At 42.0% G+C, this 68,806-nt stretch overlaps 7 protein-coding genes and 15 non-coding genes across 23 annotated transcripts in view; 14 read left to right on the top strand and 8 right to left on the bottom strand.

The window, feature by feature from the left end:
- Positions 1-12,574: 12,574 nt before the first annotated feature.
- Positions 12,575-12,646, top strand: TRNAW-CCA (transfer RNA tryptophan (anticodon CCA)). Its single transcript has one exon. It is a non-coding gene; the product is annotated as a tRNA-Trp (tRNA).
- A 1,071-nt stretch (positions 12,647-13,717) lies between these two features.
- TRNAM-CAU (transfer RNA methionine (anticodon CAU)) lies at positions 13,718-13,789 on the top strand. Its single transcript has one exon. It is a non-coding gene; the product is annotated as a tRNA-Met (tRNA).
- A 1,965-nt stretch (positions 13,790-15,754) lies between these two features.
- TRNAR-ACG (transfer RNA arginine (anticodon ACG)) lies at positions 15,755-15,827 on the bottom strand. The gene has a single exon. It is a non-coding gene; the product is annotated as a tRNA-Arg (tRNA).
- Positions 15,828-16,148: 321 nt separating this feature from the next.
- TRNAS-AGA (transfer RNA serine (anticodon AGA)) lies at positions 16,149-16,230 on the bottom strand. Its single transcript has one exon. It is a non-coding gene; the product is annotated as a tRNA-Ser (tRNA).
- A 2,629-nt stretch (positions 16,231-18,859) lies between these two features.
- On the bottom strand, positions 18,860-18,932 carry TRNAR-UCG (transfer RNA arginine (anticodon UCG)). Its single transcript has one exon. It is a non-coding gene; the product is annotated as a tRNA-Arg (tRNA).
- A 2,410-nt stretch (positions 18,933-21,342) lies between these two features.
- On the top strand, positions 21,343-21,414 carry TRNAW-CCA (transfer RNA tryptophan (anticodon CCA)). The gene has a single exon. It is a non-coding gene; the product is annotated as a tRNA-Trp (tRNA).
- Positions 21,415-24,986: 3,572 nt separating this feature from the next.
- TRNAG-GCC (transfer RNA glycine (anticodon GCC)) lies at positions 24,987-25,057 on the top strand. Its single transcript has one exon. It is a non-coding gene; the product is annotated as a tRNA-Gly (tRNA).
- Positions 25,058-25,420: 363 nt separating this feature from the next.
- Positions 25,421-25,492, top strand: TRNAM-CAU (transfer RNA methionine (anticodon CAU)). Its single transcript has one exon. It is a non-coding gene; the product is annotated as a tRNA-Met (tRNA).
- A 445-nt stretch (positions 25,493-25,937) lies between these two features.
- TRNAS-UGA (transfer RNA serine (anticodon UGA)) lies at positions 25,938-26,019 on the top strand. Its single transcript has one exon. It is a non-coding gene; the product is annotated as a tRNA-Ser (tRNA).
- A 1,115-nt stretch (positions 26,020-27,134) lies between these two features.
- On the top strand, positions 27,135-27,206 carry TRNAQ-UUG (transfer RNA glutamine (anticodon UUG)). The gene has a single exon. It is a non-coding gene; the product is annotated as a tRNA-Gln (tRNA).
- A 491-nt stretch (positions 27,207-27,697) lies between these two features.
- Positions 27,698-27,769, top strand: TRNAQ-UUG (transfer RNA glutamine (anticodon UUG)). Its single transcript has one exon. It is a non-coding gene; the product is annotated as a tRNA-Gln (tRNA).
- A 401-nt stretch (positions 27,770-28,170) lies between these two features.
- Positions 28,171-39,543, bottom strand: LOC133237012 (histone H2B type 1-C/E/F/G/I). Of its 2 annotated transcripts, XR_009733092.1 has the most exons (3): positions 35,833-39,086; positions 32,423-34,744; positions 28,171-29,554 (listed from the first exon to the last, which is right to left on the bottom strand). XR_009733092.1 is itself a non-coding variant. In XM_061399353.1 (2 exons), exon 1 carries the CDS (start codon positions 39,491-39,493, stop codon positions 39,113-39,115), a length of 381 nt encoding a protein of 126 aa, XP_061255337.1. In that variant the 5' UTR covers positions 39,494-39,543; the 3' UTR covers positions 34,378-34,744; positions 35,833-39,112. The 2 variants fall into 2 exon arrangements, 1 of the variants encoding a protein (XP_061255337.1); XM_061399353.1 differs by lacking the exon at positions 28,171-29,554 and having other exon boundaries at positions 34,378-34,744; positions 35,833-39,543.
- Positions 29,429-29,510, top strand: TRNAS-GCU (transfer RNA serine (anticodon GCU)). The gene has a single exon. It is a non-coding gene; the product is annotated as a tRNA-Ser (tRNA).
- On the bottom strand, positions 32,704-32,776 carry TRNAR-UCG (transfer RNA arginine (anticodon UCG)). Its single transcript has one exon. It is a non-coding gene; the product is annotated as a tRNA-Arg (tRNA).
- On the bottom strand, positions 34,078-34,149 carry TRNAM-CAU (transfer RNA methionine (anticodon CAU)). The gene has a single exon. It is a non-coding gene; the product is annotated as a tRNA-Met (tRNA).
- On the top strand, positions 35,005-58,082 carry LOC133237032 (uncharacterized). Its single transcript, XM_061399375.1, has 3 exons — positions 35,005-35,365; positions 52,322-52,701; positions 57,705-58,082. Exons 1-3 carry the CDS (start codon positions 35,083-35,085, stop codon positions 58,026-58,028), a joined length of 987 nt encoding a protein of 328 aa, XP_061255359.1. The 5' UTR covers positions 35,005-35,082; the 3' UTR covers positions 58,029-58,082.
- On the top strand, positions 39,832-40,344 carry LOC133236998 (histone H2A type 1). The gene has a single exon (XM_061399337.1). It carries the CDS (start codon positions 39,886-39,888, stop codon positions 40,276-40,278), a length of 393 nt encoding a protein of 130 aa, XP_061255321.1. The 5' UTR covers positions 39,832-39,885; the 3' UTR covers positions 40,279-40,344.
- LOC133236994 (histone H3.1) lies at positions 42,047-42,610 on the top strand. The gene has a single exon (XM_061399333.1). It carries the CDS (start codon positions 42,149-42,151, stop codon positions 42,557-42,559), a length of 411 nt encoding a protein of 136 aa, XP_061255317.1. The 5' UTR covers positions 42,047-42,148; the 3' UTR covers positions 42,560-42,610.
- Positions 50,625-51,113, bottom strand: LOC133237019 (histone H2B type 1-C/E/F/G/I). The gene has a single exon (XM_061399361.1). It carries the CDS (start codon positions 51,051-51,053, stop codon positions 50,673-50,675), a length of 381 nt encoding a protein of 126 aa, XP_061255345.1. The 5' UTR covers positions 51,054-51,113; the 3' UTR covers positions 50,625-50,672.
- A 3,198-nt stretch (positions 58,083-61,280) lies between the features above and the next one.
- Positions 61,281-68,806, bottom strand: part of LOC133237031 (uncharacterized) — a 20,180-nt gene continuing 12,654 nt past the window's right edge. Inside the window, exon 3 of the mRNA XM_061399374.1 lies at positions 61,281-64,076. Coding sequence (XP_061255358.1) covers positions 63,753-64,076 — 324 coding nt within the window. The 3' untranslated portion in view covers positions 61,281-63,752. The remainder of the gene's footprint in view (positions 64,077-68,806) is intronic.
- On the top strand, positions 62,238-62,311 carry TRNAI-AAU (transfer RNA isoleucine (anticodon AAU)). The gene has a single exon. It is a non-coding gene; the product is annotated as a tRNA-Ile (tRNA).
- LOC133236976 (histone H1.3) overlaps positions 68,774-68,806 on the top strand; it is an 899-nt gene continuing 866 nt past the window's right edge. The window contains exon 1 of the mRNA XM_061399317.1: positions 68,774-68,806. This exon is cut by the window's right edge and continues 866 nt beyond it. The gene's annotated coding sequence lies outside the window, so the exon portion shown is untranslated.

Consider the following 68,806-nt stretch of genomic DNA (forward strand, 5'->3'; position numbering starts at 1 on the left):
TAGCAACTTCTGTGATGTATATGATTTAGTTTTGCAACATGCAGGTGCAGGGAGAATTAACAACCAAGGTTAAAAGGGGAACAATGATTATAGTCAAGAGGGATCTCTTTGTTGATAATCCAACTGGAAAAGCCTGACCTTAACTCCAATCTCTTTTTCGGAGATGTTTGCCTTCTGTGGGGAGGGAGGTTTCCAAGGAGACCTGGTCTTTCTTTTGCTTTCTTGGGCAAAGTTCAGGCCCAGTTCACATCCTGCCTTAAGATGGCTAAGGCAGGCCTCAAGATGCAGTTCCTCCTGCCCTCCCATAGCGGCCCCAACATTTCCTCCTCTTGATGCTCATCTTATCCTTTATGATGGGTGTCAGTCATAGGTAAGTACTGTATATGGGGACTATGCAATTGTAGCAGGACTGTTAGCCTAGAGGTTACACATTGAGTTATACATTAGAGAATACAAGGTCCAAAAATTAATGATATAATGATTAACAAAATAATTATAATTTTTTTTTACCATTCACCTTTGATCCAAGGAAATACTGATGACCAGAAAGGAAGATTATCAGTAGACATAGCTTTCACCTGGTTTTTTATATAGTTAAGGGTGGCTGATACATTGCCGGACAAATCAGGAATATATATACATTATTTAACTTTAATTATGGCACAGGTCCCACCCTGGGCAGCTGTAAGTATCCGATTTTGAATCACTGCCTTTCTTGTTTGTATTTATTCCTCATTTAGAGCTTGAATTGCCTTTTCATTATCCAGGAGGGCCTGTTTTGTGAAGCTAGTTAGAGCTTCTGCTCTAATCGTAATGTCTGTTGTCCCTATAGATGGTATGATTCTTAAAGAGATGGGAATACCAGACCACCTGACCTGCCTCCTGAGAAATCTGTTTGCAAGTCAAGAAGCAACAGTTAGAAGTGGACATGGAACAACAGACTGGTTCCAAATTGGGAAAGGACTACATCAAGGTTGTATATTGTCACCCTGCTTATTTAATTTATACGCAGAGTACATCATGTGAAATGCCAGGCTAGATGAAGCACAAGCTGGAATTAAGATTGCCGGGAGAAATATCAATAACCTCAGATATGCAGATGACACCACCCTTATGGCAGAAAGTGAACTAAAGAGCCTCTTGATGAAAGTGCAAGAGGAGACTGAAAAAGTTGGCTTAAAGCTAAACATTCAAAAAACTAAGATCATGGTCCCAACACTTCATGGCAAATAGATGGGGAAATAATGGAAACGGTGAGAGACTTTATTTTTTTGTGCTACAAAATCACTGCAGATGATGACTGCAGCCATGAAATTAAAAGACTCTTGCTCCTTGGAAGAAAAGCTATGACCAACCTAGACAGCATATTAAAAAGCAGAGTCATTACTTTGCCAACAAAAGTCTGTTTAGTCAAAGCTATGGTTTTTCCAGTAGTCATGTATGGATGTGAGAATTGGACTATAAAAGCTGAGCACCAAAGAATTGATGCTTTTGAACTGTGGTGTTGGAGAAGACTCTTGAGAGTCCCTTGGACAGCAAGGAGATCCAACCAATCCATCCTAAAGGAAATCAGTCCTGAATATTCATTGGAAGGACTGATGCTGAAGCTGAAACTCCAATACTTTGGCCACCTGATGCAAAGAATGGACTCATTTGAAAAGATCCTGTTGCTGGGAAAGATTGAAGGTGGGAGCAGGGGATGACAGAGGATGAGATCGTTGGATGGCATCACCTACTTGATGGACACAAGTTTGAGTAAGCTCCAAGAGTTGGTGATGGACAGGGAGGCCTGGCGTGCTGCAGTCCATGGGGTCGCAAAGAGATGGACATGACTGAGCGGCTGAACTGAACTGATAGATGGTATGAACAAGGCAGTTGTATAATCATAGCATTGAAACACAGACCTTACCCAACGCGCATGTAAGTAAGGCAAATTTACTGGGGCTTGTTGCAAGGGTGGCTTAACACTTCCATGAGCAAAGGCAAACTGTAATGTAAGGTGGCCTACCCAACTGACTGGAAGCCATGGCCATAGGTTTGATCCACATAGCCATTGGGTGCCGTTAGGGGTGCCATCTAATCCCAGGGTTGTACTTCCAGTCTGAGCCAGGCCAGTGGGCTGATAAATCCGGGTGATAAGTGACCTCTAATGTTTGTTCACATTGCTCAGAGGACAAATATCCCACATATTTCAATTTTTTTTGATCCATGGAATGGTCAGCAAATCCAGCTTTTTGTTCCCTTTGTTCCCAACAGATAGGGGCAGGGATAATCGGTTGACTTTTTTCTGGGGTCATCCAAAAATATTCATCCCATATCTGGTAAAATTGTTCAAATTACCTGATGGATTGGCCCTTCTTACTTGCCATTGAGTTCTCATTCTTTTTATTTTTTAAGTAAAAGGTATAGGCTTTGGCCACTTTTGTAAGGCTTGCATTTACCTCAAATGTTACCCCATGGCCTTGATCAATTTGGTTAAAGCCCAGGTTATGCCAGGTAAGAAGTGGCAGGTTGTGAGTTACCAAGGAAGCAAATGCCTCTCATTGCTGTCTCAAAAACGAGCAGAGGGAGCTAAAGTCCCCTCTGCATAGGGGAGACACCCACCAAGGAAGTCCACCCATCACTGACAAAGGCATGGCCCCACAAACCTAACAGTTAGAAGTATTATGGAAGTTTGCATTGGAGAAGGCAATGGCACCCCACTCCAGTACTCTTGCCTGGAAAATCCCATGGACGGAGGAGCCTGGTAGGCTGCAGTCCATGGGGTCGCTAGGAGTTGGACACGACTGAGTGACTTCACTTTCACTGTCATGCATTGGAGAAGGAAATGGCAATCCACTCCAGTGTTCTTGCCTGGAGAATCCCAGGGACAGGGAAGCCTGGTGGGCTGCTGTCTCTGGGGTCGCACAGAGTCGGACACAACTGAAGCGACTTAGCAGCAGCAGCATATGAGTGGGCCCAGGACAGGAACACAGTATTCTGTTTGCAGTCCTGGTAGGGTCATCATGCCAATCAGGAACAGCAGAATTATTCTCAGCGGCTCCATCCTGAATCTGTGGTTGCCAATGGAAGACAAGTCGGGTCTTCAATGGCTCCTCTGGGTTAGAATGGGTGGTCCAGTGTCCTTTTTCCTCTGCTGCTGTCTTGAGCCGGGTGTGGTGAATCTAGGGAGTAATACCTGCAACTTTAACTGCAGAGGAAGTGGTTACTGCAATTGTGTATGGCCCTTTCCAGGTAGGGGACAGTGTCTGTTGCTTCCAATCCTTTACTCATACTAAATCTCCAGGTGAGTATGGGTGTACAGCAGTGTCTAGAGAAAATGGAATTCTTTTTTGAACATAAGGGGTGAGGTCATGGATCACCTTTCCCAATTGTTCCATTGCCGAGACACCTCCATCCCTCCTTTCTATAATAGATTGCCTTTTACTTCCTGAATAAGAGGGCGAGGCCTCTTGAACATTATCTCATAGGGGAAATACCCCAGGTTGGGGGTGGGGGTGATTGTCATTCTGATCTTCATTAACCCTAGTGGCAGCATATCCATCCAGGGGGCCCCAGTCTCTTGCACCCATTTTGCCAAAGTTACTTTGATGGTCCGGTTTATTTTCTCAACCACCCCTGAACTTTGCGGTCTGTATGCTGCATGTAGTTTCCATTTGATAGTCATTGCTTTGCAAACCAATTGGAGTAACAGTCACAAATGGGGGCCCATTATCTGATCCTATACTCTGAGGAACCCAAACCTAGCAATAATGTCTCTCAGCATGCCTCGGGCCACTTCCTTTGCTTTCTCAGTCCTTGTCGGATATAAAGGTACATACCATCACCAGTAAATATTTGTATCCTCGGCATGGCTTTACCTCAGTGAAGTCCAGGTGTTCAAATGGTGTGGTCCCCTTTAATTGTATTCCGGGAGGGGCTATCTCCTCGGAGCCAGGTTATTCCTGGCACAGGTTACCCATCGTCAGCTTGCATCGGCACACAAGTCTGTTAGACATGGTATGACAACATAGCGGGCTAAAATTTCATAAGTCTTTGTCTTTTCTAAATGGGTGGACTGATGGAATTCCGTAACTAGTTGAAATGCCAGCCTAGAGGGAATGAAGAATCTCCCATCCGGGAGCTCCCACCATCCGTCCTTCTGCAGTGTTCCTTGTTCAGTTTGCACCCGGGTCATAGACTGGGGCCGCTTGGGCGGTTAGTAGGGTAGACACCACAGGCGGCACCCTAAGTTTGGTTGCTATATTGTCCTAGACAGCTGCTTGTTTTACTGCTCCATCAGCCAAGCAGTTCCCTTTCGCCTGTGGTGTGTCTGCCCTCTGGTGGCCGTTACAGGGCATTACTGCCACCGCAGCAGGTTTTCACACTGCTTCCACCAGTAACAAAATTTCCTCTTTATTTTTTATCTCTTTGCTAGTTGCAGTCAATAGCCCCCTTTCTTTATATATGGCCCCGTGTACATGTAAGGCAGCAAAGGCATACCGTGAGTCAGTGTATATATTTACCTTCTTACCTTTAGCCAATTTCAGGACCCCGTATGAGGGTAGTCGTCCTGCTTCGACTACTGCGTCTGTTGTTATCGCGTATCCAGTTTTCTCGTGTCCTTGTTCCAAGTAGGTGGTCCTGTCTGTGTAGTAAGTCTCGTCTGGTTGACTTAAGGGGATGTCTCTGAGGTCTGGTCGGCTAGAAAAGACTTCCTCTAGCATCTCCTCACAACTATGGCTGGGAGTGCCTTGGCTCACCAGTAAATAAGTTGCTGGGTTTAAAGCCTGACAGGGTTCCACCCTTAAGTTGGGGATTTTCGTATAAAAGTCCTTGGTAATGTAGCATCTGAGAGGTGGAAAGCCACCTTGCCCCAGGCCCCATTAGGAGAGTGACGATGGCATGTGGCACTTTTATTATAATAGTCTGTCCCATAGTTTGTCAGCTTCTCTCATTAAAATGGTGGTGACTGCCACTGCTCTCAGACATGGGGGCCACCCAGAGGCTACAGGATCCAACCTTTCAGATAAATAAGCCACAGGTCGCTACCGTGAGCCTATTGCTTGTGTCAGCACTCCCGTGCTACTTGTTCTTTCTCATGGACATACAAAGTGAAAGGTTTGGTTAAATCAGGGAGGCCTAGTGTGGGGGCCTTTATGGCTCTCTTTAATAGTTCAAAAGTGTGATTCTGTTCTGGACCCCAAATTAGAGAGTCATTCCCGGGGTCTTTAGTGGCAGCATACCAGGGTTTAGCTATCTGTGAAAAGCCGGGTATCCAAATCCAGCAGAACCCCATGGCTCCTCAAAATTCTCTCACTTGCCTTTTGATAGTAGGCTGGCATATCTGATTGAAAACTTGTTTCCGTTCTAAGCCCAAGGCATGCCTCCCCTCCTTTATAACGAATCCCAGGTACTTTACCTCAGTCTGGCGGATTTAGGCCTTTTTCCATGACACCGTATATCCGGCCTGTTCTAGCAGGCCCAGGAGAGTCTTAGTTCCTTCCCAGCATTGAGTACAAGTCTCTGCCATCAGAAGTAGGTCGTCCACATATTGCAGGATCTGGCACTTAGCATCTGATGGGAAGGAGAGGAGCTCTGTTGTCAGGGCTTCCCCAAATATTGTAGGAGAATGTTTGAATCCTTGTGGCAGCTAAGTCCAAGTCATCTGGATCTTTCAACCCATCCCAGGGTCCTCCCACTTGAAAGCAGAAATCTTTTGGCTAATTGGAGCCACTCTTATACAAAAGAAACCATCTTTCAAGTCCAAGCAGGTAAATACTGAAGGGGGTGAGGAGAAGCTGGGCTATGTCATCCCACACCGGATGGTGGGTCCTAAAGTAGTCTCTATTAGGTGAATTGTGCCTTGCACCTTCTCAGAATAGGGAGGGGTGTGCCTTTGCCAGTTCAAGAGCTCTGTGGTGGAGAACGTCTGTAGTAAACAGGAGTGGGGCCAGGTTGGATGTGCTTGGCCGGCCCCACCTATGGTGCCGCTTGGACCTCCCTGAAAGGCACCTGTGAAACCTCTCTCTCTTGTGGCTCCTTTGTAGACCTCAGCTGTCTCTAAACACTTGGCTTTTCCTTTTTCTCCTCTTCTACACCGGGGAGGAGTGGGTATAATGCTGGCACAATTGCTCCCACCATACTCAGTGGCGCAGTAGGAGGGAAGGGAGCCTCTTCCACTGGTGGAGATGGGGGAGGAAGATCTCAAGGGGGATATCTTCATTGTTAATCTAACTGGGGCAGCCTGACCTTAACTCCAACCTTGTTGTTTGACACGTTTGCCATCTGTGGGGAAGGAGGTCTCCACGGAGACCTGGCTTTTCTTTAACAATGGTTTCCTCATTCTTGGGCAAAGTTCAGGCCCAGTTCACATCCTGCCTTAAGATGGTTGACAGCCTCAAGATGGAGATCCTCTTGCCCTCCCCATAGTGGGCCCAACAGGATGACTTCAGAGGTGTGTCACCTGTGCAGGGTCACGGGATCCATACTCGGTAGGGCGCCACTCTTGGTTTAAGACTCTGCTGTTGCCATCTTGAAATTCTTAATAATTTTATCTTTATATATTTTAAGTGAAGTCCAATGGGCCACCTGAGCAAGGTCATGAGGAGGGGGTATGTGAACAGTAAGTGTGTCCACTGTTTTGGCAGCTCCATTCGAGTTATTTATGATGCCCTATGAACACAAAATTCCAGGGGAGCCACAATGTGGGGGAGTTCAGCGAGACTGAGACTGAGTATGAGGTCACAAGTTGCACATATGACTGAGAAAATGAGATGCTGACAGGCCCTAGGGGCCATGCCTCCCTTTTGAACCAAACTTTGCTTCCCGTGCGGAAAGAAGCCAATGAAGTCCTAAGAAACACAGTCCTATTGTACCCTTTCATGTGCTACTTCCTTGTATTTGCCAACCACTTATGCTGAAAATGGAGAAAGAAATGGCAACCCACTCCATTATTCTTGCCTGGAGAATTCCATGGACAGAGGAGCCTGGTGGCTGAAGACCATGGGGTCACAAAGAGTCGGACATGACTGAGTGACACTTATGCTGAAAATGATGACATAGAAAGTCAGGAAAAGATAGGGCAACACATCCTTCCTTTTCCTCTCATTCTTCCTTATTTATCAATAAGTCAAAGAATGTGTCATAGAAGGTATATAAGTGAAGAAGAGAAATAATGGCAGTGGAGTTAGTTTTGTGCATAGTTTCCACTGTTCTGGTAAGAGTGAAATGTATGTACATGCTATGAGATATAAATGGCGTAACTTTTACTGGGTCTAAGTGGTGTAATTGTTACTGACTCCAAGCTTTCTCTGCTCACCACTCAACACCAGTAAACCAATAAACACTCAAAACCAATCAAACAATCAATACCAATAAAGATGAGATGTTGGTACAAGGAATGGCAACTGTATTGGGAAAGCTGGCTATTTTCTCAGATAGCAGGCTAGTGTCTCAAAATAACTACCTTATTGGGATCTGGATGCCTGTTTCTATAATAGAACAGAGAGGGTGAGGAGGTGAGGAAGTAAAGTAAAAAGGCCATTAATCTCACAAATATATCCTGGAATGAATGAGGGGATGTTTTCATTTTTTCTTTCTGGCAACCATCTACAGGTGGACAGGATCAGGATATTTTCCTGAACAAAGGCGCTTTGGTTTAACTTCCAGGCATAGAGGCAGGGTTCCCTGAGACAGGCAGATGATGTATAGACATCATCCTTTTAGTGAACAAAAGCAATGGGAAGCAAAGTTTAAAGTAAAAGAAACCAATCCAACATGTAGTCAGATTTTGTTCTTCCTTGTAACATAATTTTAGTGATTTTACTCAGGAGTTAAGTGCTCTGATATTTGTATTTAAAACTGAAATTGCACATTGTAGAGTCCAGTAAAATCCATGTTAAGAATTAAAAGTCTGATCTTTCTTTACTTACAGTAGTATTAACCAGCAAATAAAAGTCACTATGATGAGTTGAGGGAAAGACAGGCTATGGAGGATTCAAGAGAAAACCTTTCTATTTTAGTATTTTTAAAAGCACTTTCCCCACTTTAATAAATAATAAATAAAGGGACCACACATTTTTATCGTATCCTGCAAAGTCTGTAGGCTCAGCTCTGTAGAGAAATGGCATCTGCTGGAGGTAGGGTAGAGAGAGTGAGTTTTCTGGCTTATCCCAAGGTCATGGTTTGGTGACTGGGGTGGGCAATAGTACTGCTGGGACAGAACAGCCAGAAGGAAGAGCTGAGCAGGTGACGATGGCAGCCCAGTATCTGTTGTGTCGGAGGTACCTGTGCATCACTTAGACAGAAACATCCTCAGATGGAGAGGCAGGCCTGGGGCTTATGAGAAAGATGGGTTATATACATGGAAGGGGGGCCTGGTGTAAATGTCAAGGTCATTCAAGACAGAGAGAGTGAGGGCAGGAAAGCTGTTTACATTTGCTCAGCACTTGCTAAGGCCTATAATAACACATTTGTTCCTTGAACATTGGGAGGTGGGGGCTCCTGGCCCCATTTTACAGATGAAGAGGCTGCTCAAAACCTTCCCCGACCACTCCCTCCTCCCTGTCTCTCTTTCTGTCTCTTCTGTGCTTAATTTTTCTCCATAATATTTAGATCACTATCTGACAAATTGCATGTTACTTACCTGTTTTCTCTCTCCCTCTCTCTAGCATGCCAAGTCCCTGAGGGCAGACTTTTGTTGAGTTTTGAGTACTGCTATCTTACCCTTTTGTCTGTGTCTGAGGTCTGACAGGAGGACTCTTCTGAGACAGGTTTTGTAGAATTACCTGTACAGAAATAGAAGAATAAAACTGTAATATATAGTAAAAATTCAATACTCTTTGATTCCCCACTCCTGCATGTTTCTCTTCATTTTGTCATGTATCAGTTCAGTTCACTTCAGTCGCTCAGTCGTGTCCGACTTTTGCGACCCCATGAATCACAGCACGCCAGGCCCCCTGTCCATCACCAACTCCCGGAGTTCACTCAGACTCACGTCCATCGAGTCAGTGATGCCATCCAGCCATCTCATCCTCTGTTATTCCCTACCCCTAATCCCTCCCAGCATCAGGGTCATTTCCAATGAGTCAACTCTTCACATGAGGTGGCCAAAATTGTCATGTATAAAGCATTCTATTTTCTTGATTCTCAATATTTCAGGTTGAAATAAAATAAAACATGGGTATTAACATATACACACTACTCCATACAAAACAGATAAACAACAAAAACTTACTGTGTAGCTCAGGGAACTATATTCAGTATCTTGTAATAACATATAATAGAAACGAATCTGAAAAAGTATATATATTTATGAATTCTTTTTCTGTACACTTGATACTAATACAACATCATAAATTAACAGTACTTGAAAAGAATCTTTAAAAACGTAATTAGGGATCATTATCTATCTGCGTTGTTGTGTGAGGAGAAAATGAAACAGTATCTATAACACTTTATAAAATATAAAGGTCCCTGACAAATGTCAAAAGCTGCTGTTAAGAAAATTATTTCTTCCCTTCAATAACTTGTCTCTCCTGCTTTTTCTACCTCTTTTTCCTCCTTTCAGCCTTCCTCTGCCACCTCTTTATCCTCCCTTCCCTTCCTCCCCGCTCGACGGACCCTTTCTTTCTCCCTCTCCTCCCTCCTTCCTGTCCTGGGCTCTAGTCCCTTTTTAGTCCTTTTCTGTTGATAATCTTTAGGCTTTTCCGTCCCCCGGTGGCCAATATGCATCACTGCATGTGCTCTCTACTTGACGTTTCTTTATATGGCACCCCACTCCAGTACCCTTGCCTGGAAAATCCCATGGACGGAGGAGCCTGGTGGGCTCCAGCCCATAGGGTCGATAAGAGTCGGACACGACTGTACGACTTCACTTTCACTTTTCACTTTCATGCATTGGAGAAGGAAATGGCAACCCACTCCAGTGTTCTTGCCTGGAGAATCCCAGGGACGGCGGAGCCTGATGGGCTGCCGTCATGGGGTCGCACAGAGTTGGACACGACTGAAGCGACTTAGCAGCAGCAGCAGCAGCAGCAGCAGCCCAGCTTGGATACAGGATACAGGCTGAGGAAGTGAAGTGCAGCAAGATTCATAAATTAGTTTACAAAATAATTATACATTGTTAGTGAGGTAACAATTTTTAGAATTTTGGAAACATTTGTGAATTTTATGTCATATGTGTAGCATTTGTGTGCTAATGACTCCCCTGTTACATTATCACTTTGTGTATTATATAATGTAGATATAATTATGCTATCTAGAGTTAAGCACTAAAATGTGGGACATTGATAAGCAAGTGACAGTGAAACTCTATTGTATTAGTGATACTAATTGATTTATAACACCTATAAAAAAACCATAAACAAAACCCATAAATCTCAGGTTTTCATCTCAACAAATGTTTGCTTTTCTCTCAGGCAACGTCTAATGCAGATTTTCTGGTTGGTCTTCACATGGTCGAGGAGAGACTATTGAGTGACTCTGGAGTCGAGGACTATGGAGTCCTCTGCATTTGACAGATATAAAGGCAAAGGGAGAAAAGAGGAACCCCCATGAAAGGTTTTCCTGGGTTAAGTTTCAAAGTTGCAAACTGGCTGGTTACAATTTTCTTTACATTGATTGTCCAGATCTCAGCCACAGGGCCAAAAGTAATCACAAAGGAGGCTAGGAAGTGTAGTTTAGATTGAATGTTTCTGTCCCCTTAAAATTCATATGTTGAAACCTAATCCCTGATGTGATGGTATTTGGAGGCGGGGTCTTAGGAGGTGATTAGTTGGAGCCCTTATGAATGGAATTTGTGTCTTTATGAAAAAGAACTCCAAAGACTCCCTGGCCCCTTCCACCATGTGAGGACACAGTCGTACTGAACAGCTGATGCCTTGATCTTGGACTTTCCAGCCCTCCAGAACGTTAAAAATACTTTTTTTGTTTGCTTAAGCCACCTACTCTATAATATTTTTGTGATAGCATCCCAAAGGGAAAAAGAAAATTGTATGTCCAATAAGAAAAAGAAACAGACTGGTAACTACTCTAGCAGCCTATGCTACAATAATTTATCGTATGTTCAGCGTCACAGAGGATCTACAACCAAAAGGAGGGACATATATCAACTCTGAGAGCCTGAGTTTTTAGGCCACTACCACCCCCCAGGTAAACTTCCTGGTGTTTATTCTTAGCGGGTAGCAGTAGCCAGGGGGTGGTGGTGAGGTGGATGTGGTAGCCAAAGGGGGTATATTAAGTGGAGTGCAAGCTGACCACTCAGATGGATCCCGGAAGAGGCTGTGCCTTAGCTTTTAGTCTGCTGCTGCTGCTAAGTCGCTTCAGTCATGTCCGACTCTGTGCGACCCCATAGACAGCAGCCCACCAGGCTCCCCAGTCCCTGGGATTCTCCAGACAAGAACACTGGAGTGGGTTGCCATTTCCTTCTCCAATGCATGAAAGTGAAAAGTGAAAGTGAAGTCGCTCAGTGGTCTCCGACTCTTTGCGACCCCATGGACTGCAACCCACCAGGCTCCTCCATCTATGGGATTTTCCAGGCAAGAGTACTGGAGTGGGGTGCCAACTTTAATAGGTAATAAATAAATATATAAGTAAAATATATGGTATACTAGATACTGATATATAGTATGCAGCATCTAGCCTAGGAAAAATAAGGAAAAGAGATAAAGACAATCAGAGGTATTCAGTTTAGGGACTCCTAGACAGGATATTCTGAAAAATGACCCACTACTATAAAAAGGACACTGAAAATTAAAGTTTCCTTTTCTTAATCTTGAAAAATGAGTCCAGAGCTCTTTTTCAGAATATCTTTTTCTAGGAGTTCAAAGAGACCTCTCTAGTATTTAGATCTTGGAAAATAATCTCATTGAGATTCGACACCCAACTGCAGTTTCTCAGACAGGTGCTTTAACCAGCCTAACCACGGGCCAGAATCACTTGTTTCCTCGGGCCAAAAAAAAAAAAAAAAAAAGGTTTCTTGCCCTTCTTAGGGGCAGTTTCAGATACAGTGTTCAGATTCGGAAGAACTCTTGCAATGTGAAATTGATCATTTCAACGAAGCACAAGAGTGGGTGTAAGAAGACGATGTTATTTCGCAGACAGGAGCTGCACAGTTAAACAGGCCGGCCCCGGCTAAATTCGTTTCCTCGCAACACTAGTATGTGGTTAGCAACTACCATCAACTTTGGTAACAAATTCAAAACCCTGATCAGCGTCCCTGATTAGGGGGAGGGCTAAGGAATGAGGGGAGGGCACTCTTTGTTACTCTTACTCCAACTCAGAACTCCCGACTTTAAACCGAATGTCTATTATTTCTAAAAAGACAGAAACGAAAACAAAACAAACCCCGAATGTCTATTTTTGACATATATGGAGAAAATTAGGTAAGAAAAGGAAAGAAATAGAATAGGAAGCAATGGAAATAGAAGCATTTTCGGAGGCAGAGAATCAGTAAGTGATTGAATGGACTAGCTGTTTTAATCCAGGAGACCACCAGGCATTATTTTGTATCCAGCTGCATGGTCTTCTCTGAGTACCGATAATTAATTTCATAGATCAGGTTGACAAGTAAAGGAGGAAGGGGCCCCCGCAGGACCTCGTGGCGCAACGGTAGCGCGTCTGACTCCAGATCAGAAGGTTGCGTGTTCAAATCACGTCGGGGTCAATCGTTTTACTGTCTATGGGATGCACTGGTCTGAAACTTGGAGGGAAAAAAGATGTTTTCTCCAACGCTAGCTGCCCTTAACGCTGCCCTTTACAAAGTAGGTAAACAGGCAGGTGTACACTATAACTGTGCTTGGGGGGTTTATTTCTGGGTCCATAAAGACATTTTTATTCGTTTCTGCGAAAGACATTTTTCTTTTATTGCAAACGTTCTGAATTTCAGTCTTTGCCAACTCCCAGCCATCTCTCCACGCTCACTTCTGTGCTCCCTGACCCATTTCCTTATCCACATCTCTCTCTCCAACGGTCAGAAGCTTCCCACATCTTCTGACATTTCCTGCTTCACACCTGTATCAGCTTTTCCTTGCCAGAAAGGTTACACAGCAAGCAGAATCTTGGCTCTCTGCAATTCCCCTACTCCAACAATCCAAGAAGGAAGTCAGTACATTTCCAGATGCAGAAAACCTGAACATAATTTTTTTGTTTGGTTTGCCAAATTGAGACTAGAGGAAATGAACCATTACATCAGAAGAAGTAGTCCTCTGGGCTAGAAGTTCTAAGAACTCCTTAAAACTCTGTTTTTAAAAAAATGTACAGGACTGTGTATTTTTTTTCTTACCTGGGACTTGAGCACCCTCCAAGAGATTGTGAACCATTACATTAACAGCGCAGAAGAAAAGGAAAGCAGGCTTATTTAATCAGAACCTGTTACTTTGTATAACTTAGAATGGCTTTAAAACATGACATATGGAACATCAGCAGATATTTTGTTATAGATGTAATGTACATGTTCACATAGCACACGGGAACAGACATTGCATCTAAGCATGCCTTTGTGCATAGAGGAAGAGTATCCAAAATAGTCCTTCTCTATTTCTTATTAACACTTTTCTTAGCAGTTAGTTTAGGTCCTTGGCCATCACATTATAAAACAGAGATTACTGCTCTGGAGGAAAGAGAAAGAGAGACAGAAACAGAGAAAAACAGTTCAAGAAAACGCTCAGCTCTATAGAGTTGAAAAAAACAAGTCTGTGGAAAGCTGAATACTAAGTGTGAGAGTACAGTTCATTGCAGCAGAGTGGCGCAGCGGGAGCGTGCTGGGCCCATAACCCAGAGGTCGATGGATCGAAACCATCCTCTGCTAAGACAATCTTTTTTTCGTCCTGAAGAGAACTTTGAGAGTAGAGAAGAGAGTTTAATTAAGAAAATTTGGCATTGTATATCTCCTTTAGTGAGGTGTTTGGCCCGCTATTTAAGCACATAAAAAGCATATGTATTGAGAACAAAGTAACTGTGAGATACCACTACACACCTATTGTTGTTGTTTTTCAGTCGATCAGTCGTATCCGACTCTTTGCGACCCCATGGATCGCAGTACTCCAGGGTTCCCTGTCCTTCGCTATCTCCTGGAGTTTGCTCAAACTCATGTCCATTGAGTGGGTGATGCTATCCAACCATCTCATTCTCTGTCGTCCCCTTCTCCTCCTGCCCTCAAACTTTCCCTGCTTCAGGGTCTTTCCCAATGAGTCAGCTCTTCATATCAAGTGGCCAAAATAATCCAGGACACTGAACATCAAATGCTGGAGAGGAGATGGAGTAACAAGGACTGTCATTCAGTGCTAGTTGGAATGCAAAATGGTACAGCCACTGCGGAAGACAGTTTGCCAGTTCATATGATCCAGCAATTGCCCTCCTTGTTAAATTGCCCAAAGGAGTTGAAACTTTTGTCGACACAAAAGCCTGTACACGATTGTTTATAACAGGTTTATTCTTAATTGCCAAATCTTGGAAGCAACCAAAATGCCTTTCAGTAGGTGAATGCATAAACTGTGGTACATGCAGACAATGGAATAGTATTCAGCCTTAAGAAGAAATAAGCTATTAAGCCATGAGAAGACATGGAGAAACCTTAAATGCATATTACTAACTGAAATAAGCCAATCTGAAAGGCTGTACATACCATATCATTCCAATATATGACATCCTAGAAAAGGCAAAACTACAGAAACAGTAAAATCATCATTGGTTTCCAGGGGTTGGTAAGAGGAAGGATGAATAGGCCAAGCAGAGAGGATTTTTCAGGCAGTGAAAATCCTCTGCGAGATGCTGTAACAATGGATAGATACATGCCTTTCTGTTGTTCAGTCATTCAGTCATGTCGGACTTTTTGCAACCACATGGTCAGAATTGGAGAAGGAAACGCCAACCCACTCCTGTATTCTTGCCTGGAGAATCCCTTGGAGAGAGGAGCCCGGCGGACAGTCAAATACGACTGATGCGACTAAGCACGCACGCACGCACCGACTGTAGTATGCCTGCTTCCTTGTCCTTCGCTATCTCCCAGGGTTTGCTCAAACTCATGTCCATTGAGTCGGTGATGCCATCCAACCATCTCATTCTCTGTCGTCCCTTTCTCCTCCTGCCCTCAATCTTTCCCAGAATTAGGGTCTTTTCCAATGAGTCAGCCCTTTGCATCAGGTGGCCAAAGTGTTGGAGCTCAGCTTCAGCATCAGTCCTTCCAATAAATATTCAGGGTAGATTTCCTTTATGATTCTACATTTGTTTAAACCTTTAGAATGCACAACATCAAGGGCCAATTGTAATGAAACCTATGGACTTCAGTCCATAGTAGACTCATCATTTCGAACAAGTGTACTCTGTTGACGATGGGGGAGACTATACATGTGTGAGAAGGTGTGTGCACCTTCCTCTCAATTTTGCTGTGAACTACTAATTGCTCTAAAAAAACTAAATCTTAAAAAAAAGAGAGAAGAAAAAATTGCTATCAAGAAATCTTCTCTTTGTGAGACTTTCAATCTTAACTCTTTGAGAATGATGCATTTGAAAGGTGTTCCCTCTTTTATGTTTCCCTCATACACCTAAGTGAGTTTCCGTCAGTCTGAAAAATAATTTAATGATGTGATTTAAAGAAAATTTATGTATGTAAAAGAAGAATAGCGAGCCATAGCTAAAGCCTGTGTATTAACATTTTTGTCATTTTGTATGGAGTGATATTGTAAAATAAATAGAAAATTAGAAAAGCTTAACACGGAGGCCTGGAGAAGACAGGAATTTGTGGAATTTACAGAAAGGGCGTTATAAAAAATGCCGAGCCAGCCAGGAGTCGAACCTGGAATCTTCTGATCCGTAGTCAGACGCGTTATCCATTGCGCCACTGGCCCACCCACGAGTTAAAAGGGACTTACAGTTTTAGAAAAAGGGAAATTGTGGTATCACTGCTGCTTTAAATATGAATGTGTGAAATCTTTCCTTTCGGTTTGAGAAGCTGAGAAAGCTCAGAACTGAAATAGAAGAAAGTCTTACTGGTTCTTTTTTCTAACTCATAAAATATGACTCCTTCATGGTCTATGAGAACTCTGTTTTGATGTGATTTGTAAAAGGTCTGAGAGAGTGTTTAATATTTTTAAAAAAATACCTTGCAATTGAAGGTAAATCCGACCAGGCAGAAATTTTATTATGCTAAAAAAGAGTAAAAACCAACTCGTAGTCGGCAGGATTCGAACCTGCGCGGGGAGACCCCAATGGATTTCTAGTCCATCGCCTTAACCACTCGGCCACGACTACGTATATACATAGTCTCTTTCAATGTTCTCCATGTTACTATATATCATTTATTTTAAGCAACTTCAGTATTTAGTCATTAAAAAGGGCAAAACAAAAGATGATAAGTTCCATTAATAGTTGATAAAATCGAAGAGGAGTCAACCAACTTTATTTCCAGCATGTAGTAAACTGAGAATGGTCTTTTTCTAGAAAGCAAATCGCCATATATTGCAACAGTTTAAAAAAAATTCCTCTTATTTCTGCTGGAGTAGGAAATTAATGCTCAATAAATAATCTGGCACAGCTTTTCCTTACAGACACTCTATGTCTTTAGACATTTAATCTAGTGCCTTAAATATAGTAAGGGCTCAACAAATGTCAGCAGCTTTTGTAACTGTTATTTTTAAGTTCAAGAATGAGGATCTATCAAAATATTTCCCATGAAGCCCCATCTCCCATCTCTTTGTAAAGCTCAAAATATTTTAAAGCAGTAGGTAGAATATTTTTGAATAAAATAGTAATATGAAAATATTTCTGAGAATCAAATCCACTGTATGGCATGGGACTATTTTCTCACAGAGTATCTAATACTCTGGATAAAGTTTAAAAATATTTGCAGAGACCACCTCCAAAACAAGACCAGAACCCCAGGATCTTCACTTTTCTGAAACTACCCAACCATTACCACAATCTTAACTGTATGTGCATGCATGTGGGTGTGTTAGTGTACAAGTAGAAGATTTCTGTATTTCATCAACAACTCCATTTCATGAACAGAAGGAGGACAGGGCATGATTGATAAACCACTGCTTATGTGCTGATAGGTTGAAAATTACCTCCTGCAGCTCAGACCTCATGTCTGGGCTCCAGAAAATACAGTTGTCCTAGTTACTTCTTGTTGCATGTCCATGTGCATCTCAAAAGCAATACATCCCCAAATGAAAGCTCCAGTTTTTCCTTCTAAAGTTGGGTCTTCTCCGACAACCTAGATTTTTGTTTGACAGGAGCACCCAGGTACCAAAACCAAAGACTTAGAACTCCCGTTATATCTATCTGTTCTCTAACTCCCTCTCCAGAGGCCACAGGTTTCCAGGTCTTTGGTTCAACCTTGGAACTGTTTCTCAATCTGACTTTTCCTCCCAAGTGTCAAATCCATTTTCTAAGATCAGGTTCCAACAGTTTCTCATAGGCTTAACTGCAACAATTTCTTGGAATTTTTCTGGTCCATTGTCCCTAAAGAGATTCATTCATTTCTTCATTGTTTCAAAAATTGTATTCTGGGCACAATCACAGGACAAACACTTTGCTAGGTGCTGCTCGTTCAGTGGAGAGACATAAAAATATGGCTACTGTTTTGAGAAATTTTCAGAGTGAACAATTACAAAAATGAATATTCACCACTGAGTTTGATAAGTGAGAGATCCAGGGTGCCTTAGTAGCCCACGGGAAGAATGTAGATCCCAATCATGAATATCTTAGGTGGTTGCCTGGAGAGTCACTCATTAAACACCAAGTTTCATGAAGAACTGTTCCAATTATACCTTACCGCTGGCCAAATGGATACTCAAATATATGTGGAGTGAATCATGTTTAAACTTAGATCTGAAGGATGTGTGAAAGTGAGCCAAATTGGAGATGGGAGCAGTGTTCTAGACTTAAATCTTGTGGAATATGAGATAAATAAAAGAAAGTGTTGTCTGGCTGGAATGTTGCTTTTTTGGAGGGGGAGAAGGAGGGAGAGCAGTTGAGAGATAACACCTTGGAGACGTAGTTTAGAGCAGATTATGTAGGCAGGGCTATGTAAGCACTAACTGATGTGTTAATCTGAGAATGCAAATTAGATTGGGTCTCTCCTCTACTTTAAAGTCTTTTTTTTTTTTTTTTTTACTTTAAAGTCTTTAAAGTTACTTTGTGGCCTTCAGGGAATATCACAAGTGTGTAGGAGTCCCTCATCACGGGCATCTGTCTAATTTTCTCAGCTTTTTTTCTGACCACTCTGTCTAGGGAGCCTGGATTTCCCAGGCAAGAAAGGATCTGCTCTACCTCGCACAATGCTGGTTTCTTGATGCTGACCCTCTGTCTTGTATCCTAGGAGCCCTGTGCTCTTCTCCCAGGGCTTTTGTTTAAACAGAACAGCTTCTGTCAATCCCCCCTACCCCTCTTTTTTTTTCTTTAATTAAACTTTTACTGTAAAAAATTTCAAACATTTAAAAAAGTTGAAAGAATCGGGAATTATCTATATACCCACCACCCAGATTCAATAATTGTTATCAGATTCCTGAGCCCCACTCCCAAAATTCTAATTTTATAGCTCAAGTATAGTGCTGAGAGGGAACCAGGACAAGCTGGGAAAGTTTGCATTTCTAGAAAGCTCCTCGATGTTGGCATTGGTTCGAGGACCAAATTTTGAGAAGAGCAGACCGGGAGAACTAACTGATGATAGATATTGTGGATAGAGGAACAGACATTGTATGGGTAAAAAGAAACATAAAGCAAAGGAAAAGGTGTTGAGCAGAAATGCATGGAGGATAAAACTATTAAGGAGAAAAGGAGATTTCTGATTACGGACTTTAACCAAGAAAATTGGATTTTTAAGAATGATCGTTATAAAAGTTCACAGTTCCTGAGTAGTAATAATTTAAACACCTAGCAACCACGAAGGGATTCGAACCCTCAATCTTCTGATCCGAAGTCAGACGCCTTATCCATTAGGCCACGTGGTCCGGCCGTGTCCATCCTACCGTGTTTGGATAATTCATTGAAAGAAAACAATCTCAACTATCTTCGTAGCATGTGTTATTACTGTTCTCTTGCATCGGCAGGCGGATTCTTTACAGCTGAGCCACCAACTGCTGCTGCTGCTAAGTCGCTACAGTTGTGTCCGACTCTGTGTGACCCCATAGACGGCAGCCCACCAGGGTCCTCCGTCCCTGGGATTCTCCAGGCAAGAACACTGGAGTGGGTTGCCATTTCCTTCTCCAAAGCATGAAAGTGAAAAGTGAAAGTGAAGTCGCTCAGTCGTGTCCGACTCTTAGCGACCCCATGGGAAGCCCATAATTGTAACATAGTGAGAGTATTATTGCAAACAAGGACATTTCCAGCTCCTCAAAAATCCTACCATCTAGTTGGGGAAATAGGTTGAACCCGAGGGTTAAAAATACTGTAAAGTTAAAACAAGATGATCCTACAATAGCTAATAATAGAGTGCTTTTTATCTTTTGATGAGAATCTGGGAGAAAGGCCACAGTAGGGAAGGAATGCTTGAGCTGAGAGCTGAAGGAGAGGTATAGAGCTGGATTACTTTATTTACTCAGGGGACCACCGCTGCCTTGCGGGGGGCTTTCAGGTAAAGACTGTGGGTGAAAGACAAGAATTCGCTTTTGTGCACTCCAGAAATCCCACTCAAAACAGCCCCCAAACCTAAATTCAAATAGAATCAAAATTTCGGGAGAGGAGGCAACAGTAACAAACTTGGCATCTGGAAAGCAGATTGAAGTGTGATACTTTGTTGACTTGTCAGACCCTAGAAAGCTGAATTCTAAACTCTTCGTGTAGGAAAAGTGAAGAGGCGATCGGATACACACCACAGAACTTCCGTCGTCACGCCCCTTGCCAGGCTCAGGAATTGTCAGCAGCAGCTTCACCTGGAAACTGGCTATTAGGAGCTGAATTGTGTCCTCCTGTCTGCTTCCCCTACTCCCACCCGCGCCTCATATGTCGAAGCTCTAACACCTCAATACCTCAGATATGACTTTGTTTGGAGACAGGGCTTTTAAAAAAGTAACTAAAGTAAAAAAGGTCATATGGGTAAGCCCTGATACAATGACTGGTGTCCTTAATGTAAAAAGACCAGGACACAAACACACAGAGGAAAGACCATGTGAAGACCCAAGGAGAAGAACTGCCGTCTATAAACCCATTGACAGGGTTGTTCTTGAATTTCTAGCTTTCAGAACTGTGAGAAGATAAATCGTTGCTTAAGCCATCCAATCTGTGGTACTTTGCTATAGCAACAAACTAATATCACCTTGCCTGTCCACCATCCTGGAAGAAAACGGAAAATTATTATTATTTTGAGTGAGCAAAGTATAGAGTTTCTAGGCTAGGGCAGTGTTTCTCAAGCTATTCCCTTCATCACGATCAGGGGGGTTTTGTTAAAACAAAGGCTGCTGGGGTCCGCCTCCAGACCTGATTTTGTAGGCCTGGGGCGTGGCCAAGGACTTGCTTCGCTAACAGGTTCACAGCTGATGCAAATGCTCCTAGTCCGTGAGCACTTTTTAAGAATCACTGGCTAGAAGAGGCTCTAATAACACAGAACTGGTAGAAAATGCTAAGAACTCAGTAGATACTAGCGATTTGCTCTGAGTTGTTGTGAACTGAATGGCAAGTGTACAGTATAGAGAGCAGAAGGCTCTCGGAATTCCAGTGAGAAGTGAGGGTGTCAGGAAGACAAGCCATCTATGCTACACTTTTGAGGATAAAGCAGCTTTTTAGCGCTGATGTAGGAGGGGTGTGTGGGACAGGGTGGCGGGTGCAGGGTCAAGGATTGGACACTGCAGGGCAGGGAAGGCTGGGAATCTTTTTGAGAAGAAAGACCCTGATGCTGGGAAAGATTGAAGGCAGGAGGAGAAGGGGACAACAGAGGATGAAATGGTTGGAGGGCATCACCGACTCAATGGACATGAGTTTGAGTAAACTCTGGGAGTTGGTGATGGACAGGGAGGCCTGGCGTGCTGTCCATGGGGTCGCAAAGAGTTGAACAGGACTGAGCGAGTGAACTGAACTGAGGTCTAGTGAATTTATAGGAAAACTGGTTGTTCGAAAATAGTGGCAATTCTTAATCCTGTTTCATTGTGGATCTAAGCTGAGTACGTACACAGTTATTCTCAAGACAGCGAAGTTTCGACAGGCGGGAAGTGAGAAACCAATGAGTTTCCCCTATGCGGAGCACTGGGGCTTTTGAGTTAATATTTAATCTTTCTTATCTTTCTCTACCAAGTATTAGTGAAGCTGTGAATAGCGGGGAGAAATATAATCAAGTTTACCAATAGAAAGATAAATCTGTAGGACCTGGGGACGAGGAGAAGGCATTATTTAAATCCTAATTTAGAATAGAGTCTACCTTTCACTCGTGACCTCGTGGCGCAACGGTAGCGCGTCTGACTCCAGATCAGAAGGTTGCGTGTTCAAATCACGTCGGGGTCAAATTTTGGAGAAAGGGAGCTTTCATAAAGTTGCTGGCCAGTTTGTGTTTGACTCACGTCATCTGTTGAAGAGGAACCTCTTCCCAGAAATTATTGAAGATCATCTGGCAAATAGAAGTAAAGAGAATGTAGATCAACTTAAAGCATTAAGCTTATGATTTTTATTTTGCTTTTCAGGAATACCGAAGAGTAAGTAAATGGATGGAAATGATGAAGGAGGTGGAGGAGAAGGAGAAGGGGGTTAGGGGAGAGAAGATGGCAGAGGAAGAGGAGGGGGAGGAAGAGGGGAAGAGGTATATACTCCAGCCCCAAGTAAGTAGATGTCTGTAACTCTTGTCGACATCCTGTTGGCTACCTTGTAAGAGACTAAAAGTTATGACCAACCTAGATAGCATATTGACATTAAGCAGAGACATTACTTTGCCAACAAAGGTCCGTCTAGTCAAAGCTATGGTTTTTCCTGTGGTCATGTATGGATGTGAGAGTTGGACTGTGAAGAAGGCTGAGCGCCGAATAATTGATTCTTTTGAACTGTGGTGTTGGAGAAGACTCTTGAGAGTCCCTTGGACTGCAAGGACATCCAACCAGTCCATTCTAAAGGAGATCAGCCCTGGGATTTCTTTGGAAGGAATGATGCTAAAGCTGAAACTCCAGTACTTTGGCCACCTCATGCGAAGAGTTGACTCATTGGAAAAGACTCTGATGCTGGGAGGGATTGGGGTCAGGAGGAGAAGGGGACGACAGAGGATGAGATGGCTGGATGGCATCACTGACTCGATGGACATGAGTCTGAGTGAACTCCGGGAGTTTGTGATGGACAGGGAGGCCTGGCGTGCTGCGATTCATGGGGTCGCAAAGAGTCGGACACGACTAAGTGACTGAACTGAACTGAACTGAAGAGACTAAAAAGCTTCTTGATGAAAGTGAAAGAGGAGAGTGAAAAAGTTGGCTTAAAGCTCAACATTCAGAAAACGAAGATCATGGCATCTGGCCCCATCACTTCATGGGAAATAGATGGGGAAACAGTGGAAACAGTGTCAGACTTTATTTTTTAGGGCTCCAAAATCACTGCAGATGGTGATTGCAGCCATGAAATTAAAAGACGCTTACTCCTTGGAAGGAAAGTTATGACCAACCTAGATAGCATATTCAAAAGCAGAGACATTACTTTGCCAACAAAGGTCTGTCTAGTCAGGGCTATGGTTTTTCCTGTGGTCATGTATGGATGTGAGAGTTGGACTGTGAAGAAAGCTGAGTGCCGGAGAATTGATGCTTTTGAACTGTGGTGTTGGAGAAGACTCTTGAGAGTCCCTTGGACTACAAGGAGATCCAACCAGTCCATTCTAAAGGAGATCAGTCCTGGGTGTTCTTTGGAAGGACTGATGTTAAAGCTGAAACTCCCATACTTTGGCCACCTCATGTGAAGAGTTGACTCATTGGAAAAGACTGATGCTGGGAGGGATTGGGGGCAGGAGGAGAAGGGGACGACAGAGGATGAGATGGCTGGATGGCATCACCGATTTGATGGACATGAGTTTGGGTGAACTCCGGGAGTTGGTGATGGGCAGGGAGGCCTGGCATGCTGCAATTCATGAGGTCGCAGAGAATCAGACACGACTGAGCGACTGAACTGAACTGAACTGAAGAGACTCCAACCTGGGTAAGCCACTCCTGAATTCCAGATCCACAGAAAATATGAGATAGTAAATGTTTGTTGTTTTAAGCCACTAAGTTTTAGGGTAATTTGTTACACAGCAGTAGACAATGAGTACATTTTATCTCAAAATCATCTCCTGTGTCTAGCAATGCTTATATATATTATGATCCTTATCCAATCCTTACTCACCAAAAATTCAGATTTTGAAAATCTCACTAAACAGCTCAACTTTACCTTCTCACTCTGAGTCACTATTGAGATTCCTGACATAATGTTTTCTCTTGTCCAATAAACTCAGCTTTGTTTTCCAATGAGGTTATTGGTGACGTTCTGAGGAAATAGCAAGGGCTTCCCTTGTAGCTAAGTTGGTAAAGAACCTGCCTCCAATGCAGGAGACCTGGACTTGATCCCTGGGTGGGGAAGATTCTCTGGAGAAGGAAACTCCAGTATTCCTGCCTGGAGAATCCCATGGACAGAGTAGCCTGCTAGGCTACAGTCCGTGGGGTCCCAAGACTTGGATACGAATTAGCATCTAAACCAAATGAAATCTGAGGAAAAAGAGTGCACATTGTAAAGATTTCTTTTATAACAAAGAACATACTTTTAGATATTTGTTCTAAAATAGCCTACAGTATGTAATCAATTCAGTACAACTAATGTGAGCACCAACTATGTGCATTACACTAAAGATTTCTGTTCATAATAGAAGATACAACTTCTGACTCCCAGTGGTTCATTAAAAAGTTCCATGAAATAAATATCAGTGGCTAATATTTATCTGATAGTTTTATACTATTTTTCAAGGCTTCAATATGCATCATTTTATTTTATTTTTACAACCCCTAGAGGAATGTAAGTTGAATGACTTACATTCAACTCTGTTGGGCTCTATTTACATATGAATAAACAAATTAGGAAACTTGGCTGAATTTATTTATATCTCTCATACTGTCCAGTTATATATTATTCTGTTGCTAGGATTTGGAAGAACCTAATTTATGGCCCAGATTCTTCCTTTAAGATCAACATTAATAACCTCTCAATTTACTAAAAGGCTTTTTGCCATTCTTCCCCTTCAAAGCATCCTAATCATAGCTGCCTATTAAATATTGCAATTTCTCTATTCTGAAGAAGAAGTGAAGAGATTTCTAGAGTGAAAAAAAGTTCCTGGGCTTTCACATGCTTTAATAATCCAGGCTGTCAGATTCTGCTACTTCCCTAAAGCCCACACTCAAGAGTCATTTCAGTAGAGATTGTTTTCATTGATTATCAGTGGTTTTCTCTGTGTTGTTTTTTTCCTCCAAACCAGCTGAAAAGTCCTGAAACACAGGATTTGTTTCTAGGCCCCATTTGTCTTTCGCTTCCAAAGAGCCACAGTGACCTCGGCAAGCTGTATCCAGGAGCAAGTAAGGAGAAGGAAGTGGGAGAATTATTTTTTCCTTTATTATTTTCTTTTTTATCCTGCTTCCGTTGACAATATCCTCCCTGCCAAACTTGGGTCTCCATAAACAGAATGACAATAGAAGGTCTTTTTTCCAAAATGAAGCAACTTGGTGCTTCAAACTTGAATTGAGCACGTTGGCCTAGTAAGTATACGAACTGGCTTTCAGCCTTAATAAGAAACTTTCAGAAAGTGTTTTCATTAAAGATATAAATTGAGGAAGGGATGGAGAAAAACATTTTTATATGTCGGGTGTTTCTAGGTATTTTTCATTTTCAAAAGACTCCAAGTCACATATCAGCAGTGTCAGTTTCCTTCTAGTTCACAGGTTTTCCCAGAATATTTAGATGTAATCTGTTATTTGACGGGATTTAGGAACATTCTGGGGAAAGAATACGCACCCTTATTATTTGCCCCAGAATTTAGGAATAAGATAATTATTTGGACACAAATAGAGAACGCTGAGCTCGTCGAGGCATTGGTGGTTCAGTGGTAGAATTCTCGCCTGCCACGCGGGAGGCCCGGGTTCGATTCCCGGCCAATGCATCATGTTTATGTTTTCCCCAAAAGCCGCAAACAAGAAATATTTTAAGCTAAGTGCACTTCTGGTGATTTACTGGTAATTTACAATTTCACCTTTGTAAATTCACAATTTCAATTTTATAAATTATACCTATTGGCATGCATTTGGTTTTCCAACAACCAAAAAAACCTCAATTGACACTAGTCTTTAGAAGGTGATTTGTGAGTAAGTGGTATTTGGAGGTGGAATGTGGCCACGTACAGACATATATGCAATATTCCTACTCTTCGAAGCAGCTTTAGAAAGATATTCATAATATTTTAGATCTAAGAAAGTGCCAAAATGTATCCCCTTGAAAATAAATTAAAAAACAAGGAACACGTGTTAGCAGAGTGGCGCAGCGGAAGCGTGCTGGGCCCATAACCCAGAGGTCGATGGATCGAAACCATCCTCTGCTATTTGCGGTGTCTTTTTGTTGATTGAAACCTGATCTTAGAAGGGACTGAATGCTTTTACAACAGACTATCACATCTAGTTTCTGTACTAGCTCTGGATGTGTAAGAATCCCTAAAGTTGCTTGTTAGAAATACCTCTTTCCCATTTTTAACGGAGGTAAATCTTATTCTTTATGTCCGAGAAATCTGTTGGAATTTAATCTTTCAGATTTGGGGACCACTACACATCGTAGGGATTGGAATGTGACCTTCGTAAGATCTCTGGTATTTTGTAAGTCAGACAAAGGTTACATTTTGTGATAAGATCTGTAACCAACATGTCATCTTCAAATTGTTGATATTTTTATCATGATGACAGGCATTCCAGAACAGCTGTTAAAATGAAAGGACATTTGTAAGAGGCAAGATATTCCTCATGGGAAAATATCTAGACAATCTTATCAGTTCTGTAGTCGTGGCCGAGTGGTTAAGGCGATGGACTTGAAATCCATTGGGGTCTCCCCGCGCAGGTTCGAATCCTGCCGGCTACGTAGTCGCTTTTTTTTTTTCTCTCCTCCTCTCCAGGTCCAAGTACTAACTGTGGAAACTTGACACGAAATACACTGTTTCCCTGATTATTATTATCTTTCTCCATAAAATTGGATGGAGGAAATTTTAGTCCCCTAGTATAACTGTCTGTAGAGAAAATCTTTGAAATTTACTTTGGTAAACGCTAGGGATTTCTGAGACCATTATAAATACATACACACACACACACACACACACACACACACACACACACACATATGTTAAGCTCAGGCATTAATTCATTTTGAATTACTATCTCCCCAACTTAAATTCAGTTTAGGCTGACTTTCGATCCTCACTTGCCTCGTTTTCCCCTTAATGAACTTCCAAGAATTTGGGTATATCAAGGCATCACTATTTTACTCGTGAATATTTTGACGTTTCAGAACCAGTATTTCAAACAGAAATTTCCAACATTTCCTTCTGGAGCCCTCTTATCATTCCATTTAGGAGGCCATATTGTAGGGAGTAAGTATCAGTTGAAGAATATTCAAAACTGTTTTCAGATTTTGGCTAAATTTTATTAAAAAAAAAAAAAAACAAAAAACCCCAAACATACCAAAAACTGTTTCGCTTGCTAAAACTCTTTCTAAGACATACGCACACGGTATATACGACAGAAATAAGAATGAATATAACAAAAATTCAACTTGTATTAAACTTGCAATTGATCCATTTGGAATTGCGGATAAGCAAAAAGAAGTTTGTAAAAATACTCCAAAGTTTTTCCTTAATCTCAAAATTAATAATAATTTCCTATCTTATCTTGAACGTTTTTCTTCTTCTTCTATATTCACACGTGTCCTATGGAATTTTTAAGTGTAGACACCATATATAGACATTCATGGCCCGGGTCAGAAATTCAGTTAAGTGCAGTTTTGATTTTGCAAGGAAGGCAGATACTCAAACCCTACGTGGACTCTGAGAATAACTGGAAGCAAAGTGAGCTGTACGCTTTTCGCATTGTGGAGCACTGATAATGAGGCCTTCATTCATACAAGACCGAAATCATCAGAATAAAGTGCATATGACACACTGCAGCCACGTTTCTAACTGCTCGCCTTAAAGAGCATACGGTGGCCCCATGGTGTAATGGTTAGCACTCTGGACTTTGAATCCAGCGATCCGAGTTCAAATCTCGGTGGGACCTGACTTTTGGTGCCTTCCCTCCCCGTCTCTTCAATCACTGTGGTATCTCCAGGAGGCCAGACATCTAAGCACTTGCGCGACTAGACACCCCATCCCCGTCAGCAAGGAGGCAATGTTCTGCCGAACAACTTTCTTCATCTATTCATCTGAGATTTCCCATCTGTTGTCTTCTCCATTTCCTTCTCTGGACTACAGAATCCCCTCAGATTCTAGTAATTTAGATTGCTGTCTGCTTGACTATTCGCGTTTTATACCCCTGACCTCAGTTCTGGGTCCGAGTTCCATCAGTTTTTAATATGAACTGGGTCCTGAGAAATTCGTAGTGCCTGTGAGCCTTGGTCGTTGTATTTCACTCGGATCCTTCGCTGACTGGGATACAACTGATTCTTTATATATATTTTTAAGATAAAAAATTATAGTTCTCAAAGTCCTGAAGAGCACAGGCTCTTCAATGAATATTCAGAAATCTTCCAGGAGATAGTAGGTTGTAGTGGCCCCATGGTGTAATGGTTAGCACTCTGGACTTTGAATCCAGTGATCCGAGTTCAAATCTCGGTGGGACCTTCATTAGTTTTGGTGACCAGCCAATTTTCTCTCGGTTTGCCTCAAATTGATAATGTACACATCGGTTTCCGGGCATAACCTTCCCACTCAGGCATCCTCCGGAGAAGCATTCTCCCTTACTTTCTTCTGGGACTCCTATGAAGCGGGTCAGATCTGTAAGTGAACTACCTACTTGAGTGATTAAGAGTTCATATATCAGAGGCCTTTATAGCAGTCCCAGAAGACAGGCCCCACCTGTGATCCTTTTCTCCTTCGGAGCTCAGGCAAATGCTCTGTAGGCTGCAAAACTCTGCACACAGACCAGAAAATGTCCAAAACATAGAATAAGATTCTAAGCTATCGGTCATCTGAGAGTCTCCACTGTCTCTTTACAGGACAGTGTAAAGTCTCCACTGTCTCTTTACAGGACAGTGTAAAGTCTCCACTGTCTCTTAATGTTCCCACTGAATCTATGCTGAAGCCTTTGAAAGATCAACTGACCAGGATACAAATCTTCCTGTGAAGGTTACTTATATCAAGGTCCCATGGTAAAGTGGTTAACCCTCTGGTCTCTGAGTACAACAATATCAGCTGTCAGTGGGACTCTAAATTCCTTCTGTTGACTTTCTCACCACAGTTTGAGCATGTATCCTCCAGTACTCTCAATGACAGCAAAATAAGAGTCCCCACAAATGTGTGCCTCTGGCATTCTAGAAAAAGTTCTGCAAAGTTCTTCCTGCTTATTAAGCCCCAGTCATGGAAGTGCTTTAGAACCACTGTATTAATTTCCTATTGCTGCTGTAGTAATTGACCACAAATTTAGTTACTTAAAACAAGACAAATTTACTTTCTTACAGTTTTGGAGTTCAGAAGTCTAAAATCAAGGTTTCAGAATGGCTATGTTTCTTCTGGAGACTTCAATGAAGAATATTTTAAGAGACTTCAAGAGTATTTCCTGGCTTTTTTCAATTTTAATGGCCTCTTCCATGCATTGCTTCTTGGTTTTGCATTCACATTTCCTACTATTGAATCTGATCCTCCTTTGGGTCCACTTGGATAATCCAGGATACTCTTCCATCTTGAAATCCTCAACTTAATCATATCTGCAAAATCTCTTTTACCATGTAAGGTAACGTATTCTTACATATTATGAGTGATATCATACAGTATTTGTCTTTCTTTATATGTCTTATCTCACTTAGCGTAACACCCTCAAGGTCCATGTTGTCTTGAATGGCAGAGTTTCCTTCTTTCTTGTGGCTGAATAACATTCCATTACACACACACACACCCCACCCCCCCCCCCCCGCATTTTCTTTATTCATTTCCTGACAATTTTTTCCCATATCTTGACTATTGTAAACAGTGTTGTAATAAACATAGGAGTGCAGATATATTTTTGATATCCTGTTTTCATTTCTTTTGGATAAATAACTAAAACTGGGATTGTTGGATCATAAAATAGACCTAGTTTAAGCCTTTTGAGGATCCTTCACACTCTTCTTTAGTGCTTGGAGTGTGGTCTTTTATTTTTTTTTTCCTTTATCAAAGCAAGAGGGCCATTTATAGGGAGAAAAGACATTTTCCTCATAAGTTAAAAAAATAATAATAATGTAATTTCACAAATAGAACTCTGTTGTGTAGAGAAATATAATTTTCTCGGAAGAGAGTCATGCAGGTGACGAGGTGGCCGAGTGGTTAAGGCGATGGACTGCTAATCCATTGTGCTCTGCACGCGTGGGTTCGAATCCCATCCTCGTCGTCCTGTCCTCTCCCGCTGTAGTGTGGGAGTGAGGTTTTAGTGCCCTGTGAACAAGGTATAAAACCGTTACGGACGAACTGTGTAACTTTCACTATCAATAACGCATGTTTTTAACCCCTTTTATAGAGAGATTAGGAAATCCGTCGCGTGGATGAGAGAGTTAAGAAACTGCTGCCTTTGCTCAGGCTCAGGTGTGCTCACTGATTCTACTGCTTCTCCACCGGAGTCAAAAACTGATTCCGGGCCTTTTGAGTTCCGTTGTCTGTTAACACCCTGCCCAACCCGCTGGCCGCCTCCTTCCTGCCTGCGTTCCAAACAGTGAAGCAAATTACACACTCCCAGAGAGTTTTCTCAAAATGTCCTCGTTTCCGCCACACCTTCACACAGCTGAATCAGTAAACCTGAGGGTGACGTTTCTGTGGTTGCAGGCACCACAGGTGATTCTGATGGGCTGAGAACCACGGGTCATTCTCTTCATTCACTGCTCCCAACCGCTCTCCAGCCATGGTTCCTTGTCTCGGCAGTTTTTGTATATATATTTGCCTTTTAAATCCCAGGCAGCATGTTTCCAGGTCCAAGGCACTCTCTCCTTACACCTCATCACTCCCTACCCGCCCTGCGGTGGCCCCCAATCTCTTCGTCAGACTCTAGCTTTATCTGAATCCTGGTCCCTGCTTTCAGGAGCAGAAACTGTTCACATGCTCTGCTTTTGCTCATGCAGTCACTTCTGCCTGTAAAGTCACTACTCCTTGGTGGCAAAATCTTTTTGCAAGAGGCACATCAAATGTACCTTTTCTGTGAATTCTCAAATGAAAGCATCATTCTCCTCTTTGTGTTTTGTATGAATGAATTTAGTCAAAGATCTTTTCAGGAGTTCCAGGCTCTGTTTCCTTCCTTCTTTGATCATCTTCTGCCACTTATATCTTAATTTTAGCCCCAAATCCCATAAAATCTCATCTGTTCCCCCTCTTTTCTTTCACCTTACAGGCAAACTATAGCAAAGGGCTGAGCACATGGTGTGGAATAACAAAATTTGAAGGGACCATAAAGATGATCTTTTGGAAAATCCTCCCTCCCATCACCTGTCTCTTTTACGGATGAGAAAACCGAGGTAGAGACCAGACAAATTGCTTGTTTAAAAAAAAAAAAAAATCATACTTTTTTTTTTTTTTTACTAAGGTTCATGGGAACCAAGGTCTTTTAGATCAGGAGATGATAAGGTCTTTCTAAGACTCTTCAGAGTCCCCTGGACTGCAAGGAGATCCAACCAGTCCATTCTGAAGGAGATCAGCCCTGGGATTTCTTTGGAAGGAATGATGCTATAGCTGAAACTCCAATACTTTGGCCACCTCATGTGAAGAGTTGACTCATTGGAAAAGACTCTGATGCTGGGAGGGACTGGGGGCAGGAGGAGAAGGGGACAACAGAGGATGAGATGGCTGATGGCATCACTGACTCGATGGACATGAGTCTGAGTGAACTCTGGGAGTTGGTGATGGACAGGGAGGCCTAGCGCCCTGCGATTCATGGGGTCGCAGAGTCAGACATGACTGAGTGACTGAACTGAACTGAACGTGCTCAAATCCAGTGACTGGGATTATGATTTTTGAAACTTGGAAAATTCTTCTAAAGTACACTGGTCATAGGTCAGCAGATCTTCCAAAGGCTCGTGAGGAATGAGACCTATGAAGTACAAATTTTGCAGTAAAATCTGTTTTTGAATTTTATAAGATATGGCTTATGTGGTACATGTGGTTCAAAGACGGCTCACAAACTATAACCCATTTTATTTGGAAAATAAAAACCGAGGAAACCATGATTCAGATTGGAGGCCAAAGTGGAGTCTTGAGGAATTGGTGTTTTTTTTTTTTTTATATCTTTGAATTTTCTCGAATAAATAATCACAGATATTGGATATCTGAGCAGTCAGTCTTAACCCTCTTGCCTCTCCATCCCCATGTTACCTTGTTTGAAAATAAGGTTGTAGGGGTACCACCCTTTTAGATCCTTGTCTCCTCAACTTTGCACACTGTAAACATTCAACAGATAATCCTGAAATAACAGGATACTGTATATGTGTGTATGTATATGTGTGTGCATGATATTGACATGGGAGAAAAAAAAACTTTGTCCAGGCAGAATATACCTAGGGTATTTGTCACTTCTTTTAATATACATTAAAGGATTATTTGGGGCTTCTCAGTGGGTAAGAAACCCCCGCTCACCTGGTGCAATGTAACAGAGGGAGACACAGGCTGCCTCCCTGGGTTGGGAAGATGGCAACCCATAGTATTTTTGCCTGGAGAATCCCATGGACAGAGGAACCTGGTGGGCTACAGTCCATAGGGTCGAAAAGAGTCCCACGCAAAAGATAATTTTAAATGTGCTAATCTCTTCTATTGTTTCCAAAAAACAGAGAAAGAGGAATATGTTTAGTAGAAAAGAGCTAAGCCTCCATATGACTTGAATCTGGGAACATCATATGTTTCACTAAGAACTCAACATTGGAAATTAAGTTTTCTTCATCCTAACTTATTATTAAATTCAGTTATTTAGGTACAGAAAAAAGTTTTTGTATATTTTGTGTGGTTATCTTCTCTGCCTTCCTGTTTGCATACACTTTGCAAACAGTCCAGCTCTTTTAATGACCTTAATATTTTGTTCTGTAATTTCGGTTTGAATAAAAGCTGTTCTCATCCTTTTGATGGCAATAAAACCAAAGGAAAAAAAAAAAGAAGTTCAGATGGAAAAGACAGGAGAAGAGTGGAAACCAGTGACAGATTCCAGCAGCCAGAACTCAGGACTAACAGAGAAGAGGTTGTGGCTTTGGACGAAGTCATGGGAAAGGAGAGGCAACAGGTTTTCCCCCTGTGCTACCAACTGGGGGCTCAGTTGGAGAGAGCTCCACTTACACATCGGAATTTCCTTTTCAAGGACAAGCTGAGTCTGTGAAGATGAAACTCAGGAGCTCAAATCCAAATTTAGGGAGAACGTGAGGGCCCCCAAATTACTGGAAGCTTTGTTAGTGTTTTGATTTCCAGCCACTCTTCACTCTGGTTCTCCGAAGGCTTTTGAGAATAATCTCTTAAAAATAGGGCAGAAAGAAAATGGTTCGAGACACAGTAAACACAGGGTTTTCGATTGCCTATCCAGGAGATATGGCTATTAAATTCTATTACAGGAAAGTCAAAACTAACCACGAAGGGATTCGAACCCTCAATCTTCTGATCCGAAGTCAGACGCCTTATCCGTTAGGCCACGTGGTCTCCTAGGGAATGTGGCTCCTGAGACACTTAAATTTTCTGTCTCGTCCTGAATCGTGAAAGCTGCATAATGGCAAAAAGGCAAATGGTCCCCGCGCCACCCGCGCCCTGTCTTTAGAAAAATGGAAATTCGAGATTACAGGGGTTATTTGGGGCCAAGGAGTACCATCTTGTGAAAGATAAGAACTGATAATTATTTCGGTCTTGGGTACTCCATGCAGGGAGTATATGGCACATAAAGGATGCCAAAACGTTGCATATATATATATATATACATACATACATACATATATACACACAGCCTTGTTGGAGACTATCTTATCTATGAGAAAATTATTGGCCTGGAAATTCAGCCAAAATGGTTTTTGAGCATGACTGGTGTCTTTCTTTTCATGACTTTTCCACTCAAGCAAGAGAGACCGTGTCATCCTTGAAGATGGAGGACAAGGAAGGCTTCTCTAGTACTTGCTTGTGTATATCTTTTCCTTTTTGTGTCTACACTTTTTTCTTTGCTGTAATAAATCTTAACCTTGGATATATCTTGATTCATGTGAATCCTTTCAGCGAATCACCAACTACTGGGTGGTCATAGGGCTACTGGAAACATCATTTTCCCTTTCCCCCGTTGCACTTAGTGTACACTCTTTTAAAGAAATATCTGTACTGTACATACGTGTACTATACATAGTTATATATTGTTTTAAAAGCATGTCTACGCTGTAGGCTACTTAATGAGTGTTCTTAGGTCCTAGTACAGTATGTAACATAAATATCTGAGTAGGAATACTTTCTGAGAGAGGAAAAATATATAAAACAGTCCACACATATATTTTAAAAATAAGCATAGAGAATAGTTCTGTTAGAGGTTGAAAAGGAAGGTAGAGGGTAGAGACACATTTACAGTAGCGGCCGAAGTGGTCTTCTCAGGTCAGCGTACAATTAAGGTCACCAAACTCTGCAGCCTCAAACTGTTACTTATTTACTCCAAAGATTAAAACTCTAGTAGTTGCAAAGAATCTGCGCAGGCATGGCCCAGGAGATTTTTAGTTTGTCACTTTAACTACATGGCCTCAATTTCTTACAAACAGTGCTTTCTGAATTATGAGTAGAAGGAAGCATAACTAGATCTGGGCTTCCACTCCTGCTCTCTTAATTCAGCACTTTCACAGCATCACAAGACAATGAACGCTGTCATGAAAACTGGAGACAATAACATGGTTACTTTGGCAAACATAAGAAATCACGGAAACGGTTTTCACATTTATTTTCAGGGTATTTTCTAGTAGTTCAGAAAAAGCTGAAACTAGCAGAGGATGGTTTCGATCCATCGACCTCTGGGTTATGGGCCCAGCACGCTTCCGCTGCGCCACTCTGCTTTACAACCCAAACACGTTACTAATAATACCCTTAACTGTACTAGGAAGCACGCCTCTAACTTTAGAAAGCTGTAAGGGCGGGGTCGGGGAGGGGTATTTATTTCAATACTTTGGCTACAAGATGCCAACAGTTTGGATTAATGTCGCTACCAGAATCAGAGAAAACGAGTAGAAAAGTAAACATTAATACGGAGTTAAGTTACTGGGCGCAGAAGGAGGAACGGTTAATTAAATCAGAATCACAAGTTTTAATAATCAAAGAAGAAAACGAAAATAAGACGTGAAAGGAACTTTGGTTCCCGCGGCTGGCGAGATTTCTACCGGAGAATCGCTAAGCAACCATGTATTTGCCTTTTGTGAAAAACATCTTTTGGTTAGATTTCCCTTGGCTTGGTGATGGAAAAGGCGAGGTCTTGAAGCTTTTAAACTCCTCTGGAGAGGGGTTTCGATTTGAAGGGGTTTTGTTACCGGGACGGAGCAGCAGTGCTGAAGGCCCCGTAAACGTGGAGGTAAAGCCGGGCCCTCATTTCCAACGAAGGTTACAGCAGTTCCGGTCATGTGGGCCATGGCTCCAGTGCAACCGTCCCAAAGCATCCTAAGCAGCAAAAGAAAATTAGTAAATGTTAATTTCTTTAGTCTGACCCAGTTTTAAATTGTAGTCTGACCCAGTTTTAAATTGCATTCGAAAATTCCTGCTTAGGGAGGGAGGATCCACCGGAGAATCGTCAGCGGAGGGCCCGCTCGGTGGGCGGGGACTAAGTTGTCGTGACGTCACCCACAACTGGGTCACGAGGGGAGGGGCGGGCTGGCAAGCTAAATGAATGTGCCCGCGAAAGCGCTTTCAGTTCTCACTTCGGTCCGGAATCCGCTCATATAAAGGAATTGCCTGGGCTTTGTCGCTGCTGTTTTGGAAGTTCTCTTGGCAGCTTTACCATGTCTGGACGCGGCAAGGGCGGGAAGGGCCTTGGAAAAGGTGGCGCAAAGCGTCACCGCAAGGTTCTTCGTGATAACATCCAGGGTATTACCAAGCCCGCCATCCGTCGTCTGGCCCGGCGTGGAGGAGTTAAGCGTATTTCTGGCCTCATCTATGAGGAGACCCGCGGGGTGTTGAAGGTGTTCCTGGAAAATGTGATCCGTGATGCGGTCACCTACACCGAGCATGCCAAGCGCAAAACTGTCACCGCCATGGATGTGGTCTACGCGCTGAAACGCCAGGGCCGCACCCTCTACGGCTTTGGCGGTTAAGCTGCCGTTTCTCGGCGTTCCTAATATTTCCACCAAAGGCCCTTTTCAGGGCCGCCCACATATTTCGATGAAAGAGCTGGCTAGCACTTCTTGCTGTTTCTCTTGTTTTCTAAGGCACATCTCTCATGCTCAGTTTGCGCTAAACAAAGCCAACCTCTCGGAACTTAACACTGGAGGATGGCATGATAACCCACCCCAGTATTTTTGCCAAGATAATACCGTGGGTAGGATTGCAGAGTCAGACATGACTGTACGTACGCACACAGAAAGTTTTAGAGAAGTGGAGGGTCACTGTGGTTTAAAAAATAACTTCGGCGCGTTTAAGTTTTATGAGACCCTGTCTACCCCAGAAAGATTAGCTTAATTCTGGGATATTTCGAATTTGGAATCGAGTATCCGCAGCACTTGAGTATTACAGAGAAGTCGGCTTACACTCACCGCGATGTAGCGATGTTTGGCTCTCCCCCGGCGGTGCCCTGTGCTCAAGATGGCGGCGAGGCAGAGGAACAAAGAAAGCCCGCGCCCGCGGCGGGAAGCGCGACTCGGAACAAAGGCGAATTCACGAGTAGGGCGGGTCTTCTCCTCAGCGGGGGCGCGCTCCTGGCCTCGGCTGGCGTGTGGCGCTGCTGCTGTGCTCTGCTGACTAAAACTTGTACCCATACATTGGGGGAACGATGAAAATGGACCCACCGGGAGAGCTACCATGTATTAGGTATAGAGGACACTATAGTCTGAATTCCTGTTTGAAAAATTTAAAAAGTCGACAGGCAGTATGTTTTTAAATGAGCAACATAAATGGCACTTAGGCTTAAGATTAAATAAACATTTAAAAAAGTACTATACAGACATCAGGATTTTTTTTACCTCAAAGGAAGTATGCACTGTTTTTGTTTGTTTTAAAAAGTTACCGGTATACTCACTGCCTAACTAAATACCTAATAGTCGGTGCACATGAACAAATCCCTGTTATACCTTAAATGTCTTAGAGATCTGGTTTGTTCAGAGGAAGATCCAATCTTCCCTTTTGTTCTGTCTCAGGTCTCTTAATGCATTGATACACGTTTTCTCCAGATTTCCTGGATCTCACTTAGTTTTTGACATTGATTTGATGTAGACCTGGCCTATAGAATGTCCTCCTGGTTTGGCTTGTTTCCTGATGGGGTTATTTTCCTTGATTTCTATACCCTGTATGACCTACAAAGTAGAAGTGATTTTCCCTAGATTTGACTGAAATAACATTAATTTTCTTGTCAAGGAACAGGTTACAGATCATTGTATGTAAATACTGTTGTACATCAGGGTCCCTTGTTAAGGGGATTATGTAGGTTCTAGGTCAGTCATTGGTTTAGGATAATTATTAATAGTTTCTTCGTAAAATCCGATTTCTCTTCCTTATGGCCGGCAAGTAGTTTGTAGGGTGATACTTTGAAATCCAGAAATCAATGGAGTCATTTGGAATGTCATCTCTTTTAAAGATATGGGCTCTGGTGTTTAAATATGAAAAGAATCAGATGTTATTGGAGCTAAGGCACTGATTTGAGGAGATAAATTCACACGATTATGTTAATTTAACAAACAAAATTGAGCACATGGCATGTACCAGGCACTGTTCGATGCTATGGAATTATAGCAGTAAACAACGGTGAACAAAACAGTATTTCTAAGTTCATGGAGCTTATATTTTGTTGGAAGAGGCACAGACAAAACAGGTAAAACAGTTTGTTAGATAGTGCTATGAACAAAACTGAAGCTGGGAAAAACTTTATAGAGTAGAGGAAGGAGATGGTAGTTTAAATGACATAGGAAGATTTGGGGAAAAAATCTGACTCTAATTCAGAATACGTGGGTTTGATCCCTGGGTCAGGAAGATCCCCTGGAGAAGGAAATGGCAACCTACTCCAGTATTCTTGTCTGGGAAATCCTGTGGACAGACGATCGTGGTGGGATACAGTCCATGGGGTCACAAGAGTCAGACATGATGTAGTAATTAAACCAGCACCACCAGAAGGCTTTACTTGTAAGTGATGATTGGGGAAAAAAGATTGAGAAAGTGAAGTTCCAAATGGAAGGAGGACTAAGTAGCAAAGCCTGGAGGTAGCAAGGAAGTTATCTGGTGGGAAGAGGGAGGCCAAGGGGGTGTGGAGAAAAAAGAGACCAAGTTTGAGAGGCAAATGGAGGTGAGTAGTTTGCCTATGGCCTTGGAACCCAACACATCTGACTATTAAAAACATACCTCTAATCCCAGTGAGGCACGAGATAATCCCTGGAAAATGACGCATATCTTGCTTGAACTGGCCATCAAAGAAAGGGAAGACTTAAAGTCACAGGCACTAAGTTGTCCTCAAAACAGTTCAGGGAACAGAATTGTTTTTTCAACAGGGGCAGGCCTGTTAGAAGCGGTTTGTATTGTTCGCAGTGCCAGACAAGGAGTCCTAATTGGTGTTAAATGCTAGTAGTCTTTCCAGCCCACTGCCTTGTTCAAGGCCTCAGGATTCTGAGATTCTAAAGTGGGCAGACCTGAGGGGAACATCCTGGAACTTCAACTAGCCGCTTTAGCAACAGCTAATATTTTAGAGAACTCTCTTTGTGCCAGCACCACCCTAAGGGCTCTTTTATTGATCACCCCAGCCATGTCACATAGTAGTTCTTAATTATTATTCCCATTTTAGAGGTAAGGAAATGCTCACAAAGGGTTTAAGTACCATGTCCAAATTTAGCGTTCAAAGAGGCTGAATACGCTGGGGGATTTCTCCTTAAACCATGCTTATCTAATTTCTTAAATATACTTATTTGTTTTCCAGCATACACTGTTTTAAAGTGTATTTACAATTAACCTTGGAAAGTGAGAAATGAATGCTTTAATTATATGTAGGCTTTAGGGAATTTCCTTCACAAGCACCATTACAAAATGTAGTAACATTTAATGTTCACAAAAGTCTGTGTAAGATATAGGGAGAAAAAATTTTCCCTTCTTTCTTTCCATATTCTTTGGTTGGTCTAATTGATACAAGATATATTAACAGGGAAAGACAAACAGAAACACCTAATTTGTATTACCCCCTCTGTACACTGGAGATCCCCAGTAAAACTGAGAAGACTACAAAATGCCTGAGCCACTACCTTAAAATACCATCTTCAGATTAAAAAAAAACATGATGGGAGTGGGTAGTCAGTTGTTTTCAGAGGTCACCAGGAAAAGCAATGTAAACATTGGTAAGATTGTTAATGCAGATTTAAGTAGTGTCCTTTTCCATAAAAAGCAGATTCTATTTGGACATTTTCTTCCCGGTAAAGCAAGGGAAACGCTTACATTTGGATTATTTACTTTATAAATGTAAACGTCTTTAGGAAACACTAACTTTTCTAAGTATTAAGAGATTTTCCTGCTTCTTAAAAATAGCCAGCTTAGAATAACTGACATCCTACCTTTTAAGAGACGTTTGCAAAGACACGTGACTAATATGTAGTAAATTAAAACGTTTGTGGTCAGGCTCATCGCTGCTCAAAATTAGCTTCTTTGGCATTAGTGGTTGGGGCATAGACATTTTTCCTCGTACCACAATGGTCAGAAACCTTAACCCTGATGGCTGTATATAATCTTTCTCACTGCTTGACCGAGCCATTTTAATACAGTCTGGAAAGTTACAGATCCTTTGAGACAAAGTGGGTGGCTCTTAAAAGAGCCTTGAGTTATTTGCCTTGTTTCAAATGACGAAATTTACTTGGAACTGGTGTACTTGGTGACAGCCTTGGTGCCCTCAGACACCGCGTGCTTGGCCAGCTCCCCGGGTAGCAGTAGGCGCACGGCCGTCTGGATCTCCCTGGATGTGATGGTCGAGCGCTTGTTGTAATGCGCCAGGCGCGACGCCTCGCCCGCGATGCGCTCGAAGATGTCGTTGACGAAGGAGTTCATGATGCCCATGGCTTTGGACGAGATGCCAGTGTCCGGGTGGACCTGCTTCAGCACCTTGTATACGTACACGGAGTAGCTCTCCTTGCGGCTACGCTTGCGCTTTTTCCCGTCCTTCTTCTGCGCCTTGGTCACCGCCTTCTTGGAGCCCTTCTTAGGGGCAGGAGCGGACTTGGCTGGCTCTGGCATCACAAAACCCAAACAAGACCAGGAGGTGAACACAAAATACGCCCACAAGCAAAAGATCTTAGTATTTGGTTGGCCTGTATGCAAATGAGGGATGGCAGAATTACAATTTATGATTGGTCTTTTCGTCACATCCTAACCTCTGATAGGCTCTTTATTTCAAACTCCTATTGGCTCTTCCCTTAGCTCACCGTTACATAATTTGACCTTTTCACTACAAGCTCCCTATGTAAATTAGCAGGTGTTGCTTCAGATCTGGCTTTTGATTGGCTTGGATTTGTGTTTGGCCAATCGCATAGGCTGTTTTACCAAACCACCGGAGAGTATAATTACCTAGCTTCTTGTGCGTTGAGGATCCATTTCTCTGGGTCTTAGACTGTTTCTGGTGTTTCATTATGTCTGGTCGTGGAAAACAGGGCGGCAAAGCACGCGCTAAGGCGAAGACTCGCTCCTCGCGAGCCGGACTCCAGTTCCCCGTGGGCCGAGTGCATCGGTTGCTCCGCAAAGGCAACTACGCCGAGCGGGTCGGAGCTGGCGCTCCGGTGTATCTGGCAGCGGTGCTGGAGTACCTGACAGCCGAGATCCTGGAGCTGGCGGGCAACGCGGCCCGGGATAACAAGAAGACCCGCATCATCCCGCGTCACCTGCAGCTGGCAATCCGCAACGACGAGGAGCTCAACAAGCTGCTGGGCAAAGTCACCATCGCTCAGGGTGGCGTCCTTCCCAACATCCAGGCGGTGCTGCTGCCCAAGAAGACTGAGAGCCACCACAAGGCCAAGGGCAAGTGAACCTACCTAGATCTCAGTGTGTGTCGCTACAACCTTTTACCCAAAGGCTCTTTTAAGAGCCATCCACATTCTCACATTAAAAAGAGCTCGTAAACAACAGTACTCCCGTCTATGCGTTATAATACTTAAACGTTGAAGCTACTGGGTAGATACTACAGCATGTTCACCCGAAGTTATCCTTTCTCCTTGACGGGACTGCTCCAAATGTGATTCAGGAAAATGAATTTATACAGGAAAATGGGTAGTTTCAATAGCAAGAGTAACGTTTACCAAAGCTGGAGTGGCTGTTTTTCTAGACAAAAAGGAAACATTGCTACCGTGCCAAAAAATGCGGGTAGTGGTGGTAGCCTGGAATGTCAGGCTACGGTCTTTTGAAACAGCAAAAGGAAAGGACCCCTGAGATCAGTGCGGGCTTTTCAAATAAATCAATTTCTGTTCACTGGTGCCGAATGGGAGCCTGGTGACAGTTAGGGTGAAGTAGAAAATGGTAGTTATTATTGCTTTGACTCTGCCCTCCCTTGAAAAAGAGTAGGAAGGAATTTTATACAATCTCAATTCAGTTCAGTCGCTCAGTCGTGTCCGACTCTGCGACCCCATGAACTGCAGCATGCCAGGCCTCCCTGTCCATCACCAACTCCCGGAGCCTACCCAAACTCATGTCGGTGATGTCATCCAACCATCTCATCCTCTGTCGTCCCTTTTTCTTTCTGCCCTCAGTCTTTCCCAGCATCAGGGTCGTTTCAAGTGAGTCAGCTCTTCGCATCAGGTGGCCAAAGTACTGGAGTTTCAGCTTCAACATCAGTCCTTCCAATGAACACCCAGGACCGATTTCCTTTAGGATTGGACTGGTTGGATCTCCTTGCAGTCCAAGGGACTCCCAAGAGTCTTCTCCAACCCCACAGATCAAAAGCATCAATTCTTCGGCGTTCAGCTTTCTTTATAGTCCAACTCTCACGTCCATACATGACTACAGGAAAACTTCTATAGTCTAGGAGTGGGAAATAGGGCCGTCGGTAAGGGTGCAAGTTTGTGCTCATTTTCACAGGGAAATTTCAAAATTAGCTACGCTGGTTAAGTTAGGCCCAGGTGGTTGTCTCTGGTGGTCCTTGAGCTTATTGTACCGAGACTTTCTGGAATGAAATATGCTCACAAAAGGGTGTTTTTTCGGAGAAATAAACACCAAGTGCATAGTAAATTCTAACCATAAAGTAATCATTTTCAAAGTGCGGGTAAGCAAGAAAGAAAATCATCTGTCAGAGTGGGCTCAAAGAATAGAGTCTAAAATGGAGGCTACTAGTTTCTGCTATAACAAACTGAAGCATAAATCCCATTTGGCCACTACGGGAAAGTCAATGATTTTTTTCTTCTTTTTTTCTTCGCATTTTTGCTGCTCACCTCTGGCCTGTCGCTTTCCCTGTGATTTCCTAATGGAGCTAGGAAGTGGCTGTCCAAGGCAATCTAAATTCACAACAGAAAAATAAACATTGAGAAAAAAAGAGAATACAAGTAAACCTGTTTCTAAAGCTTGATCCTCAGAATTTCAGCCCCATTACATAGATCTGAATCAGAACAGGCATCTTTCCTGATGTCCAAGTGGTTCCTTATTTATAGTTTGAGAAGCCCTGAATTTAGAACTAGAATATTAGCTCCTTTGGATAGCAGACTTCAACAAAAAGGAGGATTGAAAAGTGAACTAATTCATCCAATCAGAATCTTTAGAAATTGACCAATCACTTCAGTGACTCTTCAGCCAATGGATTTGTTCCGCGGGAGTTTTGAACTAGAGTAAGACCAATCAGACTGTTTCTGAGTATATATAAACGGAATGTCTTTCTCGACACATATTTAGTCTTTTTTCCTCTGTATCGCCATGGCTCGTACTAAGCAGACAGCCCGCAAGTCCACCGGTGGTAAAGCACCGCGCAAGCAGCTGGCTACCAAGGCGGCCCGCAAGAGCGCGCCAGCCACCGGCGGCGTGAAGAAGCCGCACCGCTACCGCCCCGGCACGGTGGCCCTGAGAGAGATCCGCCGCTACCAAAAGTCCACGGAGCTGCTGATCCGCAAGCTGCCGTTCCAGCGGCTGGTGCGCGAGATCGCGCAGGACTTCAAGACCGACCTGCGCTTCCAGAGTTCGGCGGTGATGGCGCTGCAGGAGGCGTGCGAGGCCTACCTGGTGGGGCTCTTCGAGGACACCAACCTGTGTGCCATCCACGCCAAGCGCGTCACCATCATGCCCAAGGACATACAGCTTGCCCGCCGCATTCGCGGGGAGAGGGCGTAAAGCTTCCACAACTGCCTCACTCCAACGAAAAAGGCTCTTCTAAGAGCCACCCACAATTTCTTTAAAATAGCTGTCATTTAAAATTGAGCGTCTTGAGTGTTTTGGTTCGGGATGCAAGCAGATTTAAATTTGGGCATCTTTAAATAATTGGCCAGCTTATTTCTAAGGGGTACCTAGTGAACATACAAAAGGATCTACTGCGTTTCCCTTTGGTTGGCTTTATATACTGTTGATAGGTAGTGTGCATAAGTTACTCAAAGGTAGTAAGTTGGTTTCTGTCTTGGAAAGTGGAATATGAGGACCTTAGGCAGGTGAACTGGGAGATTATTAAACTTGACAATAAGTCGTGTTTATGTAGTTTGGAAAGGGCAATAAACCGCGTAGTGTTAGTGTCAGGTTGGGTTATTTGAGCACATAGAAAACAAAAGGCTGAATTTGGGTGGAGGTGATTGTGGGTTTGCTGTTTATCCTTTTTAGAGCTATATTCATATATTTGGGCATTGACAGTTGAGAAACTAGAGCATTTGTTTTTGCTGCCTGTTTCTGAAACCTCAATTTGCTCAGTTCCAATCACAGCCAGGTTCAAAGTGAGACAGTTTTGGCTTCCCTATAAAAGGTCGTTTTACACAGAGAGCAGTCAGGGCACTTTTGTTGACAGTGACTTATATAAAAAAAGATCACCCAATCAGTATTTCTGATAAGCTTATTGGTGGCAGCACTCCAGGAAGAGCCATGCTGACTTCTACAATTTCACCACTCATAAAGTGTCTGTGACAGCAGCATGAGCGTCAGTTGTAAATTTGCTCGAAATGGCAGGTTTTCGGACCCTTCATGTCTACTAAGTCACAGTCTACATTGTACGAAGTTCACCGCAGCTGATTTATGAATGCTAGTTTCAGAAGTCTATTTGTCAGTCATGTTTAAAAAAATAAATTAAGCCTGGAGTAGGGTGAGGGATGGTATTTTTGGTCTCTTCAAGAAAAGCATACTGTGAACTCCTAGTAAACTACATTTATTTATACAAATTGAAATTTCTCTCAAGGAATTGCACGTAACACCTGAGTCTATATTGAGATTGTGAGTCTATATTGAGAAATGGGCTTCCTTTGTGGCTCAGCTGGTAAAGAATCTGCCCACATTGTGGGAGACCTGGGTTCGATCCCTGGGTTGGGAAGATCCCCTGGAGTAGAGAAGGGCTCCCCAGTCCAGTATTCTGGCCTGGAGAATTACATGGACTGTAGTCCGTGGGGTCGCAGAGTCGGACATGACCAAGCAACTTTCACAGCCAACAGCATATTGAGAAATGGAGCTGCTTTCAGCAGTTGACATTACCAGGTTTTCAGGGAGAAGGCAATGGCACCGCACTCCAGTACTCTTGCCTGGAAAATCCCATGGACGGAGGAGCCTGGTAGGCTGCAGTCCACGGGGTCTCGAAGAGTTGGACACGACTGAGCGACTTCACTTTCACTTTTCACTTTCATGCATTGGAGAAGGAAATGGCAACCCACTCCAGTGTTCTTGCCTGGAGAATCCCAGGGACAAGAGAGCCTGGTGGGCTGCCATCTATGGGGTCGCACAGAGTCGGATACGACTGAAGCGACTTAGCAGTAGCAGCAGGGATATTTCAAGGAGTATTATTCTAGATCTGTGGTGTGTGCTGTGCTTAGTTGCTCAGTCGTGTCTGATTCTGTCTTCACATTGGGTCTTTCCTGTACAGATCAGCACAATGTCCTATTTGGGCTTTTCGATGGTCTTTTAAAGACTTCTCTGTAGTCTTTTAAAAATTTATTTATCAGTTTATCTCCCATCACCCATATAATTTCATTCTCAATTATTATTTTTTTTTATTATGCAACATTTGAGAATATATGGAAGTATAGATAAAAGTTTACCCATCCTCAACATCACCAACACCAGACAAATATGTTTTATCTATACCTCTTCTACCTTGATTGTTGCCTTGATGACTGTTGAGGAAATTGTATCATTTCCTCGTAGCATTTTAATATACATCTACCATTTTAAAACCTAATTATGATGTCATGATAACTCTCAACAAACAATATCTAAGGTTGATAAATTTTTAATTCATTCCACATATATTTATTGAGTTTATAACAGTACCAGATGCTGTTCTATGCATTGGGAATATACTCAGATGAGATCCAAACAGACAAAATTCTTTGCTCTCATGGAATTTATATTTGACTCTGGAATAAACAATAAATCAGATAAACAAATATATGTAATAAATGAGTGCAATAAAGCAAGAATAAGAATTCTTATGGAGAGTTGAAATTTAGGTAAGGTAACCAGTGAAGATGGCACTAAGAAGCCAGTTATCTCAGCAAAGCGTTGAAAGGTGAAGAGGCAAGCTGGGGTAAAAGGAGAAAGAAATGCTGAAGAGCTAGGGTGGCTATGTGGAAAGGGCTGGGCACTGTAGGAGGAGATTAAAAAGCAGAGAAATGAAAGGAAGCATGATCCTGTAGGGGCTTGTATACCTCTGTAAAGAATTTAGCATTTGTTCTGAGTGAAATGGAAGAACTTGAGAGAAGTTGAACACAGGAGTTTTTGTGTCCTTTTCTCTCATTTAATCAGGTTCTGCTTTATTCTTCAGAGAAGGCAATGGGACCACACTCCAGTACTCTTGCCTGGAAAATCCCATGGACGGAGGAGCCTGGTAGGCTGCAGTCCATGGGGTCACTAAGAGTCGGACACGACTGAGCAACTTCACTTTCACTTTTCACTTTCATGCATTGGAGAAGGAAATGGCAACCCACTCCAGTGTTGTTGCCTGGAGAATCACAGAGACGGGGGAGCCTGGTGGGCTGCCGTCTATGGGGTCGAACAGAGTCAGACATGACTGAAGCGACTTAGCAGCAGCAGCAGCTTTATTCTTACTGCATGTGTGCTCAGTCCTGTTTAGCTCTTTTGTGATCCCATGGACTGTGGCTTGTCAGGCTTCTCTGTCTATGGGATTCTCCAGGCAAGAATACTGGAGTGGTTTTTAGTTGGTTCAATTGTGCTCCAGCACAAAAATCAAAGCCCAGTTTTCTTCATTTTGTGCTATTCAGACCTTGAAAATAGAGGCTGATCTGGGAGATTTATAGTTAGGGAGAAAAGAGAAAATTATTCATAAAATATAAACCTTTGGAGTTAAAGTTGATTCATACTTCAATTTACTAGTTTTATGACCACAGGCAAATTGTTTGCTCTCAGGTACCAAACTTGATTTATTGGGGTTGTGAATTCAAATGTCTTTCAGAACCAGGCAAAGAGTTTCTGTATAAGGGAAAATGGTGAGCTTTCCAGCTTTATTTCACCAGGTCCTCCAGCCAGCAGCAGATCTGGCTGAATTCAAGCTGTGCTCCGTATAGCACTCTTGATTGTTATGTCAGTTACCAAAAAGAGATGCTAACAATAATGGCTTTTGGAGCTGTCCAGCTGGTAAAAGATTCATGACTTTATAAAGTCAAAGTCTACCTGAGTTTCTGCATGGATTATTTAATTTAATCTTCACAATAACTCTGTGGGTTGGGGGGGGGGGCATGTTACCTCAAATACTATGATGAAGAAACAGAAGCATAATGAGGGGGAATACCTTCTATAGTGGTTCATTTTGTTAAATCTGTCATGGATTTTATCTTTGGGGTTAGAGAATGGAAGGCATTTTGTGTTACATGCATATTTTCCTTTTACCTCATCCATCCATTCATCAAAACCTTTTTGAATGATTACTGTGTGCTCAACAATGTTCTAGGTGCTGGAAAGAACAGTGCATAACATGGCAGAGATCTTTCTGTGTGGAGTTCACCGAGAGAAAATGAACAAAGATAAACACAGTATTTTGGTAGGTCAAGAGAATTAAGAAAACATAAAGAGTCCAAGGGGATTAGGGACTGTCATAGAGTGGGAGATGGGTAGTGGACAGTTGCCATTTTAAATAGGGTAAGTGGGGAAGACTTCACAACTGAGATGAGACATGAAAGCCAGTGGCATGAAATATGGAAAGGAGTGGGATCTTCATACTTCTGTAGAAAGATCATTCTTCACAAAGGAAACAATGATTGCAAAGGTCCCATGTTGGAAGCATTACTTGGAATGATGGCCACAGGATAGAACCAACTTTCTCTTCGTCTTTCACAAGCTGGAGTTTCTGGATAGCTCATCAATGAGTTTACACATTGCACCCCCACCCCCACCAGCCCCAAAAATCTTACTCCAGTTTTCTGAATACATTCAATTCAGATGTTGTGGAATCTGGAGTCACAAAACACACCTCGGAGGACACTCAAGGAGTACAGTTTATTATGCCAGCGAGTCCAAGGGGAATCAGTTCCCAACAAGGACCCTGATGTTTCTGAGAGGTCCAGTTTTATATCCCCCACTATGTGACTGGTTACATGTTAGCAACCTCTTTGTTGTATATGATTGAGTTTTACAAGTAGGTGCTAGGAGAACAAACAAGGTTAAAGCAGGGGAACAGTGATTATACATCAGGGGGCATGTCTCCATGGTTAAGCTAACAGGGGCATCCTGACCTCAACTACAATCTCCATTTGTCATCTGTAGGGAGGAAGTCTCCAGAAGACCTGGTTTTCACTAGCAGTGGTTTCTTCACTCTTGGGCAGGGTTCAGGCCCAGTTCATATCCAGTCTTTAAGACAGATGACAGGCTTCAAGATGGAGTCTCTCCTGCTTTCCTCACACTGGCCCCAACACAGAAAATAAACTGAGGCCAGAGCAGAAATAGATGAGTACTAACCCGAGGGAGACAACTGCCAGCTAGTTCAAGAAGTACTAGTCATTGGGGAGAGTATTAATTCTGTGACAATTTATTTAAAATGAAAAGTAAGATTAAAAAAGGGTATTTAACCAAAATGGGTCTTAGTTGCAGCACATGGGTTTTTTTTCTTTTTCTTTTTTTTTTAAGTTTCAGCATAAGAGCTTTTTATTATCAGCAGAGGTATCTAGTTTCTCAACCAGAGATGGAACCTGAGTCCCCTGCATTGGGAGCATGGAGTCTTAGCCACTAGACCACCAGGGAAGTCCCAAAAGTAAGATATTTTGAGGTTCCAAATAATCACTACCATTGTTTCACTTTTCAGAAAAAAGAGAATTCAAATGTAATATTTCTAAAAAGGCTTTATACACTGTAATAAGTACAGTTTCTAAGATTATATTGGATATTTACTAATGAGTCTCCAAATATAAATAAAACTGTTCATCTTTTGGCTCATGGCTAATAGAATTCCATACGAAAACCTTCAAAATGGTGATGATTTGATGGCAAAATGCATGATTTTTTGAAAGAAAACAAATTTATTTATGATAAAAATGATGCATGTTATCAAGTGCTGATCTAAGCTATAACTGAATCTTGGCATTGAAGCAAGAGATCATGTATCTTCTGAACCCTTCCTATTGGGAGAGACTGCAGTTCAAATGCAGAGACTTTCATTAGGGTGTGTAGGCTGTTAATTACTCTCATTTTTTAGCAGTGTTCAAGGAAGGACAGGAAACTGGTGTTGTTCAGGTTTTGCCAAATAACTATGAAATTGTCTTGGAAGAATATTTCCTCTGTCCTTTGCCAACTAAAGAATGTTGCTAGCCATCTGGTTCTACAAGGTTTGAGATCCAGCAGCAAGTAACTGAACTTCCTTTTAGAAAATAGAGATTATCATGGTGGAGGGTATATTAAGGTAAATTTTCAAACTTTGTGGATGAAGAATGTCACTTGCTGTATCAGTAAACAAAGGATGTGGCAGCCATCTAGCCTTAAGCCTCTGAAACTGCCACCCCATCCCCACAACTGTGCACACTGAGTGGATTCAGGATGAAGAAAAATAGGATACTGGCCCTAGGTAGTTAAGTTACATATCAAAGGAATGGTTTCAATCAGCCCAGACTCTTGGATCTTCTCAGACTTAGAAAAGTATGAAAAATTCACTAGCTTGAAATGTCTGTTTTCTTTAATTAACCGTAATTTTTTGATGCTTTAAGTACCCGCTTCCCTCTTCCCACCCCCAACTCCTATATATCTTGGTTCTCCCTTACCTCTTCAGAATAGTCCCTTAGAGCTTTCCAGGAGGCTGTCTCATGGGTTTCAATCCTTGGTATACCTGCTGAATAAAACATAATTCTCAACTTTTGGCTTATTTAACTGACAACCTTAAAGGCTTATTGCAAGTTTATTCTCTGCTTTTGTGAGATCCAAAAGGGTATTCTAGATCAGCAGGCAACTCTTTCTTCCAAACAGTGATTCTGGAGCCCATGTGCCTTTTTTTCCCCCCCCCTGGCCATGGGATTTTTAACTCCTTGACCAGGGATAGAACCTGTGCCCCCTGCAGTGGAATCAATGGAACCTTAATCATTGGCCCACCAGGGATGATGCCCCCACCTCTGTGTCCTTTTATATTTGTATCTCAATTATCTTAACACATTGCTTTCACATGTTAAAAATAGAATTCCAAGGACTACATGTTAGAAATGTTATTGGTTTTATTCAGTGATTCATGAATCTGGCAGCTGCCAATCTAGCAGACGGAAAGGAGCTCTGAGGAGCTATATGAAATTAAAGGTTTTTCTAGGCAGAAAGGAGCAGGAACAGGGAAATTATACTAGGAATAAAACTGGGTTGATTATTGCAAGGATGCCATTCTTTAGTGTAGCGGACCCCAACCTCCAGGATCTAGTGCCTGTTATTAATGTAATAATAATAGAAATAAAGTGCACACTAAATGTAATGTGCTTGAACTGTTTACAATAGCCAGGACATGGAAGCTACTTAGATGTCCATCGGCAGACGAATGGATAAGAAAGCTGTGCTACATATACACAATGGAAACTCAGCTATTAACAAGAATGTATTTGAATTAGTTCTAATGAGGTGGATGAAACTGGAGCCTATTATACAGAGTAAAGTAAGTCAGAAAGAAAAACACCAATACAGTATATTAACGCATATATATGGAATTTAGAAAGATGGTAATGATGACCCAACATGCGAGACAGCAAACAAGACACCAAGAATAGACTTTTGGACTTTGTGGGAGAAGGTGAGGGTGGGATGATTTGAAACATGTATATTACCATATATGAAATAGATGGCCAGTCCAGGTTTGATGCATGAGACAGTGTGCTCAGGGCCTGCGGACTAGGAGGACCCTGAGGGCTAAGATGGGGAGGGAGGTGGGAAGGGGGTTCGGTATGGGGGACACATGTATACCCATGGCTGATTCATGTCAATGTATGGCAAAAACCACTACAATATTGTAATGTAATTAGCCCCAAATTAAAATAAATAAAATAATTTTTAAAAAAAGAAAAAAATGAGCAATTCAAAAAAGTTGAGCATACAGCATTCCCCCCCCCCCCCCCCACAAAAAAAAGTAATGGGCTTGAATTATCCCCAAACCATCCTCCCACCCAGTATGGGGAAACATTCTTTCATGAAATCGATCCCTGGCGCCCAAAAGGGTGGAGACTGCTGCTTTAGGGGATGACAGGGGTCTGTTAGTCTATCTAACTGGTGATTAGGCAATTTCTGGTTGAACAGTAAAGATTCCATTTCTAGAGAAGCCAAAGTTGTACTTAAGTCTTGGTTTGGTAACATTGGGGTTAGCATTAGTTTGGCCCTTCTAAAACACTTTTGCCCTGGGAAGAGAAAGAGCATGTAAAGTCTTTCTGGGAGGCTATTATGCCCCAGACCCACAAATGTAAAAGTTTACTCTTATCCCATTGTTAGGAATTCAACCAGAGACCACATCTAACAAGGGAAGCAAGCAAATAGTTGCTAATTGCTCAGGCAAAAGAGGTTAGTGGCTGTTGTGACTCAATCTCCAGAGGTTTATAGTTTATACTAGTTAGAAATGGTCTGTCTTTCTGTATTGAAACAGCCCATTTCTTTTAAGCTGATCAAGTTATCTAGTTATGAGAATTACTAAGAGGAAATTTTCTGAAAAATTAAAATCATAAATTCATAACATAGCCAACTTTGAAGTTCAGCATTATTTTTCCCCTAGAGGTTACAACAATATCCAGTATTAAAGCCCTTTGGGAAAACGTGAGTGGCTCTGAAAAGAGCCTTTGGGTTTGACAGCTCCTAAAAACATTTACTTGGAACTGGTGTATTTGGTGACAGCCTTGGTGCCCTCAGACACGGCATGCTTGGCCAGCTCCCCAGGCAACAGAAGGCGCACGGCGGTCTGGATCTCCCTGGATGTGATGGTTGAGCGCTTGTTGTAATGCGCCAGGCGCGATGCCTCGCCTGCGATACGCTCAAAAATATCGTTGACGAAGGAGTTCATGATGCCCATGGCTTTGGACGAGATGCCAGTGTCCGGGTGTACCTGCTTCAGCACCTTGTACACGTACACGGAGTAGCTCTCCTTGCGGCTGCGCTTGCGCTTCTTCCCGTCCTTCTTCTGTGCCTTGGTCACCGCCTTCTTAGAGCCCTTCTTCGGAGCAGGAGCAGATTTAGCCGGCTCAGGCATGATACAAGAATGACAGACAAAATAAACTGACAGAGAAAACTGAATAATGCGGCTTATAGTGCCGGCCTATTTTTGTAGGGCTTCTATGCAAATAGATGCTTGATCTATCGCAATCGCTGATTGGATCAAGTCAGCCAGTAGAAATGTTGTATGCAAATAAGGCGATTTCGATCCTATTTCTTGATTGGCTGTTTAACTGGAACGAACCCTGGATATCCTCAGCCACTAGGTAAGAAAAAAAGTTTCCGTTTTCAAAACTGTAAAGGATTAATGTTTTGAACATAAATATCTACTTGTGGGGCTTGTTTCGTCCTCGATGTGGACCTAAAGAGACGAAAGCCCAATATAAATTTATGATTCTAGTTTTCGGCCAAAATTAAGTTACCGAGTTAGTAATTGTAGAAAAGAGAACATAAAATTTTGCTAAATGCTGAAATGTTTTAAGAATTAAGCCATTGGCATTTCCAGTTTGGCTTGATCAAACATTTAAGATTTACCAAGATTCAGCATCGTCGGAGAAGGCAATGGCAACCCACTCCAGTACTCTTGCCTGGAAAATCCCACGGCGGAGGAGCCTGGTAGGCTGCAGTCCATGGGGTAGCTAGGAGTCGGACAAGACTGAGCAACTTCACTTTCACTTTTCACTTTCATGCGTTGGAGAAGGAAATGGCAACCCACTCCAGTATTCTTGCCTGGAGAATCCCAGGGACGGGGAAGCCTAGTGGGCAGCCGTCTGTGGGGTCGCTCAGAGTCGGACACGACTGAACCTACTTAGCAGCAGCAGCAGCAGCAGCATCGTCACATTTCAACAGCGGTAGTATTTTCGTGTTTCCTAGGAACAGAGTGTCTGAAAGTGATGGCAATGTTTGTTGAAAGGTTGGAAATTCTGTAATACGATACTTGCATTGCAAAAATAAAACATTTATTCAAAATTAGAACCTCTGATAAATGACGAAGCTGGACTCGATCAATAACTTTCAGAAACGGAGTTTTTGAAAGGGCGCGGATCTGTGGGACTTTCTTTTTTGTCTCTTCCCAAACTTAATCTCGAACAAAGGGATTAAAACCAATTAAGGTAAATATAAAGCACATAAAATACAGGGTGAATAGATGGAGAATTTACAGAGAAAATACAGAACATCAAAAGATCAAGGTTTTCCAAAGTGAGAACTGGTAGCCAATCACAAGGCTTATCCAGTTCCTTCTTTCACCGCGCGAAATTTGAAGATTCGGACCAATCAGGATGACTTCGCCTTTATAAATAAGAGCAAGAAGAGCCGGGCTTGAGTTGCAACAGTTTGTCGGATTCGTCGTGATGGCTCGTACTAAGCAGACTGCCCGCAAGTCCACCGGCGGTAAGGCGCCGCGTAAGCAGCTGGCCACCAAGGCGGCCCGCAAGAGCGCGCCGGCCACCGGCGGTGTGAAGAAGCCGCACCGCTACCGCCCCGGCACGGTGGCCCTGAGAGAGATCCGCCGTTACCAGAAGTCCACGGAGCTGCTGATCCGCAAGCTGCCGTTCCAGCGGCTGGTGCGCGAGATCGCGCAGGACTTCAAGACCGACCTGCGCTTCCAGAGCTCGGCGGTGATGGCGCTACAGGAGGCGTGCGAGGCCTACCTGGTGGGACTCTTCGAGGACACCAACCTTTGTGCCATCCACGCCAAGCGCGTCACCATCATGCCCAAGGACATCCAGCTTGCCCGCCGCATCCGCGGGGAGAGGGCATAAATTGTCGACACCAAGTGCTAATACCAAACCCAAAGGCTCTTTTCAGAGCCACCTACAACTTCACTTGGAAGAACTGTATCACAAAGTAGATCATCTCCAAAAAACCCTCTAACAAAACAATGGAACAGCGTAACTCCGTGTTCCATGTACCAATCCTAGGAAAACAGTTGACGTGCAATCTGTTTTCCATGTAAAAATCAGGGCATTGACACCTGAAACTTCCATTGCAATCCGAAAAGTTAACAGCAAAAAAAGTGATGCGATCCCCTTAAACCCTGAAAATAGTGATCTTCCTCTAAAAGCAGCAAGTAGTGTGAAGATATTCTTACACCAGTATAATAGGATGCATTATGAGAAGTAAATGCTAAGAAAGTTATATAAGCAAACAATTCTTCAAGTACAAATCATATATGTATATATATGTGTGTGTGTGTATACAACCTGCTTTGGTTACTTCTTGGGTCTTCTAAGTGACTTTCCTGTGTAAATTACCACCCCCCCGCCCCCGCCCCTTATCTGTCATCTTAGTTTAGTTGTATTTTTCAGTCCCTGTCATGTCCGACTCTGCAATCCCATCAAATGCATCACTCCCGGCTTCCCTACCCTTCACTATCTCACAGAGTTTGCTGAAACTCATGTCCATTGAGTCAGTGATGCCACCCAACCATCTCATCCTTTTGTCCTGTCCTCAGTCTTTCCTGCATCAGGGCCTTTTCCAGTGAGTCAGTTCTTCACATCAGGTGGCTGAAGTATTGGAGCTTCAGCTTCAGTGACAGTCCTTCCAATGAATTTTCAGGACTGATTTCCTATAGGATTGACTGGTTTAATCTTGCTGTTGAAGGGACTCTTGAGTCTTCTCCGGCACCTCAGTGCAAAAGTATTGACTCTTAGGTGCTCAGCCTTCTTTATGGTCCAACTCTTACATCTGTACATGACTGCTGGAAAAACCATAGTTTTGACTGTACAGACCTTTGTTGGCAAAGTTGTGTCTCTGCTTCTGAATAAGTTGTTTAGGTTTGTCATAGTTTTTTTTCCACGGAGTAAGCATCTTATAATTTCATGGTTGCAATCAGTGTTGGCAGTGATTTTCCAGCCCAAGAAAATAAAGTCTGTCGTTGTTTCCATTGTTTCCCCATCTATTTCCCTTGAAGTGCTCGAACTGGATGCCATGATCTTAGCTTTTTGAATGTTGACTTTTAAATCTACTTCTTCACTTTCCTCTTTCACCCTCATCAAGAGGCTCTTTAGTTCCTCTTCGATTTCTGCCATTGCAGTGGTATCATCTGCATATCTGAGGTTGACTTTGCTTCCAGCAGTCTTGATTCCAGCTTGTGTTTCATTCAGCCTGGCATTTCACATGATATACTCTGCATAGAAGTTAGATAAGCAGGGTGGCAATATACAGCCTTGACATACTCCTTTCCCAGTTTTGACCCAGTCTTGGTCAGGTTGCTTCTTGTCCTGCATACAGGTTTCTCAGAAGACAGGTAAGGTGGTCTGGTATTGCCATCTCTTTAAGAATTTTCCACAGTTTGTTGTAATAGACAAAAAGGGTTTATCGAAGTCAATGAAGCAGAAGTAGGTATTTTCTTTGGGATTTTTCTTCTTTTTCTGTGATCCAATGGGTGTGGGCAGTTTGATCTCTGTTTCCTCTGCCTTTTCTAAATCCATCTTGTACATCTGGAAGTTCTTGGTTCACGTGTTTATGAAGCTTAGCTTGAATGATTTTTAGCGTTAACTTGCTAGCTTGCCAATGAGCGAAATTGCATGGTAATTTGAACATTCTTTGGCATTGCCTTTCTTTGGTATTAGAATAAAAACTGACTTTTTCCAGCCCTGTGACCACTGCTAAATTTTCCAAATTTGCTGGCATATTGAGTGCAGCACTTTAACAGCATCATCTTTTAGGATTTTAAATAGCTCAGCTGGAAATCCACCACCTTCACTAGCTTTGTTTGTAGTAATTTAATTATTAGATCAGGCCAAATAATTGAAATTTTCCTGTCCCTGAGACAGGAAGTCCAGGGATGATGTAGTATAAGATAAAAAGCACTGGTCCTTGAGCAGCCAGAAAGTGGCATGCACACACACTGATATTTTAGGACCCATGCTGAGTACTACTGGAGACCAGTTTGCTGCTAATCCATTTGTTTTTGTGCTGAACAATACATCATTTGGTAAATGTAGTCATCCTTTCTGTACTAAAAATAGAGATCTGGTATCCAAAACATTGGTTCCGTGGGATTTCCAGAATTCAGTTTCCAGCAGCACCACCAGCAGTTAGCAGATGGGAAGAGCATAAATTCACCAAATCTGGGGCCCAGACTAATAAGTATGTTTAACACTCCAGGAATTTAGAGCTTGTTGCAGCAAGTTACTGAAAACTCAGATTGTGCAGAATGTGTCTGCACTTTGCAAGAAAAACATGATGTAGTCACTAAGGCAGAGTTTGCAGTCATCATTTATTATTAATCCTCAGGGAAAGAGCCAATGAGACAACAGCTCCCAACTTTCTTCCAACAAAGGTAGAATCCTAGGATAAACCATGGAGCAATGCAAGATTTCTGGATTCTGTCAGGTTTTATAGACATTAGCAATGGGAACTCTCAGCCTTATTGCTGGGTTTACTCCTAGCCTGGGGAGATTAAACAACACTGGAGGGTCTCGAGGCCCTAAGTGAATAGTTCTGCATAGAAGCGAAAACATTAGTCCCCTGGCAGGAACCAAAGGATCCGGACACCAATAGTTTAATTAATAAACATTACAGACTGTTGTGGAGCAAATCCTCAGCTATAGAAACCAGAAGTCAGATTTCAGAAACAGCTGGAATAGCTCAGTGCAATGTTTTTGAATCTTGAAATACATTTTCAAGAGATAATGACAATGCTGTGTGATTTCTGTGTGATGACTGAAAGGCCTGTTAGCCTCCCAGTCATCATAGCAGCATTTCTGCCATTTAAAAAATATGTAATTTTCAGGTGGCATGCAGGAGATACTAAAAGCAAACCAAATGGTGTGGGGGTGGCTGGGGAAAAATAAAACTGTTCATAACATCTTCATTTACAAATTAGAAACAAGTTCGTAACTTTCAACTGGTCAATGGTTGTATTAATTCTTAGACACCCATACAATGGCATCCTACTCAGCAATAAAATGTGAAGCTATTGACATTAATACATGTAACTGTCTACATGGGTAATGCTTAGTAAAAAAGCCAATCTTAAAAAGTTATATATTTTATTATTCCCTTTATATAACATTCTCAAAGTGATGATACTGAGATGAATAACAGATTAGTGATTGCCCCAAGACAGGGAAGATGTGGGTGGATGTAACTATAAAACATTAACATTGAAGAGTTCCTTGATAATAGTAAAATAGTTTTGTGTCAATGTTGAGGTGATAGTTACATGAACTGATGCATGTTTTAAAATGGCATAAGACTACACATACAAACACACAGACAGACACAGACACACACATGGGGGCAATATGAAAATCTGTGAGAACTGAATAAGGCCTGTATGCTAGTTAACAGTACTTTGCCAGTGTCAATTACCACCTTTGATATTATGATATAGCTATATAAGATGTCACAATTAGGGGAAAATTGGCTAGAGGAACTCTAGATACTATTGTAGCAAATTTTTGTGAATTTTGTTATTTCAAAATGTATATTTTATTTGACAATGTTAAAAAAAGCTGTGAGAATTCTTTATGAGTTGCTATTGTGTATTCCTGTGGATTTCAAGGCTTGTTTAACAAATTAATGTTCTTTTTTGGATGTGTTTGTTTTGTTTTTCTTAAACAGCAATGTTTTCCTTTCTTCTGCCTGTTTTAGTGATGATATGTCCACTGAATTGAAATTTGGTTCATTTATGCTGGTGTGTGATTTTTTTAGCTATTGGTGCTGCTACCTCAAAATAAATTGTTCTGAAATTTGACATTCATAATCTCAAATTTTCTGATGGAGCACTTGGCTGAGCTAATCTATACTCTTTAGGACAGTGTGCTTGGTATATCATAAGTGTGAATTTTAAAAAAGCTATTTTGAACATTCTATTTATTTTAAGGGCATCATTTAAATCTTAGTGCTCCCATGTGTTCACCAAAAAGAATTTCTTTTTAAATAATATAAAAACCTAGGGAAGATCACATTTTTATTTCTGGCACTTGTGTAAATTTCTTTGCCCACCACTGGAGTTTATGATATCTTTGCTTGAATTCCATGCACCAACTACAGGAAAGGACAATCACCCTTCCACTCTATACAAGAACATTTTATTAGCCCCTGACAATTTACATTCTTTTCCTTTGCAATCCTTCACTGATTAAATGTATATGCTCAATTTGTATAAATTAAAGCACACTGTAGAAACTAGTATTATATTAGAAAGTTTTGAAATCTTTAAATGTGTGTTAGCTATTATAGTTTGCTTTCAGTAACAGATTCCAGGAATTTATTGTCCCCGAACTAGATGCTATTTTGTTTACAGTAACTCAGTTATTAATAGCATTTATCATATTGTACGAAGAAAGCTACTAAGATTCAGATAGATTAATAGAGTATGTGTGTGGTCAGTCTTGTCGGACTGTTTGCCCCTTTATAAACTGTAGCTCGCCAGGCTCCTCTATCTATGGGATTTCGCAGGCAAGAATACTGGAATGGGTTGTCATTTCCTTCTCCAGGGGATCTTTCCAACCGACCCAACCCTCGTCTCCCGCACTGCAGACGGATTCTTTACCTATGAGCCTCTAAATACTAGTAAATCTCCCTAGCCTGTTTCACTTTAGATTTTAGAAGGGGCGGGGACTCAGTGCAGTTTCCCGCCTTTCTGATCGTCCAGTTTTCACAAAGGTCCGCGCTATCGCTACATAAGAGGCGGCAGGGTTTTGCATTAGGCATATTCAGCATTAGTGCTCAGCATTTAGGTAATATGTCTGGACGCGGCAAGGGCGGAAAAGGCCTTGGAAAGGGGGGCGCTAAGCGTCACCGTAAGGTTTTGCGTGACAACATTCAGGGCATCACAAAGCCGGCTATCCGTCGCCTGGCCCGCCGTGGAGGAGTCAAGCGGATCTCCGGTCTTATCTACGAGGAAACCCGTGGGGTGCTGAAGGTGTTTTTGGAGAACGTGATCCGGGACGCGGTCACCTACACCGAGCACGCCAAGCGCAAGACTGTCACCGCCATGGATGTGGTGTACGCGCTCAAGCGTCAGGGCCGCACTCTCTATGGATTTGGTGGTTAAGTTTGAGCTTTGTAAGGTTCTTGTAGCAAAGTTAAAGGCCCTTTTCAGGGCCACCTACTTTTTCTATGAAAGAGCTTGCACTTGGATGCTCTGTAAGTTAGCTTGATACAATACAGTTGGTAAATTATAGTACTTTGGCCTTTCATCCCTAGCATGTTGGGTACTACCTTAATTCTTACTGTATTTCCTAGCGTGTTGGGTACTACTACCTTAATTCCTTCTGTATTTTCTAGAAATTCCTTAACTGGGGGCCAACAGTGTAGTGGCTAAATAATGGCCCTCCAACTGGTGAGTGAAGGTTCATGGGTCCTTTGAGTAGAGAAAATTTGGGGCTCTTTTCAGACACCATAGATGGCAGCTGTTATGTTATTTCTATATTAAATTACACTAATGAAAATGACAAACTAAAGGGACTTTTAGAGTAGTTAATGGTAGAAAAAAGAGGGTTAATTTAACAATGCAGTTTTCTCTGCTTAAAGTTTATCTCTGGTCATAAGGATGCTATTTTTCCTCTAGTACATTGGAGTTTGATTCTGTGAGTTTAGGACAAAAACGAGAGGTAGGAGTGCCCATTTGCACCTGTTTTTCAAGTGCTTTTAGCTCAAATAAGTCATGCCAAAATGGCAATTTTATGGTGGCAGTTTCACCTTCAAGTGCACCACACAACTCTCCCAGAGGTCATTAAAATGTTTTAGGGTTTTGAATCAATGTTGCAAAAAGCACAGGTAAAGAGATGGGGTTGCACACCATCCTCAGGATAAGACAAACAAGTGGGAGGTCCTGCTATATGAATCTTGTTCTAGCACAATGTTCATACATCTTTTGTTTTGCCTCATTAGCCTTCCTGTGTGATGATGGGCTTCTGAGGATCAGAGTTAAGTTGAACAAGAGGACTGAGTAGGTCCAAGGTACCTGGGTCTGATCACATGGGAAGTTTTGCTTGGTCTATAGTTGTCACTCACCAATGGGTTTTATCTGCATACCATGGGTAGGGGGTAAGTGATTGGCCGACAAGGTTTCTTAAATATGAGATGCCTCATAGATGCCGAGTTCTTTATGTGCCTCATGAGTGTGTGGTGCCTGTTTTGTCCTTCAATCCTATCCTCTGTGTTTAGAACACGTTTGTCTCTAGTCTCTGAGTCCAACATATACTTAGTATCCTTTGCAGAACTGAGCACTCTTTATTAACAGTGAATCCCCTGCCTCCTCTCCACTCTCTGCTCTTTCCTCAGCCTAACACTTGCTACTCCTTCTGGGCCCATCTCCCAAATGACCTTCTTCCTCACACCCTCATAGCTACTTTGCCTGCAAATGGCTCTAACAATAAAATTTCTCACCATCAGTGTCCCTGCTTGAATATATTCAGTGTTAGTTTTTTGAACACAGCGTTGGAAGAGGCAATCTGCCCTGAGAGTTCCTGCCTGTTCTTACAGGGTGTGTCAAGAATGCTACTCATCAGGGTTGAGGGACCTTAAAGAATAGGGTAGTGGTTGCCCCCCAGACAAAGAGCAGGTTTGCTTGCCACACTCACTTTAAGCCACCAGTCCCCCAAGCTGTCCCGTGGCAGTGATGCAAACCCACTGTGCATGCAGCATCCACCTGGGCCCCTCCAGGTCGCCCTTGTGGGACTTGGTGGGCAAGGTGAACCAATGCAACCTTGTTGCTGCTGTGCTGTGAATAATAAAGCCTTTTGTGTCTGATCTAGGTGTTGTGTCTACAACCAGCAGTCATGAAAAAGTTACATGTTATTTTATTATCTCCTAAGTAGGGTAAGATCTCAGACTCTACAGTTTCTGACAAAAAGTGAAGAAGAAGAAGAATAGAAAGGAGAAGGGGAAGAAGGAGAGCAGGAGGAGGAGGTGGAGGAGGAAGAGGTGGGTGGCAGTGGGGAGAGAGAGAGAGGCTAGCTCTCTGCTCCTCTTGGTGGCTCAATCAGGCCTGGAATAAAAGTTACGCTCTCCAGACTTGGAATCTCTCCTCCTATAGGGGATAATGAAATCTGCTGTGGGAGATAGTGATCATAGAATGGGAATAATGCAGGTAGAGAGACCTCTCAGGCCACGGTAGGGATTGGAAAGCTTTGTAGGAGGAGCTAAACTTTCCTCTACCCTTTTAGGGTTTCTAGCCAGGCTTGAAAATTTAGTTGACATAAGACAGATCAATAGCAGAAAAGAATGCAAATTTTATTTAATCTTTTTATATGTGTCTTCACAGGAAAATGATGATCTAAAAAGCAGTTAGGCCTAAATGTTTAGTTTGAACGAAGAGTAGTAATTGTGAAATAGCAACTAACATACATGAGGAGACTAAAGGAAGATAAGGATTATTATTTTTTTTTTTTTCATCTCCCATACTGATATTTATTACATTAATAACATTTCTAGCAAAAACAAGTAACAAGTTCAGTAACTGAATTCACATTGACAGGTTTCATTTTGATCCATTAGCCAATTTGGAAGAAAAGCCATATTGATCAAAGGGATTAAAAATAAAGCACCTTTTTTCCTTGCTACATAAAATTATTAAATACAATGGCTCTAAAACTCGAAACAAATCAGATGCAGAATCCAATCTCAACACTCTCAAGACACGGACTTGTGTCTTACATTTTTAAAAAGTAGTCATCTATACAGTTATTTTAAAAGCCATATGCTTTAACTATTTGGCTGGAAACGGAATACACCTGTGAGAATTATACTCCACGGTAAATACCTTTGTACTTGTAGTGAATCTCTTGTCACCGAGAACCTTAACCTAATCTAAGACATTTTGAGAACTTACAACTATCACTTTTGGGAAACATTTTTTTGGTACTTCAGTCAAGTGCTGAGGGGATTTCTTCTAAAGTCTAGAGCTTGAATCTAAACTTCCAACACTTCCATCTGCAGGTAACACAATTATGAATATACATTAAGTCCAGATACCTCCTGGATTTTTAACATTTTAGAGCTATGCCAGATAAATGTCTGAAAATATAGAATTAGCCAATTTATACTCCTGAAGTTACCTAAACTCATCTTTAGGTTTTATATTTACAGTGTTGTCCAGGAGAAATTAAAGAGTAACACTAATTATTCTCCAAGCTCTATTCCAGATGTCTGCTTATTAAGACTTGTAGTTTATGCAGAGGTGAACCATTGTCCTCTTAAGATTAAACTACTTCGTGTAGAGCTAATAGTAAAATACATCAACCCAAATCTTATGAAAGCAGCACATTCTCAGGAGTAATTATATAAAAAGTATCAACATCAGTGGTTTGAATATAAAAATTTATTTTTTTAAGTCAAAGTATGCAACAAATAAAACCTACAAAAAACAGATTTTCCCATCACAATCTGTTGCTTTACCAAATAATATTTTGAAAACACGTTCCTTCAGTCATTATAAAGTTCTTAAAATACAAAAGAAAGTAATTCTGTAAGAAAGTCTAGTAGACCAGATGCTGTTGTCAGGACTTTTGTATGTGTGGTTATGCTTTTAGTACATCCCACGCCATCCACCTCCACTCATGCCACCTTGCCCATAATAACCGCCACTGCCTCCACCACCACGGCCGTAACCACCCAAGCCATCAGGAGTAGGATTATTTTAACAAGGTCTGTTTGTACAGATTTCTCTTATCTTGGACTCCCCATTTTTTGGTGACAAGATTGTTTATTTTTTCCTGGTAAAGGGATGGCACCTTTCATATGGAATAATTATCTGCTTTGGGGAAGAAAAAGGGAAGTCAGAGCCCCATTCTTACATCAGCTGTTCTTCAAGTTCGTTTGCTGAAAATAATTTTTATGCCATACTGGAGTATTTTGGGGTAGCATAGTCTAAGTTATAGTTGTTATTAAATTCTTTTTGGGGTGCCATGTGTCTTACCATTTTTTTTTTTTTTTTTTTGGTGTCTTACCATTTATGGCACATTCTGGAAGAGATAGCTCAAGGAGGGTTTACAAATTGATAATGGAGAACAAGAGTTTGTTGTTTGGGACGAATCACAAGCCAGGAATAGGAGCCAAAGAAGCAAACCGAGAAACATCACGGAGAACATAGGATCTTGGTGAGGAAGAAAGGAACAACGGAACACTGTGAGAAGGTTATGAAGTCAGGAGTAATAAACGAAGTCTCATGTAACGAGATTAGAAATATAGTTTTAGATTTGCCCATTCAAAGGTCTCTGGAAACTATGGGAAGGATATTCTTCTCTGAAGAAAAGAACAGGGCCGGTTAGCTCAGTTGGTTAGAGCGTGGTGCTAATAACGCCAAGGTCGCGGGTTCGATCCCCGTACGGGCCACTTTCTTTGGTACCCAGGAGGTCCACAACTATTTTCTGAGGAAATTTGCCTCTTAAACCTACACAGACCTGGGAATAGTGGGTAGAGTCCCGTTGTTGTCGTGTCCTACTCTTTGCTACCTCTCGGACCGTAGGACTCCAGGCTTCTCTGACCACCACTGTGTCCCGGAGAATGCTATTTAGCTCATCCTTTGGCGTCCTCCCCTCCTCCCTTGGACTTCCCACGTGGCTCGGTGTAAAACAATCTGCCTGACAAGGCAGGAGTTGCTGGCGACCCCAGTTCGATCCTTGGGTTCGGAAGATCCGCTAGAGAAAGAAATGGCAACTCACTCCAGTATTCTTGCTTCTTGCCTAGAAAATCCCACGGGCTAGAGGAGCCACGACATATAATCATGAAAAGATAAGCAGACAGTGACTCCAGATTATCCAAGCCTTGGAGATTTCATAAACGGGAAGGATCTAGTAAGTGACAGACACTAAAACATACACAGGAAAGAGGAATATTAAAACCTTAAGCTGGGACATCACTATTGTTAAATAAGGATGACCAAGTAATTCGTTGTACAATTAAGTTATTGATAGTTATTGATAGTGGAAGTGGGCTCCATTAATATCTATCTTGAGAAAACAAGCACAGAATGAAACTGTCCCTGGATGTGTTCACCCACACCAGTGTTTCCACTGATACAGATACGAGTTCTCAGGGAGTGAAAGACTTAGAACGCAGGTGGCAGGGAGGTCTGAAGACAATCTTTTCTGCCTAGTGGAAAATGGAGCGGTAAGGATTAGTCAGATGAGGTGGGGAGGCCATAGGTTGACCTAACACAGGAATTTAAGCCACGTTATCAATATTTTGGAAATAAAGTGTTAAGATGACTGATGACCTCTTAGTCACGCTACGTTTACAACGGGTCCTTCAAGACTGCACTGGGTAAGACAATTTTTAAATGTTCCTCCCACCCGGCTTTATTAGCTATGGATCAATCTGTCTACGGCTATCTATAATGTTTCCTGTAGGAGGGAGGCTGTTTCAGTCTCAGGTGCCCTCTACAGGACACTAGGAGCTAGGTCGGTGGAACATTCTAGCAAATTTAACGTTTGTGAAATAAGATGAATTCAAACACATTGAAAACTACACTTCCAGCTACAATCCACTCCGATTGAGGAAAAAAAAATAGCAGTCCCACTGCCCGAGATTTTCTTCGGCCTTGTTCTATTAACACGTCTGAGAACCGCCATCTTGAGACGTCAAACTTGAAAAAGTTAAAGACGAACAATGACTAGCTTGCAGTTAAAACCGCGAACTTTCTATTGCCATTAGATATCAGGCGTAATACCTCTAGCTTACTCACTTAAAAGTAACAACCCTTCTTATGACCAAGTGGGTGGCCCTGAAAAGGGCCGTTGTTTAATAAGCAGAAGCTTCGTAACTACTTGGCAACTTAGCCGCCGAAGCCATAAAGGGTGCGCCCCTGGCGCTTGAGCGCGTAGACCACGTCCATAGCGGTAACAGTCTTGCGCTTGGCGTGCTCGGTGTAGGTGACTGCGTCCCGGATCACGTTCTCCAGGAACACCTTCAGCACCCCGCGGGTCTCCTCATAAATGAGCCCAGAAATGCGCTTCACACCACCACGACGAGCCAGGCGCCGAATAGCAGGTTTGGTAATACCTTGGATATTGTCTCGCAGAACTTTACGATGGCGTTTAGCGCCTCCTTTTCCGAGCCCTTTTCCTCCTTTACCTCTACCAGACATGACGAAAAGCAACTATTGCTCTTTTCCAGTACCCGAGATCCAGCTGCAGCCCTTTATATATCAGTTTTGCGGACCTTTTAGGAAACTGAAACAGCGAGGGCGGGAACTAGACTTCTGCCCCCTCCTCTTCCCTATCTTACTGGGTGTTTGGTATTGCCAAGAAGGGAAGGGGGCGTGGAAATGCTATTGGGTGTCTGACTCTTCTGTTTCCTGGCTGGGGTCCAGAGACGCTGGTTTTCTGGTCTCTAGACATGTCCCTGTGAGTTTTTTCAATTAATATTGTACAAGTTTCCTCACCATTTTTATTATTTAATAAAAGGAGGCTGTTCTGCCACATCTGTCTATTAAAAGGGACAGAAAGCAGAATAAAACTAATTGTAAATATGAAGATACTTTTAAAAATGTATTTCTTAAATTCCCTAGCAATATTTATCAAATTTGGCTGATCGTTTCCGTCTGGCAAAGCTGTAGATACACATCGTTTCAACATTCCTGATAAAGCGGGAACTTCAGGAAGGGGAGATAAAGTTAATTGAATTTCCACTGTATTCTGGAAAAGCACGATTTACATTGTGAACATGAAGAATCCCAGGCTTGAAGACCTAATTCTGTTCTAATAAGTAGCATTGTTGGGGTTAGAACTGATGCTTTCTGATCCTGGGGTCTAATGTCTTTGCAACCTACCATGAATCTATGTCAGTGAAGTATTGAAGATACAGCATGATGAATTGTGGTGGTGGGTTAGTGACTAAGTCATGTCCAACTCTTTCGACCCCATGGATCGTAGCCCTCCAGGCTCCTCTCCATGGGATTTCCCTACTGCAGTGGGTTGCCACTGAATAAGAATTTGCAAATTAACCGCATTTAAAAAATTATTGACTGAAATGCTGTTCATGTTAAAAGGATAACTGAAGTTCTACACACCGATGATAGGTATTGATAAGTTTACTACGCAAATGCCAATATTTACTCACATTCCACATATTCACATTGAATGCCTTCTATGTAACTACAGAGGTCATTAAGAAAAAACTCCCTTCTTTGCTGGTGTTTACCGTATAGGCAGTTAGAGGATTATTATTTCCTGAGTCACAAACTTTTGAGATTTATTTCAGGTGTGCTTACCGGTGGATTTAGACAATTTGTTCTCCCATGCTGTCCTTTTTGAGACAGACACTAAACAAGAATCATTGATTCATCCATTCAACAATTCAGGGTCTATTATATTCCAAGTACCGTGTACGAACAGTGAAGTAGTTGCAGGAGACACAGATTTGATCCTGAGTCAGAAAGATCTTCTGGAGTAGAAATGGCAACCCACTGCAGTATTCTTGCCTTGGGAAATCCCAAGGACAGAGGACCCTGGCGGGCTGCAGTACATGATGTTGCAAAGAGTCAGACATGAACGATTGAGTAGGCAGGCTCAGGAGCTTAGACTTAGAGAATTTCAGGACTAACCCCAAGTCTACTGAATTGATACAGCATTTTAAATAATATCGCCAAGTGGGTAGTTTGCTCCAACCACTTGGCCGGTTTGAGAGAGTTGTTTTAGAGCTGTGCTTTCCTACATTAGCCACTAGCCACCTGTACTTATTTAAATTTAAATTAGTGAAAATGAAATCAAATTAAATAAATAATTTCTTCAGTCACTAACTACTATTTAATAGGTGCTCAATAACCACAGGTAAGTGTAGTGATTGTGCAGATACAAACACTTCTATCATTGTAGTAGGTTGGTTTAGGCTGTATTTTGATAGAAAATTTCTTCTGGAGAACTTCTACCCCAGCCTGAGAAATGGAGTGTGGTAAATATATGAGAATGAGACTTGCGGCTGGAACTGAGGATTGGCATATTTTTGAAGTATAATAGAAATTAGTTAACTTCTAGATGTACCCAATATTACAGATAGAAGGACATTTAAAGAAAGAAATTGGAAATTTGAGTGTAGTAATTTTGTTTTAGGAAATTAAATTAATAATATATAGTTATGCTTGGAGGGGAGTTTCAAGCAGAAGCATGTCCTCAGGTGAGATCATCTGACAGAAAATTAAAATGGATGTGACTTCTCATTACCTTTCTGAGCACATGATTATAACACAATGCTCTATTTGTTATATAGCTCTTATTTTTAATTTGGCCTTTTTGATATTTAGTGAACATAGTCACTTTTTTTCTTAAATTTTTGAAAGTTAATGAATTTTAGAATGCTTACATACAGCCCCCGTGGCTTGTCCTGGTGCACACTACCTAAATATTTCACAGTCACTGGCTATGGTTGAGTGGGGTGTTGACAGCAAAATTAAGAGGACATGAAGTTGTGAGATGTCCATCACTTGTCTCACTTTAGTTTTTCTTATTTTTTACTATAAGGTAAAAATAGTTGAATTCTTAGTCTAGCAGAAAAATACACTGTTTTAGACTCTATGTAGATTTAGGATTCAAAAGTAATAAACACAAGTTTTTTTTTTGTGGGTTATAAGTAACAGGAGAAACTTTCCAAATTTACAGTCCCATGGGGATGATCCTGCTTTCAAGAACCTTGTCCACACTACAGTTAAGAGTGTAAGTACTTGGGTCTCAAGCAATAACATGCAGCACAGCTCCATCATTCTATAAACATCTGGGGAAGAATTTTTCAGGTGAAAGTATGTCTCAATTATTGTCCTCTAGGAAAGGCAGAGACCTATAAACAATGAAGCGAATGGCCCTGAGCCCAATGTCTTCTCACTTATTTGGTACCTAAATAGCCATGGAACCAACAGTGGTTGCATAAGAAAGAAATTGTGACATCTGCTGTAGGAAGTACTTTTCACCTATCTTAAACTGAGTACATATAACTTAGAGAACAAGTTCAACAAATATTCAACAACTGATATTATGACTACAATGATTACCAATATAGTAAAGTTTTAAACATCTGAATTTTACCTGTATCTTGAGGACTGATAGTATTAGGCTCTGGCCCGAAAAGGAAAAGGGCCTATACAATGTGCTTGAAAAGGAAACGGGCCTATATTACCGTTACTGTTGCTATTGACAGTGATATCATTGAGGATGACAAGTAGCCCTTTTCTCCAGACACTCATAAAATACCTGTCCTGGGAAAATTGGAATGTTCCATAGCCAAAATTTTAAGCTTCCCTCTTTATACACTGTATTTGTATTTGGTATATAACATGGTCTCAAGTCCCAGAGGTTTAGTTTTAGACAGTGTCAGTCCACAATAACTATTGAAAAACAAACCAAGTGATGTCTATGTAATTAGTTAAGTATGGAGAGATGACATCTTTAAAACTGATTATCCTGTCTTGGAATTATATGAGAAAATTCTCAAGTTACTATTGAATGTAGGCCAGAAGAACTAGATTTTTGAAAGTAGGGATATTTATGAGAAAAAAAATCACAACACCAAAATATCTTTCCTGTTTATTTGACAAACATGAGGCTTAGTTTCAGTATTTGATTATTTGATAGATACTAATTTTGTGCTTAATAATTTAATATTTATTCAATTCCATTAGTTCTGCATGTTACAAAGAGATGGAGTAGTAAATCAACCATATTTGGTATGAAATGTTAGTTCAGCTCCTCAGGTAAACATATTCAGCCAATTAATTTAGGTTGTGACAGTCACCTTTGTATTTTGCTAGTAAAAACTCAAGGAAAGTTATGAAGACTCAAGAAATGATTTAAAGGAGAATTTTTTCTTCTAACCCCCTGTGTGCCTATTTGCAATGTTGAAAACAGTTAAATCAAATATGTATTTTAAGTATCATTTCGGAATATAGGAAATATGTACACAATTGTATGCTAAATATTGGAGAAAAAATGCTAATGGACAGATTGTCATTAAACAATTTACAATATTACCCCAGGTGTCTGTTTTTTGAGCTTAGAGCTGGTTCATTATTATAGAACTGCCATTCTGGGGCTTCATGATTCACTTTTCTTCATTGAGGATGGCATGAGGTATTTCTAACGCCCATTTTGGGTCTAAAAAATCTATTATACTAAGTTTGAAAGAAGGTTTTAAAGACTGTGTTTGGAGCTGTTTATCTAGAAAAACAAACAGAGCAGCCCCACACCCCAGCCTTCCAAAAAGTCCGTTTAAATCACGAAACACTGCAATCAAACCCAGTTTATAGTCTCGTCACTCATAAACTTTATTAAAAAGTCAATTTTTACTAAAATAGTTACCTATCTTGTACGTAGAATTTTCTACCCCAGTGCCAATTCCCAGTGCTTAGTGCAAACAAGTTGCAGGAGAGCTGTGCTATTGCTCTCGCGAAAAAACCGATTTTCCTTGTATATTTCAGTAAAAATGAGGTTATTTATATAGGGTTGAAAAGAAAACAATGTGTATGACAATGCCCTGGAAGAAAGATTTGCAAAGGAAACAGAGAGAACTAGTAATTTTAAGGAAAATCTGAAAGTTGTCTCAATTTGACCGAAGTTTCCAAGAGAGTTGGGGGAATCAGGAAAGTTTCAGGGAGCCGGTTTTAAAACTAGGTATAGCAAACAAGGCAGGAATGAAGCCTGAAGAGTGTCGGATCAGTTTCCCCCACATGCCTAATTATTTCATGCCCAGATTTCTTATATTTTTCTTCTTTTTTAAGGGGCAAAAAACACAGCCACTCGGCAGAGCCGAGGAGTCCTCCCTAGCCGCGCGGCGCACAGAGCAGGCAACCAATCATCACTCAGCGACTCTCTATATAAACCCCCAGCCGGCGACGCCCGGGAC

This window comes from Bos javanicus, chromosome 23 (assembly GCF_032452875.1).
Source record: "Bos javanicus breed banteng chromosome 23, ARS-OSU_banteng_1.0, whole genome shotgun sequence".
Taxonomy (NCBI): Eukaryota; Metazoa; Chordata; class Mammalia; order Artiodactyla; family Bovidae; genus Bos; species Bos javanicus.

Excerpts from the sequence above, each read along its gene's own strand:
- LOC133236994 (XM_061399333.1), top strand. The coding sequence starts at position 42,149 with ATGGCTCGTACTAAGCAGACAGCCCGCAAGTCCACCGGTGGTAAAGCA.
- LOC133237012 (XM_061399353.1), bottom strand. The coding sequence starts at position 39,493 with ATGCCAGAGCCAGCCAAGTCCGCTCCTGCCCCTAAGAAGGGCTCCAAG.
- LOC133237032 (XM_061399375.1), top strand. The coding sequence starts at position 35,083 with ATGTCTGGACGCGGCAAGGGCGGGAAGGGCCTTGGAAAAGGTGGCGCA. Across the intron at positions 35,366-52,321 it reads CTACGCGCTGAAACGCCAGG|CAAGAAGAGCCGGGCTTGAG; the intron begins GCCGCACCCTCT and ends TATAAATAAGAG. Across the intron at positions 52,702-57,704 it reads TCGAGGACACCAACCTTTGT|CATTTAGGTAATATGTCTGG; the intron begins GCCATCCACGCC and ends ATTAGTGCTCAG.
- LOC133236998 (XM_061399337.1), top strand. The coding sequence starts at position 39,886 with ATGTCTGGTCGTGGAAAACAGGGCGGCAAAGCACGCGCTAAGGCGAAG.
- LOC133237019 (XM_061399361.1), bottom strand. The coding sequence starts at position 51,053 with ATGCCTGAGCCGGCTAAATCTGCTCCTGCTCCGAAGAAGGGCTCTAAG.